The sequence below is a fragment of the Cupressus sempervirens genome, chromosome 4 (genome assembly GCF_028749045.1).
Source record: "Cupressus sempervirens isolate cs-2001-9-10 chromosome 4, ASM2874904v1, whole genome shotgun sequence".
Lineage (NCBI taxonomy): Eukaryota > Viridiplantae > Streptophyta > Pinopsida > Cupressales > Cupressaceae > Cupressus > Cupressus sempervirens.
The window spans coordinates 784,588,484-784,660,572 of record NC_143121.1 but is presented as its reverse complement, the minus strand read 5'-3'; the positions used below and the strand labels follow the sequence as shown (position 1 = coordinate 784,660,572).

Below are 72,089 nucleotides of genomic sequence, written 5' to 3'. Positions count from 1 at the left end.
AACCTTCTACAATATTCATAACTTTCTAGAATTCTACCCACACCTCGATAAATGGAATGACAACCATTTATTTTTTATTTTTTTCTATTATGCCACCTATGCACCTCGAAAATAAAAATTCTCTTTTCCTTTCTTTTCTCCTTTTTTCCCCTTTTTATTTTTATTTTTTATTTCTCCTCTAATTTTCGTCACTTTCTCTCTCCTCCACAATTTATTTTTTTTTTCAATAATTTTCCCATGCAAGATGCTCCTGCATCAGACTCCTCCAGTAGATGGAAAAGTGTGTCCCACACTTTGACACCAAAAATAAAGGTCTACCACCATCTTCATCTTCACCAAAGGTTTCCACCTCAACGGGGACAAGAAAACCACCATGCAAATCTTCCACATCTGCATTACTCTATCAAACACCAAAATCTCAACCATCCAATCAGTATGCTCACTCCCAGGAACAAACTGAACATAATGTTGCATTAGCAAACTCCCATTCACATCAACAACTAGTGTGTCCATACCAACAATAACAAACTCCACATCAGCAGCCACATGTAGATCTCCATCGATACATGTCAAACTAGCAATATCATTGCTCACAACAAGATGCTCCGCAATACATAACTCACCTCCAACAATCGGATCATTCACGACCGAGTGCTCCACAATATCCATGTTAGACTCAACCAACTGACCATGAAAACCAATCTCCATCCCAACATCAGCAAGGTTAGGAATATCTTCAGCAACAACCTCTATTTTCTCTACAGGTTCTGCATCAGGCTCCACAAATTGATCAGCAAAACCATCCTCTTCCACCTTGACCTTCTTAGCTTGATCAGCCAATCTAGCATCCAACTGCGAAATCATCTTAGAAAAATTCCTCTCCACTATATCATGGATTTTTGCAATCATCTTAGGGTCCAATCCTCTTGGAGCCATCTTCCAAGATCTTCATAAACCCTCTGCAAAAAATTCTTCCCACGCTCCTTGTGAAAACCCCGAATTGTTTGCAAGTCAGATCACAACCTACCACCTCGCACGAACAATCAGGAATCACATCACAAGTCTAGGACAACGGATCTACAATCCACCAGCTCTCCACAATCATGCCTCAACAAGTTCAGTCTTCCATATTCGCATCCATCAATCAATCTGCATGTCCTCCCAAGGTCCTAGTGCAAACTTCCTCAGTTTTGGCAATCTGTTTACACGCTCAGGAACTCCCACTCTAATAAACTTCACTCAACCAAGGTCCTAGTACAAACTGCCTCACACTTCGACGATCTGCTTGTACACTCAGGAACTCCTACTTTGATACCACTTGATGTAAATACACTCTGATACCACTTGATGAAGGTATGCTCTGATACCACTTGATGAAGGTACGCTTTGATACCACTGACGAAGGGCCACACCACCCTTACCAACTCACAACCAAGAATGCAACAATAAGGAAACAAAGAGATGACAAAATACTTCCCAAGCAATTTTATTATACTTGACAATCCAATAGAAATTACAATAACATTTCTACAAGATCTCTCAAGATCCAATCCAAACCCAAGCTAGTCCAGATCCACACTCTGGTAGAAACCTCCGAGATCTCAACTTATGCTCGCAAGCCACCAAGCAACCTCCTTGTTTCTAAACCACAATCACTAGCTCTTCTCCAACTTTATCCAAGATCCAAGTGTAAACTGCCTCACATTCGGCGCTCTGTCTACACACTCACAACTCCATCACAATCCTGCTATAAACTGCCTCACATTCGGTGCTCTATCCACAGACTCAGGAAAACTCACTCTTCACTTCCTCCTTCTCTTTCACACCTTGAAGCCTTCACACCTTCCAGATTTCACACCTTGAAGCTTTTTCCTTCCAAAGCTTTCACCTTTCCAAGCTTCACCTTCCACAGCTTCTACTTCCCAAGCTACTCCTTCTTGAGCTTCTACTCCTCGAGCTTGATTAGAAATGCTTATATGTCTTGCTTGAATAAGCACTTACCACCCCATGCATGACTTATCCACAACCTTCTAGAATTCCTCCACAACCTTCTACAACTTCCATAACCTTTTACAATATTCATAACTTTCTAGAATTCTACCCACCTCAATAAATGGAATGACAACCATTTATTTTTTACTTTTTTCTATTATGCCACCTATGCACCTCGAAAATAAAAATCCCCTTTTCCTTTCTTTTCTCCTTTTTTCCCCTTTTTATTTTTTTTATTATTTATCCTCTAATTTTCGTCACTTTCTCTCTCCTCCACAATTTTTTATTTTTTTTCAATAATTTTATCATGCAAGATGCTCCTGCATCAATCTCAAATCCAAGCCTGAATCTATTGAATCTGAAATTGGTAATGATGAATATTCAAAGCTGAAAATAGAGTACAAGATGTTGAAGCATGAATTGAAGATTATCAATCTAAAGTTGAGTTTGAAGAATGATCCAACAAAATTGAATTTGATTTGAAGACTAAAAATTTAGATCTTAGAGCTAATCTAGCAAAGAATACATATGAACTTGAAGCATTAAAAGCAAATCATGAAGAACTTCAAAAGTACAACACTATTGTGAAAGGTGAACTAACTCAAAGCAAGGTAAATCTTGAAAAGCTTTATTCTAGCAAAGAAAAGCTTGATGAACAAATATCAGTACAAAAACCTACCTATGATAAAATTGGTCTTGGTTACCTATTTAGCATGTCTGTTAAGAAACCTAAAAGTGGATCAAATCTAAAAGAAAAAAGATAAATATGATGATAAGATTGAATCCAGTCAATCCTCTAATAAATCTAAAGAAGTTGGACAAGACAAGGAAATTGAGAAATTGGATGAACCAAAGCAAGTTGAATCTCCTAAAGAAACCAGGTATGAATTTAGAGTTAAGTGGTTTTCATGTAATGAAATAGGTCATATGAAAAGAAATTGTACAAATAAGTTATCTAATCATGTTACAAATTTTTATTGTCATAATTGTCATGGTATTGGTCATAAAGCAATTGATTGTAAGAAACCTAAATATGATAATGATAAAAGGAATAGTAGAATGTTTGGAAATACTAACCCTACAGATAGAACAAGATCTAATGAGAGGACATCAAGAGAAAGAAGACCTTATGAAGAAAGAAAGCAGATCATGTGTTATAAGTGTAACAACTTTGGACACATAGTCCAGAGTTGTCAAGCACCTATTGATCAACAAAATCCTAGAAGCAGAACCCCAGCATGTCAGTTATACAACAACTTCGGACATATAGCAAAGTATTGTAGAATGGATAGAAGGAACAATGGAAGAAACATCGAAAATGATAGAATGAATCATGAAAGGAACTTCGAAAGTAACAAAGATAATGAAGATCAAAGAAATGTAGGTAGTGAACTTCGAGAAGAACTTGATGAGACATTTGTAAAGGGATTAACTATTGGATTCGAAGAAAAGTTAGATGATGCAAAGAAAGGAAGATTGAAGTTAGTAATCAAGTTTGATTCAACCAAGTTGAATTAAGCTTGTTCACAGCACCAGAATTTGAAACTTCATTTAGAGACTGAACTATGAGTGGCGAGTTTGGAAAAAGATGTATCTAGATGAGTTTAGACTATAGCTAAGTTCGCTTGCGATTTGGAGCTTATCAAAACAAGTTACGAAGGAAATAAGAGTTACTATTATAATAAAGAAAGTTTATTCTATGACAAAAGATGAAATCTATGTTTTCATAGAAAATTTCACGGAACGAAGTTTTGTGGAGCATTGTCATTATGAAAGGAAGCTATGGTTAACCTCAGGTAGCATTTGAAGATTGGATAAATGATTTTGAGTAGATATTTGATTTTGGAATAAAATTGACAGCGTTTTAATTTAGCAAAGTACTCAACTAATGCAAGTTCAAGTTGGATAAATAAACAGAGTACAAATGTAATTACTTCCACATTGCGATCATCTCAAAAGCTTAGAGCACTCATAAGAGATTTTGAGCAAAACCCTACTTTGGAGAAGGTATTTTATCGTTTTTCGTGCAAAATTTCTTCGATAAATTTCTATTTGGTGAAATCATGGATATGATAGTAATTCAAAATGTTGAGAATGTTGAGAGACTCAAATTGAAGGTTGTCCCTGTGAAACTCTTAGAAGGAAACCTTAATTCGGCTCTATCAATAACTCTGAACAACATAGTTTACTTGGAAGACATAGGAAGTTACTTGTCTAACAAGTTTAAAATTGTTGGAGGTGAATTTATGAACAAGGATATGAAAATTATTTTCAACCATGATATGACTGTGAAGCCCAGATTTGAACATGTAAAAGATTTAGACCTAGTCAGATATTACTTCTATGGTGAACTTGAGAACAAAGAATGGACTCAAGTTATATTAAGAAAAAATCATAATGGGAAGTTTTGGATGGGAGACAATGTAATTGACATCTCTGTCGACCTTATTCGTGAGGTTTCTAGTCTTAGCAAACATGGCATGCACCCATTGGTGAGAAATTAGTCAAGAAGAAGGTTAAACTCAATACTAAAGTAGTTTATAATGGCAAGGCAATGGCGATGAGCACCATTAAACAACATGATGTGACATTCTTGAGAAAAATCATTGAATATTCTATTTGTGCAAGTTCTAAGAATGATGAGTTGTTAGCAGGCTTTATCTATGCAGCCTACAAGATTTGTATTGAGAAAGAACAAGCAAATTTGAGTGAAATTTTGAGAGTATAACTCCTTGAGAATCTGGAGAAGATTAAGAGAACTAAGAATGGTGTATTTAGATTTCAGTCACTAATCAATCATATTTTCTTTCATTCACTTAAAAGATTTTCAATTCTATCAATTACAAAGATCATGAGTAGTGGAAGATGTACTATGGATAAGAGAAAACAGATGTATGCAGAAGGCATCCTACAAATAAAATCTTGGATAGTGGCAATTTGATTATGAGAAAATTCCAGAATGAGATGAAACAAAGATTCAGAATTGCACCCGCAATTGTTGATAGATTTAAGGATGACATATGCTTTATGGTAGATACAGACCTAACTTATGTTGAAGCAGTAAAACCAAGGGAAACATTTCTTAAATCTTTAGGTTATGAATTGAGTGATGATGTAGCTATTGGTTACATTGATCCATTGTGAAACTCCGAAAAGGACAAAGCCTCATACAAATTTGGAGCATATGAGATAACTCGGTCAACTTACCAAGCATCCTTAGAAAAAGCATCTCATAAGAAGGTTGAGACTATAATGAAGATAGTGTTGATTGAGGTCGATATGTCAGGAAGAGAATCATAGGCAGTCAGGCAAACAATCTCTGGACTGAAACAAATTGGTGAACAGAGTGTGATGTATGTGCCACCTCTATCAGTTGGTCAAGCATCTGGTGTATCCATTGCAACAATTCCTACAAAGTAAAGAATCCCATATGTTGTTGTATCAATCGAGCAACCTAGTGAACCCAAAAGGAAGCCTGAAAGGCTACTAGAAGCTAAGACTCACAAGTCAAAAAAAGTCAAGCAACGAGCTACTGGACCTGGGAAAAGGAAGAAAACATTGTTGACAATTCAAGATTTCAGTGTGGAACAAGAAGTCAAACATTTTGAAAAGATTATTGCTTCTAAACAGCCAGCAGGTAAAACAAGGCAACCCTAGAAACCAAAGATAGAAAAGATTAACACAGCTATTGTCAATGAAGGGAACTTTTTGCAAATAAATAAGTTTTATGGTTTATATAATGATATTGAGAAAGAGAAAATTGATATCTCTACTGTGAGATATATGATTCATAAAAATTTGAAATTTGAAGACATTAAAGGCATTGTGAATCAGAAAATCTATGATAGACTTATAACAAAGAAGGCACTAGTTCGTGAAGAAGACATGGAACTTCGGAAATCCATGATAAGAACTATGTGCAAAACTGATCATGAAGAAGAAATTAGGAAATTGATTAACAAACTAGCACACTACTTGCAAAATAAGATGAGGCCAATTCTGTTTATGGGAGGTGATAAGAATGTCATAAGAAATGAAATAGCTATAGCTATCAACAAAATGATGTTGGAGCTAAAGGCAACACCTACCACTATAGAGAAAACTTTGGAAGTGTCAATAAGCGGCGATACAATGCAAATTGATCAAACAAGTGTTACTATTAACATTGATGATGATCCTTTTGTAAGTTTTGATCAGCCTGAGTCCCATTCTGAAAACATTCAAGATCAATTAAAACTAATTGAAGAGGATAAAAGGCAGTTAGAAGAGGAAAAGAAAAATATTGAAGAAGCCAAGCTGAAATTGCTTGAGGAGAAGTGGAAAGAAGAAGAAAAGAGGAGAAGAGGAAAAAGAGAAGAAGCTAGAAGAAGAAAAGAAAGAAAAGGAAAGGAAGGAAAAAGAGGAGAAGGAAGAGGAAGAGAGAGAAAACAAGGAAGGAAGATGAAATTAAAGCATCTAGCTCATCCACTCCACTATCTCTTGCCAACCTTACAGGTAATGATGATGGTCAATCTGACTTGATCTGATCTTTGACAAAGTTAATTGAGAAGAACAGGAAAGTCAAGAGTCTACAAAGGACATTAATGGAGGCGACTGATAGATTACATAGCACTCTAACAGCCAAACATACAAAAGCAGACTCCGAACAAAGAGCCAAAGTAGTAGTAAAATCTTTTGATGATGAATTTACAGATTTGTTAAGTGTTGCAGAGTCTAAGGCTCAAATTTCTCATGATTGTAATCTTTTTAGCATTGTTCGTCAAAAAATAAAGAATGCTAGAGTCTTGATACTTGTATCAAGGAACTCTGAAGATGTCAACAAGTTGGCAAGGTACTGTACATCAAATGTACTTTATCTCACAAGTTGACTAAAGAGTTGGATAAGATTGAAGGGAAGCTAAGTGAGCTGGAAGCTCTGACAAGTCAGATACAGCAACCCTCTAGCAGAGTTGATTTTGAAGGACAAGTTGTCAGTGTTCACACTGACATCAGGAAACTACAACATGAAAAATAGCAAATTTTGAGAAGATTACCAAAATTCAGAGAATCTATAGCTCTAAAACTATAAGCCATTAAGAGAAAATTGGAGGAATGTGTCAAAACAAAGGACACTTATTCCAATTTCATTTATTCTAATGTTAATGCAATTGAGATTGCATCATATGCCTTATGTGCAATTCTCACTACTGCCAAAGCAACCAAGGACACATGGGGAAAAGGTATGGACGGTCTAAAGACAAATTTTGATGATTGTATGAAGATGATATCAGCTTGAGGCAACAAGACAGAATTTTTTTGACAGAAATTTTGACAATTTTTAACAGTTAGACAGAACTTTTTGACGATTTTTGGACATTTCGGCCTTTGTCATTAATGTCAAAGGGAGAGAAGTTGTATTTAAAAAATTATAAGTTATGTATTTTGTAGTCATGTCAAAAGGCGAAGCATTTGTAATAAATGAAGATGGAGCATTTGTAATAGATGGTAAGTGTAGTAAGTTTTGGTAATGTTTTCCCTACTTTGTTGCCATCAATGCCAAAGGGGGAGATTGTTGACAATTGGCTATATGTAGATATGTAAATGTTGTCATTAATGGCAACACATGATGTACATGCTTGTAGAAAACTTCGGAAATAAAGATACTTAGCTTTTTGGTACTCAGAAAATTTTCTAAGTATGAAAATGGTTTACAGCAATGTATTGTTGTGTATGCAACTTGTTGTGTAATGTCCCTAGTTCCTCTAATTTGGAAATAGGGACATTATCCTAGAAATCTGTATAGTATTGATTTTTTTCGAGATTTCTATATGTTTTCTTATCATATTTTCCATTATATTTTCTGATGCCCTTTCCATTTAAATTTGTTCTCCATTATATACTCATCCATTTTGACCTCCAAAAGACATGACCAATCAGAACAATTATTGATATTAGTTTAATAATTGTTTAGCTTATAATTAAATTTATGATTTAGATTATATTTATAATTATTAATATTTATAATCATATTTTTCCTTTGATTAATAAGGTTTGTTTAACATTATCTTATATCACCCTTTTAATTATATTTTATTATAATCATCTTTATTATGATATTCCTTTTTTATATTATTATAATATTATCATAATATATTTAATAATATTATTATAATACTATAATAATATTATAATATTATTATAATACTATAATAATATTATAATATTATTATTATGTTTTCTTTGTTAATTATTCCTTCTTGGCTACTATCATTATAATATTATTAACATAATTATTATTATATTATATTTTCTTTTAAAATTTATTATTCCTTTAACTCGTTATATTATTGAATTTTATTAGAAAAATAGGGGACATGATAGTCCGCCCTTCCCAAAATTGCTTGTCCTCAAGCAATTCAATATTCTCTACTTGGGATTTGATCTATGCATCCTGAAACAGTAATTTCACTTTGATTAGAATGATAATATTACCAACAACTTATTAGAATAAATTTATAACTATAGACATGTCAAAGCTAAAAAAAATTGAATACTAAATTAAAATACTCGAAACAATTCAATGACACTTATCTGGATGTGTTGCAACATATTTGTACTCCTGATTGTATATTAACTTGATCCATGATGAGTGCTAATAATTCTTAGGAGAGCCTTTATCTTGTCCTAAGCCCTTGTGGATATTCCTTTAGAATTATCCCTCTTTATAATCCTTAGGAGAGACTTTATCTCGTCCTAAGTCCTTATGGATATCCCTTTAGGAGTATCCATCTCTATTTAATCCTTAGGAGAGACTTTATCTCATCCTAGGGCCTCTATAATATTGTAGTGGGGTGCCTTAGCAGTTCTCCCATAATCATAGTGTAGTAGGGTGCCTTGCTAGCAACTCTCCCTTCACTATCACCATGATAGGGTGCCCTCAGTGATTCTCCCTCAACTATTCCTGCAATAGGGTGCTCTAGCAGTTCTCCCTTAATTACAGAGCAATAGGATGTCCTGACCACAGTTCTCCCTTCACTATTACCATGATAGGGTGCCCTCAGCGATTCTCCCTCAACTAATTCTACAATAGGGTGCTCTAGCAGTTCTCCCTTAATTACAAAGCAATAAGGTATCCTTACTGCAGTTCTCCCTCCATATTGCTGCAATAGGGTGCCCTAGTTATTCTCCCTAATTGCCCTCTTAGGAAGGTGCTAACAATAGGGTGTCATGAGTAGTTCTCCCTTAATTGCCACTCTTTCCTTTTAGTTTCTCTCTAAAGAAACCTACCAAAGAATTTAGTCATATTTTATTCTAAGTTTCTCTCTAAAGAAATTGAACATTCAAAAATTGTCATAATATCGGGTACCTCAGTTTAATTTGTCCAAGTTGGTTAGCACGTTAAGTGTCTCTACAATATACTTGTCTTCCTAGGCTTGCATGATGTCTATTGCTTACCTTGACATTGCTTCTCTATTTGAATACTGGTCTTGCTGATTACATGATCTGAACACTCATTTAAATATATCTCATTGATTGCTGCTTGCTTCTAATATATTCTTTCTGACTTGTCGCACATCTTATATTCTTTGACCATTTCATTTAGTCTACATAGCAATAGATAAGCCCTCCACAAGTATATTCATGTTTAACTCAAGTGATTGCAGGATTATTTGATCTCCTTTGATTCTTAGGATGCTTCGAAACTTCTCTCCCAACTCATCACTTACAATGATACCCATCCTCAAGTTATTGCAATGCTCTTTTACTAAATGATTTATGTTTCAGTTGACTTATATTTTACCTCGCAACATTGATGATGCAAGTATTAATGTTTTTTTAAAGTTCAGCAATGAGTAAAATATTTAGCCCTCCAACATTAACACTGCAATCATTATGAACATTCCTATTCACTGCCAATGGTTGAAGTCACAACAAATATCCACAAAAATAGTTGTGCATAGGCATGGATCATCATTATGCTATTTAAAGGGAAATCTAAACTGTGAATATATATAATGGCGACCTTGCATTCTCGTCAAATTCAAATAGTGAAGTGGGACTTTGTTAAAATCCCACACTTTCTTATACCAATGCGTAAACATATATACAACTATCATGGCCACAAACAAGATATAAGAATAAGCGCTTCAAACTTTGGATATTCCATCACAGCAGCCTCTAACATATCATTCACCTCCATATTATCTTCTTCCTTGATGTTATTCTCCATATTATATTCTTTCTCAAAGCCAATCTCCAAAGCAGGTTCATGTCTTGAGCATTCAAGTTCAATGGGTACTACTCCCCACAGCTTCTGAAGCACAGAAGATGATGATGACACCGCCTCTTCATACATACAACTCACCAAATAACGTTCAGATTGTTCGATTTCTTCCTAGAGTTCATTATCTCATGGTGAATTGGACTCACATAACTCCATGAAAGTCCTTATTTATGTCCAGATTTTCCTCACGTATGGGTTTAGTATATCGAGTGGAACGTTCCTTGGGGCGAATTCAAATTGGTAAATTCCTGAAGCATCTTCTAACTGCACTCTGTGGATTGACTAGTTGACTCCTCACCTCCCTTCGTTGCATTTCCTCATAGAATAATTTGTAGTGTGAATGATATCTTCCTCGACATTGACTTCTACCCACAAATCGTGCACCAAAGTATACTTCTCACAAGGCTCAACATTGATTAATTTTATGCTATGATATTTAGAATTTATACTAATATGCTTTCAAACTATCTAAATTCCTCTAATCAGAAGAATGCCCTTGTGTTGTTACTTCGTAAATCACCGTCAACCAAATTGTCTATATAATTTCCTAAAAGTTTGTCTCTGATAAAAGCTCTAGTATGAGAAAAAAAATTAATGCACAAATTTGATCTTTCAGAATGGAAGGATACATTGCTCTGATACCACTATAATGTCCCCAGTTCCTCTAATTTGGAAATAGGGACATTATCCTAGAAATCTGTATAGCATTTGATTATTTCTCAGGATTTCTAGATGTTTTCTTATCATATTTTCCATTATATTTTCTGATGCCCTTTCCATTTAAATTTGTTCTCCATTATATACTTGATGCAGGAGCATCTTGCATGGAAAAATTATTGGGGAAAAAAAAAAAATTGAAAAAAAAAATTTGAAAAAAATAAAATAAAATTTGGAGGAGAGAGAAAGTGACGAAAATTAGAGGAGAAATAATTAAAAATAGAAAATAGGAAAAAAGGGAAAAGAGAAATTTCTATTTTCGAGGTGCATGGGTGGCTTAAATAGGAAAATAGTTGTCATACCATTAATCGAGGTGTGTAGGTGGAAATTCTAGAAGGTTTTGGATAAATCATGTATTTAGTATTTGTTGGGTGCTTAGTTGTATTTGGGTGGGAATTTAATATTGATTTAAAGATAGTTGTATTTACCTTTTATCCCACATTGGTTGTGTTTGTAATGTCTTGGGGTAGAAGTGCCTATTTAAGCAAGGCTTATTATCATTTGTAATCAAGCTCAAGGAGTAGAAGCTTGAGAAGGAGAAGCTCGAGGAGTAGAAGCTTGAGAAGTAGAAGTTGTGGAAGGAGAAACTCAAGGAGAAGCTTGATATCATCTTGTGGGTGTTGTAAGGATCTTCAAGTATAATAAAATTTCTTGTGAAGCATTTTTGTCATCTCTATCTTCATATTGTTGCTTTCTTGATTGTGAGTAAGGGTGGTGTGGCCCTCTATCAATACTTGTCCATTTTAACCTCCAAAAGACATGACCAAACAATTATTAATATTAGTTTAATAATTGTTTAACTTATAATTAAATTTATGATTTAGATTATATTTATAATTATTAATATTTATAATCACATTTTGCCTTTGATTAATAAGGTTTGTTTAACATTATCTTATATCACCCTTTTAACTATATTTTATTATAATCATCTTTATTATGATATTCCTTTTTGATATTATCATAATATATTTAATAATATTATTATAATACTATAATAATATTATAATATTATTATTATGTTTTCTTTGTTAATTATTCCTTCTTGGCTACTATCATTATAATATTATTATCAACATAATTATTATAATATTATATTTTCTTTTAAAATTTATTATTCCTTTAACTCATTATATTATTGAATTTTATTAGAAAAATAGGGGACATGACATGTTGTTGATGTATTATTATGACTAGCAAGGTTACATGGAGGTAGAATGAAGTGAGTTGAACATGTGGTTAACATTGCTTGCAGGAATACTAACTCTGACAGTTGTTATTCAAGTTCTAGTGAATGCAATTATGTGTTTATCAGACAGGAACAAAGAACAGTATTTGAAGTATAACTTGTTTATATGATGTTATTTTTGTGAGAGAAAGGTTATATGGAAATAGTATACATATTGATGATGATGTGTATAACCTCGGAGATCAGTACAGACAATACAGAGAAGAGATGTTTACGATTTACCAGTATATCTATAAACAGAACAACGAAATAAAAGGCAAAGAAATTATTTTGCTTACAAAATAATTACTTGACCAATAAGGGACAACATCCTAGATGTTTACTCTAAGTTACGAAAGTTTATTTTGATCCTAACCGACCTAGTAGCGATTTGTGAAAAGGCATGGTATTTCTACAAAGACATCTTGCAAAGTTATTTGTAAGTGATGCATGAAAGTTATGAATGCAAAGTTTTGTATGATATGCAGAAGCGAGTTTTTGATAACCTGATTTTGCAATCCGTGACAGCATCTATACTTCTATATTTGAGGAACTTAAAGAATAAATTACTTGTTTGGGTGGTGAGCTCTTCTTGTATGCATTGTACCACAACTCCTAACAAGGTTGGAATCTCCTAACAAGGAGTCAAAGTCTCCTAACAGAGACTTATATGTACTAAATGAGTTTATAGACTCCTAACAGGGTTCATCCTCTAACAAGGAACATTTCTATTAGTACATCATCTTGCGGGTATCGTCCCCACCAAGGTTTTCCCTTGGCTAGGGTTTCCCTCGTTAACAAATATGAGTTCTCTTTGTGCATGGTTACTTTTATTGTTTGGCATTACTTGTTTACTTTCTTATGTATGGTTCAAAGTAATAAATAACATCCAGTTGGTAACAAAAATTTGTAGAATGGTGATTCACTCCCCCTCCCCCACCCCTCTCAGTATTCCCTATTTCTAACAATCTATTCATCAAAATATTGTTATATATTTACACTTTATGAAGGTAAGACAATCCCACCATTTACACTTTCAAAAAAAAAAGGAAATATTAGATTTGAACATAAACCTTTATATAAATCCAACAAACAAATGCAAACACAAATATAAATGCTTATTTTTTAATTCAAATGAATTGATGCAAATCAAAAACTCACACCATGAACCTTAGCTAGAATGAACCCTAGCCACAACAAAAAAAAAATGGATAAACTCTAAACAAACAAATATGCAGACTTAAATGCATATTTTTTGCAATTGAAATGAAATGATGGAAATTGAAAACACACAACATAGACCCTAGCTAAATGTGAGGCCTCACCTCAACCCTTCGTAGCCTTAGTTGTTACTCTATTATTTTGATACCCACGACTCGAGATGTCGAGACATTATCTAATGCTTAGAACATATTATATTATTTCATGCTGTGTGATGTTACTTTCAGATATTTGATGTTTTTCATTTAATGTTTTATGTATATATATGTTGATGAATTAAGAAAAAGGTAGGATTAACATTTTGTTTTAATATATTATATATGGTTAAGAATTAAATAGGATGAGAGGAACCCTGATTTCTGTTATAGATGGATGTTTTAATTTATGTGATTCTTGATACGTATATATACATATGTACATGTGTTTTTTGGGACTACTGATGTGTGTAATGAGTGTGCAGATATTTTAGCCGAGGAAACCGACAGAGGAACATAATTGATCCCTATGTGCTAATTTTGGAAACCTTGTTGTTCGTAATTCAAGTATTGTATTGTGAGATGTATGTATGTATTTTCCTGTGATCAGTGAATGTTAACGTTCGTAACTGTGTTCATTTAGTGTCGCTTGACACTTGTGAATTGTTTATGCTCTTCAGCGTGCTGATTAGGGTTAGCTATGTAACCTTTGGACTAAAGTCGGAGTAAGTTAGTGTATTTTTGCTAATTGGGTTCTTAATCGAGTTTAGTCACCCTTAATTCAGATTAGTGCTTAATCTGCATTGTTAGACTTGTTAGTTGGTCCTAATTATTTCTTAGCTTTTGTTTGGCTCTAAACCTATTCCTAAGGCTTTAAAACATGAACTTTTTATACCCAAGGGGTATGGGTATGGGTTAGGGGTCTTTTCCAACCCCTAAGCCCCTTTTATTGACTTTTGAGGCCACTCAAAAAAGTCTCTTTTTGCTTTTGCGCGAAAATTGACTATGGCTACCATGAGTTTCATTACCCCACCTCCACTTAGTGTTTAACCATAGTGTGGGTTGAGTTAGGAGTTTCTAGAATTGTAAGTGGGTGGAAAAAGTTATTGATCTTTTTGGTGGTTGAGTTTGAGGCTTATTTAGAGGCCCTTCTTAGTCTAGTAGAGGTTGTTACCCAATCTCTACATTTAGAGAAGAGTCTTGGAAGATTGGAGCAAGGAAGGGAAAAGCTCTACTCAAACTTGTTCATTTGCCATTACCTCTTTGTGAAGGTAGGAATTCTCATCTCCCTTGTTCAGATTTTCATGTTTGTTTCATGCTTATACTACCTTGTTGTTGTATGAATGTTTGTATGTTTGTGGGTATGTTGGGAGGCTTTGAAAACCATGTTATTTTGAATGATTTTCTTTCATGTTTATGTTTGAATTTTGAGATGTTCTTGCATGGGTGTTTTGGCATTACTCACCCTTGGAGAGGGCAGAAGTGGCCAATTTCGGGAAAGGGTATTTTAGTTGGACTCCAACAGTATAGAGTCTCTTCTCAGAACGAGAAGAGAGAGAGAGGGTAGGGTGTTATGGGCCCCTACCTGTCAGCACAAACCACGTATGAGTTTTGGCCTGTAAGAATGGAAGAATGGAAGTTCTTGATTTATAGCCCCGATTGAGCACCTGGTTTGGTGTTGTGTCTGACATCTCCTGTTGGAAAAATCCACCTTTCCCTAGTTTTGATTCATTGTGAATCCTATTGTGTAAACCATGGATGAATATGTATGTTTGATTGTCTCTTGGTTATGCTTGGTTGTCACCCGATCAGATTCTATTCCCTCCATGGTTCGTAGAAATGTGTTGCAGAATTTGATATGGAACCCTTGATGAGGGTCATGAAGGAAATTTAATTTAAGTGTTGTAATTTAGGATTGAAATCCTATGTAATATGTATCTCAAAACCTTGTTGTAATGGCAAAAACGCCGAATTTTCTTCCTAGTTCTTTTCCGGCTGAGCCTTTGAATCAGGTTTGCCAATAAAATTGGTATTTGAGTATAATTGGTTATCATGTGATTTAATCGTGATTTAAATTTAGATGGATGCACATCAAAAATAGGATGAAATTGATGATGTTCAATTTGGTAAAATTTCAAGTTTTCTTTTATGTTGAAAATGAAAATTATGATCATGGATGTAGATTTAGTTTGCATGATTATTTGAGTCAAACAATTCTTGCATTATTGATTTAAAATGGATAATTCAAGTTCTTGGTATTTTAAGTTGTAACAAGTCCTTATAGATTTGCTTTGAAAAGAAAAATTTAATTCCCCCTTGATTATTAATCAACTGAAAAACTTTATACTTAGAAAATTTAGACCAAAAAACATATATATATATATATATATATATATATATATATATATATATATATATATATATATATATATATATATATATATATATATATATATATATATATATATATATATATATATATATATGCATTGCCTTGTAATTCTTTACTTAGAAAATTTTCAAAAAAAAAAGTGTTTTAAGAGAGTAAAAACTCTCTGTCTTTTGTATGGGAGAAACAATTGTATGGTCTTGAACAACAGAGAATCTTTTAAAGATTCTTTTTATATTCTGTTTGAAAATATCAATATAATTTAATCAATTTATAAATACATGTAAAAATTTCAAAATAGACTTTAACATTTTAAAAATACCCTAAACTATCTATTTTGCTACCTATAAAACTTTATAAAATGAATGTTTGTGCAAATCAAACTGTCATCACATGTGATGACGTCACCCATGTCCCTTCCCCGTCTTCCTCCTATAATGGGTGCTCAACTTGGAGGGAAGGCATTAAAGTTTTGTGTTTAAAACAAAATTAGCAAGTAATTTAATCTTGCTTTTCTTCCACCTGCTATCCACATTGGACGCATGTATTGGGGAATGCATGGTAGAAAGTTTTGTTTTGTTGTTAGTGATTGCTGATGGGAGGGTGATGTCACCCGTACCCCCTATCCCATCACCCCATTTCCTTCATTCCTTTGACAGCGCTCACCTTTTTCCTTGTGGAGGGCTTTGAACCTTGGGCATGTCATGTCTCTTAATGAGACCTACGCTTCTTTCCTTGGGGAGTCAGTACTGACGCAACGTCAGTGGTATGAGATAACGTGCTGAGCGTTGGGAAACGCATGGGGTGTAGGGGGAAAGGGGTAGAGTTAGAGGTTAGTTGTAGGGTTAGTTTGTTGTTAGGTTAGTTATTTAATAAGTTTAGTTGTTTAGTATGTTAGTTAGTTTGTTGTTAATTTTAATTTGTGTTTTATTTAATGTTTAAAATAAGTTAGTGTTAGGTTTTAGATTAGTTAGAAATAGAGTTAGATAGGGTAGTTAGTATATGTTAAAATTAATTTATATTTATTTAGTTAGTAAGTAGTTAATTTATGATTTGTTTTAGATTTTCATTTGTTTTGTTTTGTTAGATAGTTTATATTAGTTAATGTTTTACGTAGTTAGATTTTTATTGAATTTAGTTATTAAGTTAGTTGTTATTTACGTTTGTTTAATTGTTGTTTGTTTTTAAGTTATTTGTTTTACATTTTTAATATATATTTAGTAGTAATTTTAGACATTTAAGGTTTTAGCAAACTTATTGTGAACTATTATCTTGTTTCATTACGTTAGTATATGTTAGACAAATAGAAAATGTTGAATTGTTTTTTCTTTATCATCTAGTCAAAATTTAAGTGTAATTTATATTTGTTAATATCTTTAGAAATGTTTAATTCTTAAATAAGCATTATGGATTTAAATAAAATTGAGATTTGAGTAAAGTTAATTTAAGTATATAAATATGAATGAGTAGATATGATATTTCTTGTAATTAGTTTTTGATTAGATTTTTCAATTAATTTTTACCCAAATTTATTTAAATCATTATCTAAATAACTCTAGTATGTTATTGTGAAGTTAAGGTAATAATGTAACTTATGATCGATATCAATCTAATAACGAAAGTCTCAAAATCTGAACGATGTATTCTTCCTCTAGAGTTTTAAACTTAAGTCGTAACGTAGAGAACCTATACTTAAACTGTGATCGCAAACTTATCAACTTGAGCATTTTAATTATATTTAAGAGGAAAAAAAAAAATTTTGTGTGTTTTTGCCCTCGTAGTTTGGGCATGACACTAAAGCCAAAAAAAAAAAAATGACAAACACTACAAAGGATTGTTGAAGCAAATTTAAGATAAAACCCACCACTAAATTGAAAACCAATAACACAAGCCTAGCCAAAGCAACAAATAGTTGGCGAGCACAATGAAGGGTTGCTCAAGTGAATTTAATCTATTTACCATAACATAGTAAGAAATTTACACTTAATGAAGACAGAACAATTCCAGCATTTACACTTTCAAAAACTAGGAAATATTACATTTTCAACCAAAACCCCTCTATATACAGTAAACAAACACAAAAACAGACTTAAATACATGTTTTTGTGATCTAAGTGAGCTGATGCAAAATTGAAAACCCTATCTAACATAAACCTTAGCCGGAACAAAAAAAAGGATAGGCTCAGTAAACATATACAAACACAAACTTTAATGCATGTTTCTAATTGAAATAAAGTGATACAAATTGGAAACACGTCACACAACATAAACCATAACCAAAGCAAAAATTAAAATTGGCAAGCAGCAGAATGGATATTTCAAGCAGATTTAAGAACAGAACCACCTTTTACACATTCAAAAAGCAGAAATTCTCACATTTGAACCAAAAGGATTTCTAAAGCAAATTTAAACAGTTGGGACTTACTTTGACCTGCAACTCCGCCAATAACCAAGAGCCAACACAAACCCAGCTTTCTGATTATTCCTTCCAAATACAAACAGAAGCCTATGGAGACAACAGAAACAACTCTTTGCAAATACCAAAAATGATTTTATCAAACTTCCTTATAAGTTGGTTTAACAAACATTCTGCTACCAACATATGCCTTGAGGTAAATAAGAACCAATCTAAAATCTGTGGAAATATACAACGAAAGAAATGCATTAAGCAACAAGTAAGCATTCAATTGGAATTCATTAAGATAAAGCATGATGAATAGATTTTGGTAGTGATTAAACCTCCATGCACTAAAGGTTTTAACTTGGATGATAAATAAATTAGAAAAAAACCACATTATTTTACTGAATTTACCTAGCACCAAATAGTTCACAAGAATCAAGTTACATTTGCAAAGGCAATGATTTAGATTAACGAGGCTCCATCACTTGAGCTAGTCATCATCAACTAGATTTGAGTTAAATAGATAATTTTCCGAATCTAAGTGCTCTTGATACAATGAAATACCATTCATAACTAATTTGTCTTCTTTTCTGTCATTACTGAAGTTAGGATTCCTTGATCCCTGCAAGAATTATTGGATCTTAAACAATATACTACTGAATAAGTTTTGTCCCTGCCATAATAGTTCAATGAATAAGGAAATCAAACCAAAAAGGGTAAAGAAAGATACCTTTTTCAAGGTATAGAAGAAGTAATGAAATCCATCACCAAAAGTACTCCATTGCATGGACCAGGTAAACTCAGATGTCTCAAAAAGAGGGCGCCTGAAATGAGGCTGTAAAGCATAGAAAGAAAAAATCAATGACTTTCAAGAGGTAAATGCATTCCTAGTGCATGTGTCCAATCACTGTAAAATTTACAGTACGAAAGCACACTTTATACCTGACCAAATGATATTGAAATAAAGATGCCCTCTGGTCTGAGAACCCTGTGAACACCTCTAAGCATTGCATTCACCTTGTTGACAGTCTCTGGCTTTGGATTCCATGGATCTCCACTATCTACAAGTAGCACATCCTAAAAATCAAGCAAGTTTTAATTAGCTGTCAATAAGAGGGCTTTGGACTCTAAAGACCTAATCATCTACCAAATAAGTCCTCCAAACATCTAAACAATATAAAACTGAATATCAAAGATGCCTTCCTCGTTCTATTCTATTGTTGAAAAAATATCCAATTCCTCTTTGAAATGCAATTTAATATATTAAGTCTTTTACACTAATACTCTGTTTCTTATGCATTTGAATAGCAGTAACAATGGCAGAGAAGCCTCCCTTAAAGAGTTAAGTGAAACAAACTAGAATAAGATAGCTTAGTATTGCAAAAGTGAAACCAAGTTGCATAAGGACAGGGACTTAGAATCATTATGTCACTGTTGAAATAACATTCTCCTGGAAATTTATTTATTTTTATATTATATCAAGTTTAAGCCAAGTTGAATGTTAGTATATTAATTAAAGAAACAGCTAAGATAGCATCAGAAAGCATAGACCAGTCATGTGTAGAAATGAGCCCAATAAATCAATTAGATTTAGTGAGTTTGTAGTAATTTAATAAAATGGAGAACATTTCTTCCACCTGAGAAAACATCCGCAGATTTTCATGTTATCCATCTGGTGTGGTGATTGGAGCGACTAGGGCACGGCAGCAAGGTTTATGATATTTTTTTGCAGAAATTCGAGATTGCTTTGATCCTGGTTCACAATTTGTTTGCAGGGCTCTTATGGCCACGAACGGGGTCTCCAAGAGTCTCATTCTTGCTGAAGCTTCCACTTGTGATGGATCTTCTCCCGGGGTGAGTTCACAGGAGAAAGAACCATTTTATGTTAGCGAGCACTCGAAGTTAAATAAAGTTAATGGCTGCCTTCCACGTAGTCAGGATTGGCCAGTGCTGGTTATCCCTCCAAAAGCAGTAATGGAAGATGTGGACTATTTGGCCACACATGCATTGATATGCAAGTTTCTTGGTATCCGGATTTTCCTGTCAGCTCTGGAAGCCTGGATTCGCTGTTCATGGCAGGTAGAAGGTGATATGGTTATTATGTTGGCTGCTAATAGCTACTTTTTGGTGGTTTTCTCTTGCATGTCAGATCGGAACCAGGTCTTTAAGGGAGGCCCATATTTTTATGACTGTGTAGGTCTTTTTGTCAAACCCTGGCATACGGGGTTCAATTATGCTGAGGATCTTCCTTCGAGGGTTCCTGTTTGGGTCTACCTGCCGCGGCTTCCTTTGGAATTCTGGCGCGAGGATATCTTGCAACAGATTGTTGTTGTGCTTGGAAAGCCAACTGCTCTAGCACATCAATCACTGGACAAAAAGGTTATTTCTTATGTCTGTATTTGTGTTGAAATTGATTTAAATAATCCATTGCCAAATTCTTTGGAAATTTGCCTAGGCTCTTCTTCTTGGATCCAACAGCTAGACTATGAATCTATTCCCTTCCGTTGCCGCATTTGTCATGTGTATGGTCATTTACAGCGCCAATGCCCTCAAGCCTCCAAAGGCAATGGTACCCCTGGCGGGTTCTTTGGCCCAAGGATGGCCATCCCCCTTCCAAGACTTCTTTTCTTCAAGTTGCTTGGACTATTGGCCCTTCCCTTATTTTATGGCATGTTTGGCTTGAGAGGAATAGGAGGATCTCATGATGTGCAGTTTGAGATCAAGCACCTGTGGGGGAAAATTGTTAATTCTCTTCATGAAACACTCCTAGCTAAATGTGACACTGGTGGAGGTTTAGATCCTAGAGATGCTAGTATTTACTCATGCCTTTCATTTCCTCTTCAGGGCAGCACTCCCTCGGTCCCCCATAGCCGCTCTAGGAATAGAGCTAGGCAGCACTCTCAGTGTGTTAATCGTGAAGGGCATTGGACTCCTCCTAAGGCTAGAGTTCTTAAAATCAACACCAATGGTTCTTCTCGGGGAAATCCTAGTCCAATTGGTATTGAGGGAGTTGGGCGTGACAGTTCTAGTGATATTCAATTTCTGTTTTCTATATACAAGGGTTACCATACTAATAACCTCATGGAAGCCCTGGCTATCTTGGTTGCAGTGGAACAATGCTATCAACGTGGCTGGAGAAGAATTATCTATGAGACTAACTCGCAGGTAGTTGTGAATTTATTGAATAGAAGGAACCTTGTGCATGTGGATTGGTATTTGGCTTTGGTTATTCAGCAGATCACTCAATTATGCAATTCTCTGGATTCTGTGTCTTTTATGCATATCCCTCGTGAGTGGAATGGTGTGGCTGATTATTTGGCTAAATAGGCCTCTGAGCATGGGCTAGCTTGGAACATTATTGATCATAGGATGCTTCCCCTTGATTTAGCTCAGATGCTAGTTCAACTTGTGGACTAGGATAAAGCTCTATAGTTCTCTTTGTTTCTTGTGTTGTTCTACTCTCTTTGGTATTCAATACAAATTTTACCCCTTTAGTTAAAAGTAATTTAATAAAATGGAAGTGTGGAATAAAAAAGGCCAAAAATGAGGTGCAATTAAAGTAAAAATTAATAAAGCTAGAAGATCAAGTTTTTTAATTTTGATAATTGGTAACATTCCTCAAAGAAATAAATGCAGCATTGCAAGAAAGTAAAACTTCAATAGTGAAACATGGGGAGGTGGCAGAAGTTGAAATAGGCATCAACTTTTGCATCCTCACCTAGCATCATTGTTGAAAGCATTAATGGTTCCATGCGGAAGGTAGAAGTCGTATTCACAACAAATGGAACATGCTATATAAGAAATGGTTCTAGACTACTAGTTACACGGCATTTGTCTCTTCAATTTGTCAACTTGTAGGGTTCTTTTTTACTTGATACTTATCGATTGCAACTGGACGTAAAAATCCTATTAACCTACTTTGGTCACTCTCCAATATTTAACTCTGAGTACCTTCTTTCCTCTAGCATCAACAAATTTGATATGTATTCAACTTAATACTGAATCATGATTTCATCTACAGTCCAAATCTTGTGAGTCGATAATTGAATAACAAATCCAAAACTTGACACATACAAAGAATGCAATCATTGTATGCACATATGGTACTCTGCATATACAATTATAATCATAGTTCCAAGGCTCAGACTCAGTGCAGATTCGGCAAGACTGACTCAACTTAGGACTTGGAATTCGGGTCTTGGAACTCAGCAAAAAATCTGCAGGACTCAGCAAAAACTTGGTTTCTGGGGAGTTTTGCCTAAGCCAAGTTTCTGGAGTCACGAGCCACTGGGACTCAGCCAAGATTACTCAACTTGGAACTTGCCAGGGCACAGAGAGTCTTGAAGAGCCTGGGAACTATTATTATAATAAATCCAGTATAACTAAAAATTTTGTATCTTTTTGCTGCACCCATAAAGCATGTGTAATATAATCTTAGATGAAAAGCGAGCTGCTTGGGTTTGTTACGATTCACAGTAATTGAATGTATATAGCAGTGTTCCCGAGGACCATGTCACTGGAGCCTGTTGTCACAAAAGTTTGCACCCACGTCCAAAGTTTTTACCTAAGGACAACCTTGTGAAACATGGAAACAACCTCCAAGCTGTGGGACTTGAACTGTGAGGTTGAGTCTCCGAAGAAGGCTAGCTTCCTTTACTATCAGGGTGCACCTAACTACTCTTGGAGAGGAAACGGGAGAAGGAATGCATGAAAAGAAAATCTACCTATTCTAATCTAAGGGGGTGATGCACCAAAATAGTGTTCAAACCAATCTCTGCCCATACATGCACTATTGAACCATCATGACACCAAAAGATATACACATTCAGACTTGCTTTAATCTAGCAATCACATGCAGATCAGAAAACCCAAATGAATGACACAAGGAAAGAGAGGATTCACTTATATACCATTCATTGGCCAAAAGAGATACAGTCATGCAAAATTGCAGATCTTTACAATACACCAATGAGAGGCAAATAGTTCTTGCACTTTACATCAATGGTTGAAGGAGATAAGGAAGAATGCCATATAGTTCAAAGGCAAAGGGAATTTACACATTAAATTGCAGAGCAATATCAGAGAAATCAGAGAAGGGTCGACCTTTGCCAAATCTACAAAAATTGCCTTTATAGCTCAAGCATAACAGGGATATTTTCTCACTGAAGTTACTCTACAACCATTGCCATTAAGTCCTACAGAGAATAATCATGGAGATCCGAAGAAGATCTGATCTGAGCATAGATCCAGATGCAATGATATCTGATCTGTGTTGAAACGGGGCCTTGAGAAGACTGAAATGGCGCCATTAAATAGTTCTGACCAGGTAGATGGATCGGATCAAAGATGGTGGAGTGTTTCCCGCGTTCACTGAGTTTAGCATTTATCCAAGAGCGGTTGGCATTGATCACAAGGATCAGATCACGCAACAAAACTTGAATTCCCATGTTTCTAGCTCGTGAATCAGTAAGATCAACAGGTCAACAGAACACTACAACCAGAATGAGCCACGTGGGCCAATAACTTCATTTTATTTTGCCACTCTGCAAGTCTCCACGCGGTTGACCAACACCTTCTTTACTAATTGCGCCACCTCCTCAAAACCCTGACCGCGATGTTACATGACCGCCAGCCCAAATGTTAATACTAACTGTTAATACCTTGGCCGGGCCCGCTGGGACACGTGTTGCTTAGGCGCTTCCCCGCAATGTTTAACTTCCTCGCATCTTCATATTGCGAGAAAGCCCTGATCATTGATCTTTGATCGTGAAAGATCCCCATATTACTACGCTTGCTCTTCAAAATTCTGGGCCCACGAAACACTTCGACATCTGACCTAGTCTGACTCGACATTACCTTGGCATACAACTAGCGCCACTTGGAATGAAACCAACCCCACAAGGACACGCGGTAGCAAGGCGCATGCCCGCATTCCTTAATATCCCTACATCTTTATATTGCGGGCATGCGCCAGCCACTAATTTCATTTGAATCTACGGCGATCAAAACTCTATAGAATTGCGTACCTGGTCAACTAGATGGGCCAATGAAATGCCATCATTGTACTCTGACTCATCTGACAACTGCCACGGAAGACGAGCTATCATTGCCCCCTTGAGAAGGGTGGACCCATGATGTCACACCATGCCACGTGTCGCAAGGGCACAGACCCGCATTGTTTAATTTCCTCACAACTCCTTATTGCGGGCATGCACCAGCCATCGATCTTTGAAGATCTGACGGTGCTCATAACACGTGCCTTCTAAACCTCTGCGAATATCCACTATGACATCATCCGGACACACATCACTAGGGCGCTTGCCCGCATTGTCAGAAAGTCTGACAAAGCTCAGAATGCGGGAAAGCGAGTGCCAATAGAATCGCCAACTGGACTAACCCTCTTCCCTTCTGTGGCCCACACAAAACGAAAGGACCTACCAATCCACGTGTCGCTAAGGGGCTTCCCCGCATTGCGTAAAGATCGTGCATTTCCAAAATGAGGGAAAGCGCCCACCGTAGATCTGTGCGAGATCTAACGGCGCAAAAAGTTGCAGGCCGACGGAAACAACTTAGGGAATATAGGAAATACTATAAGGTTTTATCGTTTTATTTTTTTGATATTTCCAGGCCATTTAAAATATTAAAAATTGGGGAGTGACCGTTGGGTGGGCCTGCATTTGAATTCAATTTTTGGCTGGGGGGGCAAAAATAAGCAACAGAGCCCAAACACCCATTGTGGACATCCAAGATGTTCTGAAGATGTTAAATCTGGGATGTCCCCTTATTGTTGCTGAAATTGGGATTTGCTTGGCATGCTAAAAAACGAGTGTGGAAAGGTTCTCTTGAGCTTAGGGAGACAGATCAAGTTTTCTAAGGCAGCAAAGAAAGGAGAATGAGAAATGCAGGTAGTGTTCTAGATTTAGTGATGGTAGACTGATACCACTCACCTACTGAATTTTGGCAATGTAATCCTAGTCCATTTGCACACAAATTGGGAAAACTCTTTCCTCAGAAAACTGCTGTTCGGGGAAATGCATTCACAAAGAAAGGGATAAACATCAAATGACTTGACATATGTTTTGTTATAAAAAAAACGATATTGTAAATACGAGGTCATTGCTTGTTAGAAGCAAGGAATAAGATACAACAACAATGAAAGTTTGGTACCCATTAAAAGGACAACAAAATCGAGGATCCCATCTTATTTGTGACGATCAAAGGTTTATTCAAATGTCAGCTAAGAAATCCTTACGCTATGTTGTCCAGAGCTAATACACTGAACTGTTCTAACATTATTGTTTGATCAAAATATGTCAACAATGTGTCTGAGACTAGAAAACTTACGCCAAGCAAGTTACACTCATCAATACCATAATTGCATCTGTTTGTCAGCCATTAACCCAGACAGAAACATGTTGCTCTCTTCAAATGTAGTGAAGTTTCAATAGATATACTTTGTAGAGGCTCGTGTTTATATTGTTACTAGATATATTTAGAAGTTCATGGTTTCTAAATTTCAGGTTCTTTTAGTTTGCTTATGTTAGTGTTAGCTACTTTTGATTTATTTGTAATTGAGAAACTCAAGTATCAATTTTGATTTGTAATTTTAATAAAATCGCACCACAAACTCCCACAAACCAATTCCTCTATTCTAAAACTCCTTGAAAAACTGGTAAACATGCTCGTGATGTTTCAAGCGAAATAAAAATATTACATGGCTTATTATTTTGTCCAACAGAAACAAAAAATATAAATCCCAGTTAGCTTATTATGCTGCCCCATTTGGCAGCTGCATGTAATCCAGAAAAAATGCAAGCTTGATGAAGTTATCAACATATGATTTTCTACAGCTGCTTATTAGCCTCTACATAATAATACCAAGAATTAAATTTCTTGGTAGCCTTACCATAGTCCCTTTCTCAATGACAACATCAAAACTTTCACTTTCGAAGGGAAGGCTTAACATGTCTGTTACTAGGACTTGTACACCTGTAAAAGAAAATATATGTTAGATTTAATTGAAGTATGACAATCTCTAAAAACTTGAGGAACAATGATACACAATACTAATGAGATTGTTTTCATATAGAAAGCTCCAAAAAAGTACCAATCCTTATTTGAGACTTAAGTACGAATAATCAACAGAAGATAGAACATACAAAAGAGCTCCTCAATCACAAACCATGAAGGCCCTTGGCTATCAGACGCTTCTGCATCTTTTCCACTGCAACTGACGAAATATCTATACAAGTAATTTGTGTAACACCATCCAGGTATAATCCTTCACACATTTGAGAACTACCACAGCCAAGCTCCAAAACCTATTTCATTTGCAGAATACCCCAATTTTAAAATAAGCCACTATAATCTGACAGGAACACGGTAATAATGCTTCATAATAACTTCCATATTTCAGGCAAAACAGATTACAAAGTTGTCAAGTATTGGAGTCCATATATTTTTTATCCTATTTTCAAGCACTATGTGCATTATCGCTTGAGAAAACTTGTGTCATTATTGCTTGAGAAAACTTGTGTGTTCATCTCTTTAAGTTCAAATTATCTAAATAAACAATTATATCACAAGAACATCCCAATTTTATAATTTGGCGTAAACAAATTTGACAGAAAATCACAGTCATACTTCAAAATAACCACCATATATGTCGGGCACACTATGTAACTGTAAGTTCTCAAGCTGTGTAGGCCAGATATATCCTATTTTCAAAACCCAGGTCTGTTAGCATTAGAACAATTGTCAGTGCATCTCTGCATCTTTAAAAGATCCAAATAAACAATTAACAATTATTATGCATGATTAGCAAAAGATGGGCAATGGCATTGCAGTGTACAGGAGATGAGGACAGCTAGCGATATTGGTACACCATTTTCAAAAAGGTCAAAACAAATAGTTGGAGACAGAAAATGAATATCAGACAGATAATATCTTCTAAAAACGTTAAACACCTGAAACATTATTTATTAAACTAACATTTTAAATATTGAGATAGAATTATAATATTGATGTTTGATAACCAGCATCATGACAGGAAAAAATATTTTAAACCATAATCACCTGGAGATGACAAAAGTAACTAGGAGAGGAATCCACATTTTTTTTTTTGAAGTACGGGTAAGCTTGGAGAGGACTATATTTTCAAAAAATAGATAAAACTCCAAGCATGTCCACATCTTAAACCTTATTATTGTTTCACTTCATATTCTTACCTCTTTCAGAATTAATAAGAAAATCTTCTACCACCAAAAACTTGGGAAGTTTTAGGAATAGAAAAATTTTACATGTCTATTAGTGTATTTGTTTAGTTCCTTTAGCTTTTTTCAAACCACATATTAGCACTCTTAAAAATACAATGATATCATGTAGCTAAGAAAGCTTTATTAGAAGTTTCCTTATTTTCATGGGATGCTTATAAGAGACATATAGGAGACACAGAAACTTGTTTTGAAATCTCCTAATGTCTGGAGACATCTTCAAAAAGGTCTTTGAGATAAATGTTTCCAGTCCAGGAGACAAGTACCAAGGACTAGGGTACATGTCTTTTATGACTGTAATTATACAATTGTTCAAAAAAGTCAATGTGAATGAACAAACTTTTTAAAATGCTAGAGCTTGTAAAGAAATTACGTTTAAATTATATAGCCTTGTGGGAATAATTGTATAAGCATCCCACAACAACTCAAGGAACCAACATCACCTGCAAAACCAAGAACCTTCCACAAGAGAGTAGAAAAAAATGAATGCTCAATTATATAGTGCAATAAGATACAAATGGAAAGAATTTTATCCATAGCGATATATGATGTACAAAATAAACCCCGCTTATATAGGAAAACGCAAAGGTGAATGATAGAATAACAGAACATTGTGACATTTGTCAAAATCATATAACATGAAAAATGAAAAGTGAATGACCTTTAAGTGCTTTATGTATATGTAATTAAATGTAAATAAGAATTAGATGGGAACTATTTAGGTAGTATACCCTGCTCAACCTATTGTCATCCTCCCCTTAAATGCAACTTAGTAAGAAAAACAAACAAATGCAAGAAGATAATGATGGGTCCTAGCTAAAAGGCCATGTTAGGTATCCATGTGTAAAAAATCTTTCAAAAGTAAAATGAAGGACAAATACGTCTAGGAATATACATGTTGTGAGGTTTTCACACCATCACTCCATTGCAAATGGGGACCCTCTCTTTTTGCTTTGGCAATAGGTTAATGGTCTTAGGTGCTCTTGGTAGCAGCTTTCAAGTCTCTAAGTCCAAGAGATGAGTTTGGGCAACTTTTGCCTGCTCAATAGTCAAACCTATCAAGGATATGCACGAAAGCTAAGCTAAGAAAGTCAAGGAGGTGAGGTTGAAATCAAGAGATTTGTGATGAAATGAGTTAGAAACATTTGAAAATTCTTGTTCCAATTTCAACTTGATCTTAGAAAGTCAGAAAAGGTTGTCGGAGGTAACACTTTTGAAAGCATGTTGAAGCTTGAAATTTGGCTAAGTCCATAATTTTTTTGAAACTCCCAAAACCTAAAAGAAAGCTATCTCAAACATTCTGACTGTATTTAAATAAAATATAACTTTAAGTATAAGAAAGGAATATTATTATACTTAATATATTTTATATAGATCACTTCAGTCTCTAAGTTAAAAAATTGACTAAGTCGGAATTTAGAAAGCAAGAGGTGGCAGACTTCTTGTGAGCCCAGGAATTCTGCCTAAAATCAGTCCTCTAGATCCAAAATTTCCACCATATATTCAATTATGGATATGAGGTGCAAAAACAATTTGCGACACCATCATGGATACAAAAGGAAAAATTGGCTAAGTTACATGAGGAGAGTCAAGGGTGGTGGAATTCCTCTCATCCAAGGAATTTTGCCCAAGGTCAATTTCTATATTCCTAAAACTTCCGCCCAAGACAAGACACTAAACTTTGATGAGGTCAAAATGCCCAAGTACTGAAAATTAAGAAATTTGATAATCAAGGCAATTGAAATGATGAAATTGTCGAGGTAGAAGAAGAGTTTTGAAATATAACAAAGCACATGAAGAGTGGCGGAAATTCTCCAAGCCCATAAATTACACCTATAATTATTCCTCACATCCCAAAATCTCACCATAGGCTAAGAATGAAGGACAATGGACTAAACTTGTGCAATTGAGGAGATAACAAGTTGATTTCTCTCTTTTGTCCTTTCATTGATCAAATTCAAATGCAATTAAGGGTAAAATGAAGCCAATTTAGGAGATGGCAGGATTCCTTTCATCCAAGGAATTCCACCCAAGATTTGTCCTCTAGAGCTAAAATCTCCGCCATAGAGAAATTCAACTCAACATGGCCAAAATTTTAGATTTTGATCTCAATCACTCAAAGACGGAAAAAAAATGATTTCAACCAAGGAGAAATCAATCAAAACAAGGAGAAAGCCAATCGATCTAAACTGACAAAGAGTTGGAGTAAAATAAGTGATTTATATGCGTAAAAGAACAAAATTTAATTTAATTACCTAAATTGCAATAATATCCTAAAGCATATTAAGTTGTACGAGGGCAAGAACAGTAAGATCTTAAAGGACAACAATGACTAGATTAATTCCTCTCTACAGAAGATCATGGACTTTACCGGTCAGATTGATTTGAATGGCATTGAACTCGATGCGGATCTAGACAGAAGGAGTTGACTATCAAGGATGGCCCCAGTAAAAGAACAAGGGCGAGTCTAAATAGGAAAGCAGCTACCTCCTCCAAAGCTATGAAGCAGCTGAAAAACACTATGGAGGAGGTGAATGCGATGGGGATTCAAGTTGCCAAAGCTCTTAAGGAGCTTGCTTAGGTTTTGGTGGGTCCTCTTTTAGGGTTTGTCTATTCTGTGTTTTATGTTTTGGTGTCTTTTGGATTGTCTGTTGGTTGCTAGTTTTGTCTATGAACTAGCGATGTTTCAAAACTTTGGCGTTATTTTGAATATCCTTATGTAATATTTTGTTCAGGGTTTTGGGTCCCCTTCTAAAATCTATTTCTACCTTAATCTAAAAATAGTGTCTCCCTGTCTTAGAACCCTAGATATGTCAAAATAAACTTGCACATATTCCATTAAAGACGGAATAGATTTTGGTGGCAGATATGAAGTTAATGTTAGTGTAAATAATTATTATTTACACTTTACTTAAGTTTACTTAGGATAAATGCATTATTTTATTATTTCATAGGTTAGACACCTAGGAGTTTGTGTACTCATATGAGTTGTCATGTTGACAACACAGGAGTAAGCAACTCCAATTTAGCATATGGTGTCCACCACTAGAGTTTGCATAATCAACTGAGTTGTCATATAGACAACACAGTTGTTTGCACTCTCAATTTAGCACATGGTGTCTACAACATAATTGTACGTGACACACCTTTGTAGGCTTATCCTCTCATCATCGCACTAACTCTTGTGCTTAATGGAGGATAACCCATTCCTGGTGGACATGTGTTTAGTTGTGGAGCTTATCATATTGCTAACTCCTAGACATTCTAGATGCATCATAGAGGCATTTAGATACAGGCACCTCTAGTGTACTATACAATGAATTGAATATCATATTGTTATTTTGATCATACTCTGTTGGTCTATTTGTGCTAGTTATTGTGCTTCTTGGTCTTGGGTGAATTTTGCCCTAAGGCAAATTCTTACATGGTATCAAAACCATAGAGGCGTCATTTCATAGCCATTGCAAACCGATCTTGCTTCACATCTCTGAGGACACCTCGACTCAAATCCGGAGTATCCGCAGATATTGGGAGCGTCTAGAGCCAAAGCGGACCTCACCATTGTGTCTAGAGCGTCGATTTGGTGAAAGTTGATTATAAATTCACCTATATTGGGCAATAGTCGAATTTGAGGCAAAAAAAATTTTGCAAACCGGCACCCGAAGGCCTGATTTGCATATACGGTATGATCTATTAGATCTGCAATTTCATTTGTTTCAGATCTGCATTTATTTCTCTGTATTTTTCGAAATATTTTCGGAAAAATTTTCAGCCATTACGCCTATAGAGAAAATCTTTTTGCAGGAACTGGGTGGTCAAATCTCAGCTCCCACAGGTGGAATATTCTCAGGTATCAGCATATTCCTTTCATTTTCGACGGGCATATCACACACATTCCGGCACCAAATCCAGCGTCTTTACAAATCACAGTGACTGCCTTAAATCTTCCAGTAGTCCCATTATCAAACAGGTGCAATGTGGCTTTCAAGCCATTTTAAACCCTTGTGGGCTTGGCCTTTTATACAACTCGGAGTGCCATTCCACCCTGATGGAACCCAGAAATTCGTTATTCTATTCATATGAACAAATGTTCTGGAGAGGTTTCTTTCTTATATTTTGATGAGGCAATGATGTGTAGAAGAAGCAAGCTATGATATTTGGTTAGCCACTTAAATGGGCATTACTTAATACAGTTTGCAGCAGGGGCACCTATGCTATTAATCTGAGAAGTTTTAAGTATATTGTTCATATATTTTTCTGCAAAGGAAATATTCAGTATCTTTAATTAGTACCAGACATCGAAGGGGTAGATATAAGGTAAAGAAGAAGGGCACTGCAATCTTGGATGATGCACTTTTACCAGTTGACAAAGAAAGAACACTCACAGATTGTGCGATCAGCCACACCAGGATTCGACAGAGCTCCTCCTTGCAGCATGTTGAATATGGTGAACTTCTTGACACTTTGAGGCTAATGTCACACTGAGGTTCAATTTCCTTGAAGTATTTGTAGAAAGAATAATCATGAAAAAGCTTCCTCTCAGCTTTCAAATCTGTTGTTGCAAAAGCTGGGGTCAAATTTGGATCACCTTGTAAGAATGTAAAGACACTCTAACATGAAATAAATCACATACCAGAACCTGCAGGAATCAGGAATCATCAGTCAATTAATACACTGGATTATTCATTATTAAGTTAACATGTTGATGTTGGGATTTACTAGATTTCGATTGGTCAAAGGAATAGTCTGGCAGGGCCTCGTATTGTTGATAAAGTTCATCTTAGAAGGTAATATAGCACATACAGAATTATCTATGGTCTGTGAGAGCACTTTGTAAATGCAGTTCAGCACAAGATGGCACTAAGGAGTTAATGAAAACAGAGAAAATGTATGCAGAATCCCAGTTTCTTATCTCAAGTTTCAGTTAGGAAATAGATCTACTTTCCCACTTTGGTGGTTTTATGCGCAAGCAGCAGTGAAAGAGGTATTCATCTTTCCTGAAGATCAAAGGACCATGTGTAACATTGCTAACAGGAATCGGGAAAAGATGATTACCGTGTTGATAGAAAGCCTGGAACTACTGCCCAGAAAATAGTTTTATACAGTGCCGTTAAAGGTTGATATTAACAATATTTAAGGAGCTCTCGCGGAGAGGGGTGCCAATATGTGTTTTCAGAATTGCGCAGTGATAATAAATGGTGAATGACTGCAAAAGTCACAAAATTAAGCATTGACAGCATCAGATATACCTGCGATAGAAAGACACCCGAGTCCGAAAACATATGGTTGAGGGGAGATCTTCATCAAAGATTAAGGAATTTTGATTAATATTTTGCATGCTTATTGATGTATTGTTTGATTGCAGGTTTGTGCGATGCGTATTAAGGGCAGCAGCAGGTTTTCATGGAAGCGTCTCCACCATTCATCCTTTTCCTGCGATGAGATCATTATTTTTCGAATGAAGATTTGCGAGTATTTTCAGGTTTGAAGATTTCGATTGGAACAAATTGCCGGCAGCTTCAGTTTGATCGCAATCGTTTAAAACGGGATGATCAATTCTGTGCGAGCATCAAAGAAATCCGAGCACGCATCATAAATCAATAATTTAATATTCAAATGGTGAACGCAAAGGATGCGAGTATGTGCGGGTGAAGATACATGAAGTAACCCGGTAGTATTTGTTTTATTTAAAATTACATTAAAAACATTAAACATTGGTTAGTTATTTTCTTAAGAGGTGCGATGGTTGAGGACACAGCTCTCCATTATCTATAAATATAAGAGTTTGAAAACTGATGGGGAGAGTTTTTTTTGAAGACAATAACACATTATTTAGATTTCCTTTCATACTCCGAGCACATATTTTTTAATCTCTTCAACAAGAGGAAAGTGTTGAAATATTGAACAAAGCAGCTAAAGCTTGAGAATTATTGAACGCAATCTTTAGAATTGCCTGTGGATTGACTCTTATTGGATAGAGCTCCTGAAAGTTTTTTGAGAGTCTCCAGTACGAACTATTCCAGCAATAATATCAGTAAGAAATTTGTTTGTTTTTGGGAGTTTAAAGGTGTATATCTTGTCCTTTATGATTTTGATGATTGCGTGTTTATAATTTAATATTTCGATTAGTGCATTGGATTGTTCATTGCTATCCAGATCTGATCAATACGAATATTGCAAGATATATAATCTCTCTTCAATTTGTATCTGTTTTATCCAAACAAAGGTTAAATTATTACAGACTGATCTGAATGTGCAAAAGTGAATTAATTCGTGGCATCGTAATAATTAAATAATTAACATACATGATATCATTAATATCAATAAGTTGTACATCAGAAATATACGTTTGACTCTATCACCCAATTAGATTCAGCACTGATCATTAATCCATTCATAAATCCTTAGACTTATATGCTGGCAATCTTTTAATTCTTTTCTTATGAAGAAAATTTGATTCATATTCATAACAGTAATTTGTTTTAAATCTTTTTCTTTTCAGCAACATATAACATCTTAAATAAAATAATTGAAGTTTGAAGATAAGTAATTCAGAACATTTCCTTGATGCTTGCTAATTGAGGGATTTTTTTGATTGCTATAATCCGCTATAAATCGTCTTGGAATTGAGTTTTGCCATCCAGGATTTAGGTAAACAGGCCTTGGTCTAGTGGAACCAAAAGCGCAGAGGATTGGAGTCAATCCTGTTAAGTTGGCCAAAATCAGTTAGATACCCAGCATCGAGCAGGCAAGGCTCGTAGGTTTGTAACTTGTGATTTTGATAACCAACACACCCCACATGTGGGATCATTCCCCCATTGGAAATTGAAACCCCCAACCGCTGGCATCTTCCTATCTCCGGCAACTCGCTTACACCGGCGGCCAAAGCCTTTCTTGTCACCGGCACATTAAACTCTGACTGGTGATAGTCTTCTCCGACCGCCGGAACTCACTCCAGCCCTCGCTACATTCAATTTTCCGGTGGCGTAAACCCTCTCCGACGACACCAACTCATTGCTGGCACTCAAACCTTAGTGCCACGTATGCAGACAATGTAGAGTACAATGCCATATCGGATAGTCCAATCAGTGGGCCAGACCCGCCACATGGCCACATCAACGAATGCCACTTCAACTCTTGTGTCATGACACGTCAGCCTTTGACATTCGTAGGGCCACGTCAGCAAGGACAAGTCACCTGTCGAGTCAGCACTCCGTACATGCCACGCAGGAGTTTGTACACTGCTACGTGGTCCTATCCACACAATTGCTGACGTCATCTGCCACGTCATCCAAGGAGGCCAATTTTTTGCTGGCATCAGCAGAACCCGTCATTAAATTTGATGGTCATCCGAAGGCAAATTGAACTGCTGCGACGATCGTTTGGACGTCAAATTTAACCTTGCAATTTGCTGCCCAAACCCCTCTCCAGATTCAGTTTTGATTTGACAGTCCGACTTTGGGAGGCCATAACTCAGTCATCCGAACTCCAAATTAGGTGCAATATTTTTTTATATATTTGAGTAGAATTTCTTGAACTTTTTAGTAGTGCAGTTATTTTCTAGTTTTGGTGCACGGATTTGTCAGAAATTGCAGTTTTTGGTGATTGTACCTATCCAATCCTGCATTTTGCAACTTCAAACGCTCCGTACGGGCTCATCTGGACTCCAAAAGAAGTTCTTTTTTTTTTAAAGTGTGTAATTTTTCGTCTACTTTCCAGATCTGCAATCAGATTATAGGCTTGTGCGGACAGAATTATCACTTTCAGAAATAGGTCCTTTCTTTGCATTGTATTGCTTCAAAATTATTGTAATTTTGAGCTACATTGTAAAAGTTCTAGATTTGAACTATAAAAGGAGGTTGTAAACTGAAAATCAGAAGTCCACTAAGGTCAAAATTGAAAAAGTGGCCTATTGTAAACACACTAACTATAAAGTGCCAAATCATACATTAGGGGGGGTTGATTGCTTATTTTTGCATTTTGGGGGGTTCATTGATTGATCTCATGGAGTCTTGTCACATATGTCAATCTGGTTTAAGACCGAAGTTGATAACGAGGAACTATCACAAATGGAGTGCTTTGATGCTTAATCATCTAAGAGAACATCAGGAAGAGTTTCCTTGTCTCTCCTCAAAGATATTGCCACCTAATCCTACTTGGAGACATCTTTCTACACTTATTCTCTTTCTGTATGAGTATGAGTGAGAAAAATTTTGCTCCTCTTAGAATGGCAAGTTTTCCTCATGACGTTTGAATGGCTCTTTGGGAAGCATATCGAGTCCCTCCATTTCTAGAAGACATTCTATCTTCAGTCACTCCAGTTATAGTACCTCCAACTCTAGATGAGATCCCACCTCCTGATGCTACCGTTGCTTCCAACCACAGATGCTCCAAATTCAGTGCAGTATGATTTACCATGTCTTCCTACTTCAACTTCATGGGATGACTTCCTTCCAAACATTGCAAGGTTGTTCGTGGAGTCTCACATTGAAGATGTGGGAGACATCATCGATGACATCAATCTTCTCTTTGTTGAGGAAACTTTTTCACTCATTGTGAGGGCACACTCTGACCCTCAATCACTTGATTGTTCTGACATGATTGTGGATTCTTTACAGCAGATGGAGAAGAACTCTTTCACTTATGAGGAGTCATATAAGTCTTTGGAGATTGTCTTTCAGTTTCCTCAGACATCATATTTTCTGAGGATTCTTCCTATCAGTTGGGGAGCGTTCTCTATCACACCTATGGCACCATTTCTTCCCACACGGAGGGTAATCATTCAGCTTTCATGGTGCAGCTTCTGCAGTCATCAAGGAGCTTCTTTCACAGGTGTGCCTATGTCATTGAAGAGAGACGACATTGCTTCTCTTCCTACATTTTCCTATTCGGATGCTTCATCGTCTTTGGAGTTTGATTCAGCCTCATGCATGGACATGTTACTTTGCTTGCCACCGTCTTTTGGGCATCCATCAGAATGGTTTGTGGCATCTTCATTCATCAAGGACTTGTCAACATTTGAGCAGACTTCAAAGGCAGCATCCACTGCATACTACATTTGGATCCCTCTTCCATTTTCCTATCCACAGTGGGAAGCATATTTGCACCTATACTTGGTGTATCTTCTTCCTCAAGGGAAGAACGTTGTTTGTCGGCATTGGATTTTCTTCTGTCTTCAGACACTTATCATTCGGAGATCCTTCACTAAGGGGGGGATTTCATTGAGGGATTCTCTATTGTATATGCATGATGTATGTCATAATGGGGGGGTCCTGATTACTCCATCCATTCATGCATCTTTCTTTCTTGTACTTTTCTCTCTTTTTGGAGGAGGGTTTTTCCCATGAGGTTTTCCTTCTTTTTCCATTTGCAAAGAGATTTCATTGCATTTCAGCATTGCATTTGCACTTGGGTACCTAACATGGCCTAGTAGTTGGGACCCATTATGCATTTCATCATAGCTTTTGTGAGCTTAAGTGTATTCCCCTAAGTTGCACTTAAGGTGGGGTGTTAGTGTAAATAATTATTATTTACACTTTACTTAAGTTTACTTAGGATAAATGCATTATTTTATTATTTCTTAGGTTAGACACTTAAGAGTTTGTGTACTCATATGAGTTGTCTTGTTGACAACACAATAGTAAGCAACTCCAATTTAGCACATGGTGTCTACATCATTGGTGTCTGCATAATCAATTGAGTTGTCATGTAGACAACACAGTTGTTCGCACTCTCAATTTAGCACATGGTGTTGACAACATAATTGTATGTGACACACCTTTGTAGGCTTATCATCTCATCATTGCACTAACTCCTATGCTTAATGGAGGATAACCCGTTCCTGGTGGACATGTGCTTAGTTGTGGAGCTTATCATATTGCTAACTCCTAGACATTCTAGATGCATCATAGAGGCCTTTATATACAAGCACCTCTAGTGTATTATACAATGAATTGAATATCATATTGTTATTCTAATCATACTCTGTTGGTCTATTTGTGCTAGTTATTGTGCTTCTTGGTCTTGGGTGAATTTTTCCCTAAGGCAAATTCTTACAGCTAAATATTAGATTGAACCATTGCTGAGTAAATCCAAATTTTTCCAAATGTTTGCATAAGAACCTCTATTCTACTTTGTCATATGCTTTTTGAATATTTATTTTAATTAGCACACTAGGTTTATTTTTTAGCATAATGTAACAATTCTTGAATTATTATAATATTGTCAACGATAGATCTACCAAGGACAAACCTTATTTATTCTTCTGCTATTATTCATGGTAGAAGTTTCTTTAATTTGTTTGCTAAGGCTTTAGATAAGATTTTGTAAATGGTTTTAGATAAAGAAAGGGGTCTAAAATCACCCATTTCTTGTATTTTTTCTTTTCATGAGTAAATGTAATAAAGGTTTTATCTATTTTTGTCAATGAAATACTTTCTTTACTCATATTTTCAATAGCTACCCATAGGTCAGGCAAGAGCCTACAACACAATGGTAAATTGCAAGCCTCTTATCCGAGAGGTCTTGTGTTCAACTCTACATAAGCTTTATAAATAATAATTATTAATCAAATCACATAATAATAATGAATTTTGGCTTTGGCCTCTTACTAATTAAAAAAAATACCCATAGATCATTCCAATAATGCCACAATTTTGGATTAAAAAAATTAGTGAATCCATCCTGTCTTGGAGCTTTGTCAAGATGTAATTGAAATAGAGCTAATTTAATTTCTTCTAGAGTGAATTCTTTGACTAAACTCTTGTTATCTTCATCTATTATCATTTTTGGGATATTGTTCAACAGTAGTAGTTGGTTTTTAAGGTTTGAGGTCTCCCAATTATTTAAAGTGTGTTTATAGAATTCAAAAGATTATTTAGCTAATTACGTAGGTTCCTCTATGATTTTACCATTCTCATTTTTAATTTTAAGGATTCTATTTATATTTCTTCTCTACTTGGTACTATTATTATTTTTTTGTGTATTTTTATCCCCTTCCAAAAACTAAGTTTCCCTAGATTTTTGTTTCCAAAAAATTCTTCTTTGGTTGATATTTCTTCCTCTTTCTGAAGTTCTTTTCTTTTAAGAAATTTTCGTTATCCACCCCTTCCAGGATTACTTTTTCATTTATAGTTTCTATTTCTAACTCAATTTCCAATTTTTGAGTGAAGATATTTTTAAGTGGTCTTTATTCCATTTCAGAAACTTATTTTTAAATTATTTTATTTTTGATACGAAACATAACATCTTGGATCTTTTAGGATTTTTCTCTTTTAATCATTGTTCAAAGAGTTTAAAGAAGTTATCATCTTGGTACCACATATTTTCAAATATGACGGGAATTCTAAATGGTTTAGCTTCTTCCATGATTTCTAATTTAACGAAGAAATGATTTGAACCTAAAGCCATTATAATAGAGGCAATAAAGGTCAAATTGAATGTTCTTATAATCTTCTCAAATGTGAATCTATCCTACTTTTCAATAATGTCACTAAAGAGTTTTCTTCTATTGGTCCATGTGAAGGTACCATTATTTGTTTTGATATCCATGATCACGCCATTCTTAACTATCCATACTCTAAAATCTATAAATTATTGTGGTTCCCGTAATATTCATCCACTGTTCTCACTAATATTTGTAATTGCATTGAAGTCACCTCCAATGATAAAATTACAAGTCTTATTGTTATTGAAAAATGATTCTATCTCTTTCTGAAGTTCCTTTTTTCCCAATGTGCTCTTTGGGTCATATACATTAACTAAATAAAACTGTTGGTATTTTTAACCCAACAAACCATACAAATTGGTCTTCTTAGAGCTATACTTACCTCTATTTTCCTTTGATCCTATATAACAACTAAATCCCCCAAAGATCCAAATACTTGACCCTTCTATTTTCCAATTTCCTATCTTCTTTTGAAAATTGTTCATAAAACAACAGTACAATAGAAAGACGAGAAAGGCAACAAAAATAAAGAATTCAAAGGCTACAAGAAGGGGAGCTATTACACTCGTGATTGGTTGGTAATGAGGGGGGCACCTAAACCCTTACCAAACAAACAAAGAGAGGAGCACCTGCATTCCCAACCAATTAGCAAACATGGGGTGCCTCCATATTTGATTAACAAACATAGGGATTACATGTAAACCCAAAGATGAAAGTTGAAGCAAGACATTGCCAATTGTGGATTAACTCAAACATTGAATCAAATTAGGTAAGGAAATTGTTGAACATATATAATAACTGGTTGGGGGGGTGAATCAGTTATTCCAAAAAACTTTCTAAAACTTTTACTTTGTCGGTAAACTCATAAATGATATCAATACCAACTTTTTATCTATTGATAAACATTTAAAGAAGATCCTTCAGTGAGCACACCTATTGATACGGCAAGGCTATCAATACACATCAACTCATACAAAAAAATAACCACATCGTGAATGAATCTCTATGCATCAGATATGTTGACATCAATGACAACTATTAATAGTAACAACATGAATAGCGATAACCTCACATTCTAACAATTCCCCCCTTTGCCACTGATGACAACATTAACAAAGCACACAAGCAAAGATATCAACATCAAAGCTCATCACTATCATTGATTCTTCTTCCCCTTTGACAACAGTGACAAAAGGACCAACGGCTCCCTCGTACAAACTTACTCTGCTCCCTTTGAGAAGAAGACGCCAAGTATTGATCTAGTAAAGGATAAGCATGCAATTCATTGAATCAATGCACACACCAATGCATTTAATGAATGCTAGGAAGGGGCAAAATCCCTAGCTTCCCCCTAAAATACTCAAAGCTTTGACAACAATGACAAAAGGACCAACGACTCCCTCGTACAAACTTACTCTACTTCCTTTGAGAGGAAGAGGCCAAGCATTGATCTAGTAAAGGATAAGCATGCAATTCATTGGATCAATGCACACACCGATGCATTTAATGAATGCTAGGAAGGGGCAAAATCCCTAGCTTCCCCCTAAGATACGCAAAAGCATCCTTGCACAAAGGTTTTATGAATAAATATGCAATTTGCTCCATTGTAGGTACATACTCAAGCTTAACTTCACCTTTCAATACCTTCTCTCTTATGAAGTGATATCTGATAGATTGCTTTTTTTGGAATACTATATTGAATTCTTTGAAATATTTATAACAGTGATATTATCATACATAATCGAATTGGTCCTATATCCTTCAAAGTTTGTTTCATCCATAATACTACAGTACAACATGAGGCAACTATAATGTGTTCCGATTCAGTAGTTGATAAAGTTACAAAATCTTGCTTCTTGCTTGACCAAGCAACTAATCGGGAGCCAAAAAGTAAGCTCCACCTCTAGTACTTCTTCGTTTATCCAAGCAACCTGCCCAATCTGCATTTGTTTAAGTTCTTAGCATGAAATCTTATCCTTTTGGATACCATGATCCAAGTTCTTCTATTCCTTTCAGATATTCAAAAATCCTCTTCACCGCCATAACATGTGATTCTTTCCATTCTTGCTAGAATATGGCTACTAAACATATTGCATACATGACATCTGGTCTAGTAGCAATCAGATACAATAATCCTCCAATCATTGATCTAGACTTGCTTGCATCAACATTTAGTGATTCATCATCCCCTTGCATCAACATTCAGTGATTTATCATCCTTAGTCCATTGCATCTAGTAACAATAGTGTTAATATTAAGGTCCAAGATTACAAGGGGGGTGAATCAAAAATCTCTCATATTCAAAATCTTTAACCACTTATCAAATTAAGATCAAACAAAATGGACCTTAAACCTTCAACCATTCACCAGATGCATGCAACGTACACTTGTGAAACTATAAATAAGACAGCTAATAGAACATCTACACAAGTAACACAAAGAAACCAATATTTTTCACATGGAAACCCTTGAAAAACCACGGTGGGAATTAGTACCCACAAATATTTGCACTCTTTTGAAATGTGTCAGGTTAAAGGCTTAGCCCTATTAGGAGCTTAAAATAATGCCTTGATAGGAGCAAACCCTACTAGGAGTCACCAAGTTAAGGGATTTGCCTTTAGCCCTATTAGGAGTAACCTTGTTGGAGGATTTCTAACTCAAGCTAATGAGCCACCCAATTAATGGGATTAATCTCCAGACCTGTCTGGATCCTGCTCACTGTGTTAAGAGTGATATGGTTAAGGGATTTAGACTTGAGAGCCTGTTAGTATTCAACGGGGAATGTGATCTAGGTATAGCACTTCTTGATTGCTTGTACAGATCCAATTCAGCTCAGCATTTGCTTCTGATTGCAGGAACTCAACTACTGGCTTGATCCCACATACCATTCATGACCAACACACTTACAACTACAATACTATCTCATATAAATCACTTTACAAACTCTAAGGCGGCCACCGCCTTAACCAAAACGTTCTACAATTGAATTTCACCTTAGGCACCGCAAAACATATTACCAAATCCTAATCCATCCTTTACCAAATCCACAAAATCACTAATTTAAATCGCACATTGATTCAACAAAGGGCATTTGGCCTTATGCACTTTTTCCAATGAACATACATGATATCAAAAAATTCAATCACAAGGACCAATGTATGACCAATTCCTACTAACCCATTTATGCCACATCATCTATTAACTTTACATCGCGAAAGATTTGTTGGAATCAGCCCACATAGTACAGGTTAAAGATCAAACATAACCTTTTCTAAGTATTCTTGCATTTTCTCCGAAAAGTACTTTAACCGATCCACAACATGTCTTCCTATAAACCAAATCATGTGCAACTGTAACACTCATCACATAACTGAGTATAAATCACAAATCCAGAATTACAACATGGACCACCTTAGATTTGATAGACCAATCAAATCATTCACTGTCAATCACTAACGGTTCAACCTAGTTATATTGTCACACTTCAATCTATCATAACTTTCTCCATACTTGTGTGCAGTACATGAAATCATACATACATCTAGAGACATCTCTAAGGTTCCGATACCAACCACGCACTCTAATTCAACACATAGATCTTCAACACAATTTGCATCAGTTATGCCAACAAATAGGTGCACATAACAGTTTTGAGTTCTCTAAACCAAAATTTATTCAACAATTCTTTCACATACTTGGACTAAGACATGAAAATGTCTTTACTATTCTAATTAACTTGCAATAAAAGAAAGAAACTCAGATCAACAATTATTGACATCTCAAATTTCTTCTGTGAATCTCCTACATAAATCATCTTTTCCTCCAAAAATTATGTCATCAACAAACCACAGCAATCCGGATCTGATCTAAATATATCTTGTACTACTAATTGTTGTTTGTCAATCCTTCCTTGAAATTTAATGCAACGATGTACTTATCCAATTTGACATACTACGCCCTGAGCGTCTACTTGAATCCATACAATCCCTTCTTCAATCTGCACACAACATCTGAATCATTTTCTAATCTGAAACCTTCCTGTTGTTCAATGTAAACTTTCTCCTTCAACTCTCCATTCATTATTGCTGACTTGACATCCATCCAATAGACCTTGAAATCATTAAATGTTGCATATGCCAAAAATATCCTAATTGCTTTCATCCGGGAAACAGGGCCATAAGTCTCATAAAAAACAATTCATTCAATCTGAGTCTAAGTTGCTGGTACAGGTACGGATACGTGGGTACGGTACATGGGTACACCAATTTATTGGGAGGGGGCTTTGGGTACGTCTAGGTACATCCATACAAAAAAACATATGTAATTCAATAATATATATGTATGCATGTATATAGCCTGAAAAATAGAAAGAGAAATTAAATTTAGGATAAAGATAACAATATATTAAACAAAAATTAGAATTACCATAAATATATTAAAAAACTTACAAGTTAGACTTTAAATGTTTAAGAAACTTTAAGAACTTATAACATTGTATACACTACTATTATAAATATATCTATTATTTTTGAATTTAATACTATTATCACTCTAATAAAAAATTATTATTTTAAAACTCAATGCTATAATTATTATAATTTTAAAGTTCAATAATACTATTCTATATATTTTTTAAAGTTTAACTATTATCCTAAATTTTAATCATGTTTTTACTATTCAAAGTTTAATATTATTTTAAAGTTTAAGTATCATCCTAAATATTATTCCGGTAACATCTATTTACTAATTACATTTTAGTTTAATACTTATTAAATTTTTTAAAATGTAAACCATACGAAATATCCTCGTAACATTAGCATTTTAAAACTTTAATAAAAAATTCAATCATAGCCGATGGCCGCAGGTTCCTCCATCAACGCAACTGGGTCTCACAGGTTGCTGCTTTAGGCACAGGTTTATCTGAAGACGAATGTCTGCACTTGCAGTGGATTTGAAACTGTGGTCTGCAGGCATTTCTGTTTCCGATTGGGAGGGTTTGTGTTTGTGGTGGAAAGAAATGAGAGCCTTGAGAGATTCCGCCACGTCAACATTCAAATTCGAAATAAAATCGCTAAGTCAGCATAAAATCATTTGGATACCTATTGCAAAAATCACATACATTTCCAGGTTTGAAAAATCGAACCCTATCCGATTCCACAGTGATTTTCAACGTATCCGATTTTGATATGTACCATATCAGCATTTGAAAAAAAATTCAGAAGTACCAGTAACTTAGATCTGAGCGTAACCTTTGCAAACCAATCTTGCCGTATTCCTTATCACCTTTCCATTCTCATCTAGTTTGTTTCAGTAAACCCATTTCGTACTAATCACATTCTTGTCTGACAATCTGGATACAAGCTCCCAAGTCTAATTATTTTCAATCTGATCTAATTCTTCCTTTATTTCTCTAACCCAGTTTTGATCATTACATGCTGCTTGGTAGTTTAGGCTCTATTTCAAGAAGTAAACACAACAAAACTTATTCTTGTGTTGCTCTACTTCTAGTAACAACTCCTCTATTTTTGTCTCCAATAATCTGATTCTCAAAATGATTTCTCTAAACATTCCTTGGCATCTTAGTTGTAGATGTTGAAGTCTGCCTTGTTTCTTCTTCTGTCTTGTCCTCCTTTTCTTTCTCCTTCGTATCAGATTCACACTCAAAAGTGTTTCTCAAGTGTCGTCTGAAAATTTTCATCAACCCTCACATTAGCACTTTCACCTATCTTGTTCAGCCTCTTGTTGTAACACCAGTACACTTTGCTCTTGGCGAAATATCACAAAAATATTCTTTCATCATCTTTGTTGTCAAACTTGCCTAGATTGTCTTCATCTCTCTGAATGTGACATCTGCTTCAAAAATATCAATATCAACTTTTGATCTCTTGCTAAACATAGCAACCATTCACAGCAGATGTAAACATTAAAGCACAGAAACACGGACACAAAGACCACCAGAATTTACATGGAAACCTAAACTAGGGGAAACCACGCAGACACTAATTCTCATGAAAAGATCACTAGCTAAGGTGACTTTTGTAAATAGCTCACTTTTGATTTTGCTCATTGTTGTTTGGCTCACTACCAGTTGGTCATTGTCGATTGAGTTAACTACCCAGCGAAACAAATATGGCTTAGTGCTAATATGGATAGGCTCACTGTCGATTGAGCTAACTAGCCAAAGATACAAATATGGCTCAATGCCAATATGGATAGACCCACAGCCAAAACAATCAGATTTACATCCAAAATATAAGAAATGAGAATTAAATCCACCACTACACTCACTGTCACCAACACTCTATTATATAGAAAAGATATTACAATCTGCTATCGATTGCATCAACTTTAATACACAGATTCTGCCTTGACAGATTCACACTCACTGTGCATATTACTCGCATACAAGCATAATGCATCTCCTTGCAAACAATTGAAATCATCGCTCTTCTTATACTGCTTGATGCCCACGACCATGTCGCCCTTAATTGATTTGAAATAGGTCGCATTGCAACACTGCCTCGGTGGTAAAGGAATGGAATGTGGACCACCTTGCTCCATACAACATGCCTCGTGCATTGCAACACACAACACCATCTCTGAGACTTTCAATTCCAACAGATATGAACAATGTATTACGCAGTAATTGTTGGGATCAAATCATAAATGAACACGCTCCAAGTAGGATCAAACCGAAATAATCGATCCACCATATGTTGCACACTAAATAGCTCCAACACCAAAACAGATAAGGATAAATATTTAAAACACATCCTTTGGTGAGAACACTTACTGATACACCAAGGCTATCAGTACACATTAACTGATACAGTAAAATAATCATAAATGAATCTCCTCTATGTATTGATAATGTTGACATCAATGACAACCATTAATGACAATAGCAAATATATCATCAACCTCACATTCTAACAAAACCATAGGATGAGTTGTATGAAAGAGGTCGCTATTCAATTATAGCAAACCATAAAGCTTAGCATCCCTATTCCACAAGGATAAATCCCCTATCCTCAATTCCCTAGAGAATTCATCCACATCAAGATGAGGATAGGGTGACAGTGTAGAGGATATCGATCCCAATACCCACATTTTGCATTTCCTATTGCCCTCAGTGCGAACTTTCATTAGAAAAAGAATCATGTGGTGCTGGTTTTCTTGCATTTCCATTTGAAAACATGAAATTCATTCGAGTACACTGCTCCATTGGGAGCAAGGCAGCAAATAAGGAGCTTACAATGTTTTGCAAAGTCTTTGGAGTTTATGGTACTAAATTTGTCAGCAGTAAAGCCAAAATGTCAAAGGGATTTTCGCATTAATTTCTCTTCTGCATTCAGTATTACAGGTTTTCCGTGAAGAAGAGTCCAAAGAGGAACTGAAAATGTTGGGGCTAATAACAATAAAAAATTATCCAGAAGGAAAACTATCACAAACATGCACACTATGAGAGCTTCAAGAGTTAAATAATTTAATAAACTATTTTTGTATAGAACCTACTATAACTTCCTTTCCAATCTTTATTCAGATAGTGACATTACTACCATATTAAAAAATGTGACACCCTTTGTGCTGTATAGTCAAAATGTGGAGTAATCAGAAAATTACTTAACTACAAATGGACCAAACAACACCATTGAGATATAAAGGGCAAAGGTTTATTACAGAATTCATTCTTTCAGCAATAACTAATAGAAAAAATGTACTTAATATTATTACCATTAGATGCTTGTTATGATCTTAGTTACCGATGTGTTCAGGAATTCCTTGGATGCTGGTGCGGATGCTTAAGGATGCGCGGATGTGTTTCAGTGCTGCACAGATGCGCACAGGAAGCTCTTCCAGCGCCTATGGATGCACATAGGATGCGTCCAAGAGCAGCGCATCAGGAGAGCATCTGTATAAAAATATCTATAATGTTTCTTTCGATCGACGGAAGGTTATTCATAACAAAATAGCTATGTATAAGAATTCTGAAGCAACCTCCATCTATTTAATAGATGATGGCAGTACTGATTCGCAGGGCTAAACATAGAGATAAATCTGTAATTAATTGTCTGACCTTAACGAGCAGCAAACTGTCAATTCTAAATATATATAATATATATATATGGACGCACCCAAACGCATCCAAAATCCCAAAAAAAAAAAATCACGCATCAGCACCCCGCATCCACATCAGCATCAGAACCAGCATCGGTAACTTAGGTTATGATAACTATATACCAGATTTTTACTCAGAAGAATTATTAGCACCTTAGTTCAGGAAATAGCAATTATGTATGCTATGATGTCTTAGACATTTTGTAGAGAAAATAGCAACTGTCATTCATAATTACAAGCTAAATATGTCTCTTTAGAGAAATTTGAGATTTATTGGCCTACGAACAAACAAAGGCATTGACCTATAAAGTACGGAATGGTATTACAAGATTCATTCACCATTAAATGCTTGAAATTATAACCTTTGCAAAGCAATTGATAAATACATGCTCAAAATGTCTCTTTAGACTAGAGTGATTTGAAATTCCAAATAAGTTTACACTTATGAAGTCAAATGTAGGAAATAAATAAATGTGTGTGAGAGAGGAGTGAGATATATAAACAAAATAGACTTAAATACTGATGGCAACAGCTCATCACACTACTCTTGACAACATTAGGGTTTATCGAATCTTAGGACACACCACCCAAAAATCTGTGATGGACTAATGTTTGAGGTTGAAGGAGATAATTAATAATTACAGAGGCATATCCTAACTTCACACATAACCTGAAAGAGGATCTTTGACAGACTTTAATAACTACTAACTCAAACTATATGATTATCAGAAAATAAGATTTTCAGAAGAGCCTCCCAAGAGTCCCACTGTGATCTCTACAAAAGACCAACAGATACCAACATTAAATATCAAAAGCTGCAACAGTTCTAATGTAGCTCTTCAAGTAAAGCAATGAGTTAAAGTTGGCAATCAAAGAGAATTCATTACAGAAAATTAAATTTAATTCCCAAGTATCCTCAAACAGGAAAATTTGGTTTATACAAACCACAGTTATAGAACAATGCCCGATGCAGTAAGTCTCACTAGTGAGAAAGAAATGAAAAATATATCCAAAAAGAATTGTAGTTAACTTTATATATGAGACGTGGCCAGGTGAAGTCCTGGACTGATAGGGATGGGAGGACAGAGAACTTTAGGCACTCAATTATCTAATCCATGGAGTCAGATCTTATTCAACTAATAGAGAGAAGAGGAAAACAACCTTTAGGGACCTGATAGCCTAATTATTGTTAATGTGAAGGCCAACAGTCACAATTGGTTTCCCTCCAATTGTGTGACTCTTCATTTTCGAAGACTCTTCAATATGGTTATGTAATTGATATCTATAAATATGTTGCTTCTCCATCATTGTAATCAACCTTTTTTAATCAATACGATACTTTGCTCAGTGTGTACGTAGCCACAATTTGTGGTGAACCACAATAAATTTTGTGTTGTGTTTATTTGTGGTTTCTCTTGTCTATTCGTTTACATCTGCTGTTTTCTTTTCACTTTCAAATCCTTTCAATTGGTGTCAGAGCACAGGCTGTGCTAAATTGGAAATCGGTGTTGAATTTCCGGAAAGATGTGTAAATGTATTCGGATCTCTGATAGAGGTATACAAATGTTCAGATATAATCTGATTGAAGACTATATTCTCTGAATAATTATGATATATATAAATCAGAATTTATACTGCTGATGTTAGCAGCAGATGTTCCTTATTGTCAAGTATGGCAGGTATATAACTGCCGTAGATGATACTATGCACATTATTGTTTTTGGTGCCTTTTCTCACCTCAGCAATTCTTGACTTATATCTTGGGTAGGGTCATGTCCCTACGTGGACACAACCCGTGCCACACTTAAGAGTTAATGCCGACGATGCCCAGAATAATATGAATGGTGCACAATAACTTCAGATTAGTCAAGGTGCCCTAATATGAATGGTGCACAATAACTTCAGATTAGTCAAGGTGCCCGATAATGATAATTTCAGATCCTCATTTAATATCAGTGATTATAATTGCATGTTATATATATATATATATATATATATATATATATATATATAGACACACACACACACATGTTTATACATCAGAGATATAATCTGAAGATTAAATATATGTATGAACATGTGTGTGTGTGTGTCTATATATATATATATATATATATATATATATATATATATATATATATATATATATATATATATATATATACATCAGAGATATAATCTGAAGATTAAATATATGTATGAACATGTGTGTGTGTGTGTCTATATATATATATATATATATATATATATATATATGAGAGTTTTTCCAATACATATATTTAATGTAATATGAACTTCACTTCTACTGAAGCTACTTTCAACACTCCCTCTTAGCAAGGGAGAAGCGAGACGTCAAAGTTTCTCATACTAGTATCAACTTCATTGATACCTATCAAGTGAGTAAGTTATCTGATTTCCCGCACTCCACGACAGCAAATTAAAATAGTCTATCAGATAACAAAAATCACAATGTCATCAACTCTATCATGACAAGTATTATGATCTCCGGCACTCCAGGACAACAACTTAATGAAGTCTGATCATAATACGTTCATTATCATGACTTCCGGCAGTCTGGAACAACACTTTAAATCTGTCGTGATAACAGGTCTACCATTTATAAGATCATCACCTTATAATGGTTACCTTTTGTTTACATATCTCAATGAAAGATCACCGCCTTTCATGACATACCACATGCAACTATAAGATAGTAACATTTTCATCAATAATTAATATGAATATACATATATATTAGAAGAACTGAAATTTGATTTCAGTAGTTATTATAGTTGAACCATCCCAAGTTTACCTCTGAAATACTTTAATTTAAGTTTCAAAAGAGGTTTAGAGAGCATATCAGTTGTTTGTTCATTTGTGCTTACGTATTCTAGCTTGAGTACATCTCGATCTACCATATCTCTGACATAATGATAAGGGATTTCATTATGATTTGATTGATTGTGGAAAACTGGATTCACAGACAACTTGATACAGCTTTGATTGTAGCAATGCATAACCATTGGTTTCAAGGGTTTCCCGAACAATCCAACTAGCAATTTTCTTAACCACGCTGTATCTCTAGCTCCCATGGAAGAGGCTATGTATTCTACCTCAGTGAAACTTAAGGCGACTAATGATTGTTTTCTGCTAAACCAAGAGATCATTGCTGAACCAAGACTGAAACAACATCCTGTAGTACTTTTACAATTAGTAGAGTTGTTGGCCCAATCAGAATCAGAATATCCATGAAGATTAATCTCAACTTGATCATACTTGAGACCTAGTTCAATAGTACCATGTAAGAATTGTAAGATGTGTTTGGCTGCCATGAGATGGATCTTCTTTGGCTCACACATGATTTGACTTAAGGCATTAGTTGTGTAACAAATATCAGGACGGGTGTTCACCAAGTACATCAGTGATCCAATAATTTGCTGATAGTAAGTAGGATTAGTGGGTTCTGATTCGAATCCATCATTCTTCAGTTTGTGTAGATTTGTTTCCATAGGAATACCTAAGGGTTTGCAGTCCATCATCCCAAACTTTCTCAAAATGTCAACTGTGTATTTTCCTTGATTTAGAAAGATGTAGTTCTTCTTTTGCCATACTTCTAGGCCTAGGAAGTAGTGAAGAAGTCCTAGATCTTTCATGTCGAATTCAGCTACCAAATCTTATTTGCATTTTGCAATAAGATGTTATTCGCTTATTATTAGTAAGTCATCAACATATAATACAAGGATAATCATATCACCATTAACTATTTTGAAATACATAGTACAGAAGATTCCCTCTTAATCCCAACTGAGATGTAGAACTTTTTAAAGTTTTCCAAAATATATTCACCTCCATTGTTGGATCTTAAAATTTTGATTTTCTTTCCAAATTGATTTTCAACTAGGGCTTTAAACTCTTTGAATTTGGATAGCACTTCATTTGATTCCTTAAGTTTAAGGAAGTAAATCCATGTTTTCCTAGAGAAGTCATCTATAAAAATTAAATGGTACAAACATCCGTTTAGAGAAGGTACTGACATTGGACCACACAGGTCAATGTGAATAAGTTCAAGTACAACTTTGGATTTATGTTCACTTTTGGGAAAGGACCCTTTTGTATTTTTACCTAATGCACATCCTTTGCAAGTTCCGGAATGATCAGGTTTTAAACTAGGTAACTCGATTACTATTTTTCCTATGAATGGTAAGGCACGGAAAATGATTTAGAGCTAGATTTTGAAAGTTACAAAGTTTGTACAGGCTTCCTTCTTTGAAGCCAATGGTTATTGCAGTCTTAATGTTGGAGTTCTTGGGCCAGAATAGTACTTTATCCTCTTGAAATGTGATTCGATACCCTTAATCTACGAGGCCAGAGATTGAGACCAAGTTTCTTTTTATGCCAAGTACAAACAATACATTCTTTAGTTGAAGAGTGATTCATGATTTTAGTTGTATTGAACATGATCCAATCCCTTTTACCAGATATGTAGAATTATCCCCAATATTTACTTCTTCAGAGGAGTATTCTTTAAAGATTTCGAATTTGTTTTTAAAACCTGTTATATGACGAGATGCTCCACTGTTTATAATCCATGTAGTTTTGTTGGAGTTCAGTTCACTTGAGAGGGCTAAAAAGAACGCTAAATTTTCATCTTTTTCATCCTTAACTTTTGCTAGGGCTGCTTGAATTTTCTTCCGTTCCGAACAGACTTTATGAGTCTGACCACATTTGTCACATTTGAAGCATTGTACTTTAGACCAATCTCTTTTCTTGTATGTTTTGTTAAATTCATTGTTGTTTTGCTAAATTCCTTTCTTTTTCATTTGAATTTACCTTTCTTTCCTTTATTGTTTGCATTAGTTTGAAGTGCTAGAATTTCCCCCTCTTGATGTGGGCTGATTCCTCTTGAGATTAGTCTCGACTCCTTTTGACTGCATTCATTTTTGAGTTGCTCAAAATTTGGTAGTTCAGGTCGAGCACTTAATCCACGAATAAAGGTTTCCCAAGATAAAGGTAAACCTTTTAGAGCAACTCTTTATTGTCTACTCGAATTCCAATGATAGCAAGTTGATCTTTCAATTCTGTAATTCTTAAAAAATATGACATAATAGACTCTCCATTATTCATTTTGATGTATAGTAGTTGTTGCTTCAAGATTAGCAGTATGCTGCTGTTATTAATTTCAAATGTATTCTTAATAGTGGTGAACATCTCATGTGCTATTTTTAGGCTTGATATTGATGGCAGTATATGATCTTTGACGGAATCTATAATGATCTTCATAGCTTTATTATTATGTCTTTTACAGGATGTTTTGTCCGGATCATTCTCAGGCATAGACTTATCTTCCTCTGTGTATCCTTCTAATTCCATTTCTCAAAGAATGATTATTACTTGTATTTTCCATGATGCAAAGTTGGAGGCCCCTTCAAGTCTGTCTTCTAATCTTACATGATTCACCATAGTTTCAGATTGAAAATGATTTACTAGATATAAATCTGAATGTGACTGACTGTGATACTCTATCAGTTAGGCTTTAATACCATGTAAATGTATTTGGATCTCTGATAGAGGTATACAAATGTTCAGATATAATCTGATAGAAAACTATATTCTCTGAATAATTATGAAATATATAAATCAGACTTTATACTGCTGATGTTAGCAGCAGATGTTCCATATTACTGTTAAGTATGGCAGGTATATAACTGCTGTAGATGATACTATGCACGTTATTGCATTTGGTGCCTTTTCTCACCTCAGCAATTCTTGACTTATATCTTGGGTAGGGTCATGTCTACGTAGAGACATGACTCTACGTGGCTTGTAGCCACGTAGGGTCATGTCCCTACGTGGACACAACCCATGCCACACTTAAGAGTTAATGCCGACGATGCCCAGAATGATATGAATGGTGCATGATAACTTCAGATTAGTCAACGTGCCCGATAATGATAATCTCAGATCCTCATTTAATATTGGTGATTAAAATTGCATGTTATATCATAAGTATGTGTGTGTCTGTGTCTCTGTGTGTGTGTATCTATATATATCAGAAATTATATATATATATATATATATATATATATATATATATATATATGACAGTTTTTCCGATACATATATTTAATATAATATGAACTGCACTTCTAATGAAGCTACTTTCAACAAGATGGAGGATGCGAAAGTAGAGAAAATTGCAGGGCAAAATTGCAGTCTTTGGAAGGTGCAGATGGAGTCGTTGTTAATTAAACAAGATCTTTCTCTCAGGCTGGAACGAAAGGCAAAGAAACCAGCGTCTATGACAGATGAAAATTGGGAGATTTTAGACAAGAAAGCAAAAGCATCAATTTTTCTTGATGCTTGCAAATAACGTTCTCTTTAATGTCATACATGAGAATACCACCAAAGATGTACAGGATAAGCTTGCAGGCATGAATGCAAAGGCATCGGCTGCAAACAAAGTCTTCATCATGAAGAAGTTGTATAAACTCAAGATGAAGGAAGGTGGAATTATTCCCAATCACCTCAACGAGTTCAACACTCTTATCAGCCAAGCGAATTTGGTGGGTATGACACAAGACGATGAGAACAAAGTTGTTCTCTTATTATGTTTGCTTCCTAGCAGCTGGGATGGAATTGTTACAGCCATTAGCAATTCAGTTTCAGCCAAAGGCAAACTTGTTTATGATGATATAGCGTCCACTCTTTTGAGTAAAGATATGAGAAGAAGAAATCAAGAGACTTCTTCCAATGGCGCTCTTACCATGGCCAACACTGAGACAAGGGGAAGAACTCATCATAGAGGAAACAATTACAATCGGAGGAAATCTAAATCACCCAATAGATCAAGGTCAAGGGGCAGAAATGGAGAGCGTTGGTTTTGTGGTAAGCCTGGCCACTCAAAGCGAAATTGTCGAGCTTACGAGAAGGCACAAGATAAGGTGTGCAATATTGAAGCAAATAAAGCCTATGAAAAGGATGAAAGTATTCTAATTCATTCAACAAGTGACACAAAATCAGATTCTTGGGTGATAGATTCCGAAGCCTCCTTTCATGCCACTTCTTGGACAGATTGTTTTACAAACTATCATGAAGGACAATTTGGAGAAGTATTTCTAGGAGACAATAAGTTTTGTGAGATAGTTGGTAAAGGTGATATTATGTTGCCACTAGAAGGAGGAGGCCAATGGGTGCTAAAGGATGTTCCCCATGTTCCCAAATTAAGGCGAAATCTTATTTCTGTTAGTCATCTTTTTGCACAAGGATATCAACCATTTTTTCATTTGGATTCTTGGAAAGTAACTAAAGGTTTCATGATCATTGCCAAGGACAATAAAGTTGGTAGTTTATATCTCTTTGAAAGACCTACTGAAGTAGGCGCTGCTATGAAAGTTGTGGGTAATGATGCGGCACTTTGACACCAAAGGCTAGGCCACATGAGTAAGAAAGGACTTGAAGTAATGCTTAAAAGGGATCAACTACCAGGTCTCCAATCAGAAAATTTGGAGTTTTGTGAACATTGTATCTATGGCAAGCAAAAGTGGGTCAGCTTCTTGAAAGATGGACATGACCTGAAGACTAGACCATTGGAACTTGTGCACTCGGATGTCTTTGGTTCTACCGAGGTAAGTTCATCAGGAGGTGCAAAACATTTGTTACTTTCTTGATCATTGTACTAGGATAGTTTGTATATATATGATGACTAGCAAATATGAAGTGTTTTCTAAATTCACAGTTTTCAAAGCACTTGTTGAAAACCAATGTGGTCACAAAATTAAATGTCTGAAAACGGATAATGGAGGTGAATTTTGTTTGCTGGAGTTTGATAACTATTGTGCAGATAATGGTACTTGAAGGGTGAAAGTTGTTCCCTACACCCCTCAAGAAAATGGGGCAGTTAGAACTATACTTGAGAAAGCTCGGTGTAAGCTTTCAAATGCAAGTTTGGGCTGAAGCATGTAATACAGCGGTATATTTAATCAATCGAAGTCCTTCATCAAGGTTGAACTTTGGAATTCTGGAAGAGGAATGGCAAGGAAGAAGAGTTCTTACTCACATCTTCAGGTCTTTGGTTGTTAGGCATTTGTACATGTTCCTAAGGAGAAGAGAAGCAAGCTAAATCCAAAATCTCAGCCTTGCATATTTCTTGGTTATGGAGAAGAACAGTTTGGCTTCAGATTGTGGAATTTAACTGATAAGAAAATTATTCGCAACAAAGATGTAGTCTTTAATGAGAAAACATTTCCACATTTACAAGAAGAGACTACTGTCAGAGAATATGTCCCTCTGCTAGACATTGTCAACAATGGCAATAAAATTTTCCCCATCTCATCACAAGGCAATCCCACACCAAATTTCCATGTCTATTCTATCTCCTACGCCCCTGCTGTCACAAAATTCAACATCAAGAACCTTGGCCAATGATTGCCATAACGAGAAGCCCTCCAAATAATGATCCGCTTCTCCAAACACAAGATAGCGATAACTCAAATGAATGGAATTCATGCCAAATGGGTCCTCTGTTACCCACAAGAAAGTACAGTCCAAAAAATATCGACAGAGACCCCCTTTTCCATGTTGATCGATCAACCACCAATCAACAATTACAAATATAAGTGAGGCAGATTCTAGGAAAGTCACTCCAATTATAGGCAATATAAGATCAGTTGGCTCTAGGTTCGACATTCATAGAGAAATAGAACATGTTTAGTGTCAAGGTGATTGCATAGGAACAAGGCACAATGGATCGCATAGACAATAGTGAACTCAATAGCGGATGCCATGAGTATGACATTGGCAAACTTGATGACTTTGACCAAGCTGCCTATGGAATCTATAATCACATCACCCAGTGTGATGGTGCTTGCATGATACATTCAGCTAAAACTCTAACCAAAAAGGAACATGGTGACATCAGAGATTGCTTGGTATTGCAAGAATAGGGGAGGCTCTTCACATGCCACTAGCAGCCACGATGAGCAGCTCACACATGTGGACCCTCATTTGACCAACGGGGAAGGAATTCTCATCCAATGATTTCTTCTTCTCTTCCAATACCGCACAATCCTTTGGTTTGTGATAACAAGAACGAAGGCAATTGTCTCATAATAGATTCACACAATAACAGAGCTGGCACACATACCCATGAGCAAGAAATGCTCCCCCTGCAATGGAATTGCCTCACGAATTCCCGAATTTGAACTATGTAAGGAGCTGCGGTGAGGCTCAAGAAGCCAGTGATATTGGTCTGCATTCCAAGTCAAATTTTACAAATGGTAATGTCTGTAACAAGGCTTCAACATGGAAAGGAAGCTCCCATGTGCAGTTTATTAAGAATACACTCATGGAGAACATTGCACAAATTTTCACAAAGGACTACATAGACAGAACAATGATCTTGCTAAGAATGTAGAGCCTTAATTTAGAAGATCTACTAGGGAAAGATGGATGCCAGCTAAATATTCAGATTATGAGCTTCTCTTTGTTGAAGAAGCAGAACCATCAATATTAGTTTACAAATTCTCAAAACCAACAACTTATAAAGCTACACTCAAAGATGCAAAAAGTTGCAATGCACGAAGAAATGGATTCTTTAATCAAGAACCAAACTTGGGATTTGGTTACTCTTCCACCAAATTGAAGACCACTCAAGAACAAGTGGGTATACCGGTTGAAAGAAGAAGAGGAAGGCAGAAAACACTTCAAGGCCAGGTTAGTGGTAAAGGGATTTGATTAAGAAAAGGGGATATACGTCAATGAAACCTTCTCACCGGTTGTCAAGATGACAACTATCCAAACAGTTTTGAGATTAGCAGTTGTATGGGATCTTGAGTTGGAGCAGCTTGATGTCAAGACCGCATTCCTACACGGTGATGTAGAAGAGGAGTTCTATATGGAGTAGCCTCAAGGGTTCATCAAGAATGGATAAGAGCATCTTGATTGCAAACTAAATCGGAGCTTATATGGGCTCAAGCAAGCCCCAAGACAATGGTATATAAAATTTGATCGCTTCATGGCTGAACAAAAATTCACAAGGTGTGAATCGGATCCGTGGTCTACTTCAAGAAACTTCCTAATGGTGAGTTTGTCATTCTTCTCCTTTATGTTGATGACACGTTGGTAGCTAGTACAAGTAAAAGAATAGTTCGTGAATTATAGGAGAAATTGGCAAGAAAGTTTGCAATGAAAGACTTAGGAGCAGCTAAGAAGATTATTGGCATAACAATCACAAGAGATAGAAAAAGGAGGGAAATCACATAGTCTCAAAAGCAATATATTGATGAAGTTGTCGAAAGGTTTGGCATGGCTGATGCAAAAGTTGCTCCTATTCCACTTGCTGGTCATTTTCGTTTAAGTTCTTAATTGTGCCCAAAAACACAAGAAGAAAAGGAAATCATGGATAAAATTTCTTATAAATCTGCAGTTGGTAGCATTATGTATGCCATAGTTTCTACTCACCCTAACATTTCTCATGTGGTGGAGTTGTGAGCAGATTCATGAGCAATCCCAGAAAGGCTCATTGGGAAGCAGTTAAATGGATACTAAGATATCTAAAAGGCACTTCAGATTATGTGTTATGTTTTGGAGGTAATAAAGTTCAGCTGCAAGGCTTCACTAATTCAGATCTTGTTGGAGATTTAGATAAACGAAGGTCTACCACTGGTTATACCTTCATGCTTGCTGGACTAAACGAAGGTCTACCACTGGTTATACCTTCATGTTTGTTGGACTGCTATTAGTTGGGCTTCAAGGTTGCAACAATGAATGAATGAATGAAAGATTTTTAATGACTTCCACGAGGCCATAAGCCTAAGGGACACACATAAAACTATTGCTCTGCTCTTTCTTTAGCTGAGGCTAAATATTTAGCTCTTTCCTGAAGGTGCAAGGGAAATGATTTGGCTTCAGCGATTGCTTGGTGATTTGAAGTTTCGGCAAAGCAACTATACCTTATTTTGTGATAATCACAGCGCCCTCTTTATGGCTCATAATTATTCATCACAACATCGCTCTAAGCACGTTGGCGTGCATGCTCACTTTGTCTGTCATGTAGTTGAAGAAGGCAAGTTGGAAGCTGTAAAGATTGACACAAAGATCAATCCGACAGATATCTTCACAAATGTTGTAGCCAAAGAGAAGTTTGAATGTACTAGGACTTCTCTTGGACTTGTGAAGAAAAGGTAAAGCAGCTATTAAGCAAGATATTGGATGATCAATTCAGCAATGGTTGACCTTCAAGTGGGCGATTGTTAATGTGAAGGCCAACAGTCACAATTGATTTCCCTCCAATTGTGTGACTCTTCATTTTCGAAGACTCTTAAATATGAATATGTAATTGATATCTATTGTTATTGCACACAGGATCTCTGATAGAAATACTGGTAAAGATAATAACAGTCTTACCTTTCTTAATGCTGATGTATAAATCTTCAAATTCAATTTTCAATGGCCAATGCTGAGAATGTGTACTTTGAAACTACAGGTTAAAGAACGATCTTGGGACTACAAATATGTTAGTACTTGATATTGCATTGTCTCCAAGTTCGGTGAGCATATATATCATATAGAAGAGACATGCCCCATAGGGGCATGACTCTACATGGCCAACGTCATGACCCTACGTGGTCATGATTCATATCATAAGCTTTGATTAGTTACGGATAACATGCTCGATACTTATCGTGTGTTATACATAGCAATACAACAAGCCCAATACTTATCGGGTGTTTGCATGAAGTTAAGACATAGCAAGAACAGTGATAAGAATCCAATCCTTGATTGGTGTAATAGCAAGTGTCATCAGCCAACCCGATATGAATCGGAGGCAATCATAAAACTCAGATACTTATATATATCTATGTATATTTTATCCGATAGAAGCTATAAAACATTAACACTCCCTCTTAGCTAGGGAGGATAAACATATGATCATATATCACTTCAATATAAGAATATCGTTGATTAGAAGATATTCAACATTTTGATATCACAAGTATTGGCCTCCCAAAATATCGACATCCGATATTCACCAAGTAATCAATTAAAGTGTGATATCACATTTGACATCACGAGTAATGGTCTCCCAGAATACCATATGATATTCACCATTTACTCATAAATAAGGTTTGATATCACATATGATATCAAGAGTATTGGCCTCCCAGAATATCAAAGATATTCACCAAATACTCTGAGTAGTGGTCTTCCAGAATGTTGAGATGCAAGACATTCACCATTTACTCAATTTGTTTGATCTCATAATACAAGTTATTGTAAGATCGTCACCTTACAATAACTTCTCCAAATACAAGTGACATCGTTTGGAAGTCGTCACTTCCTCATGATGTACACAGGGGTAGGCCCATCATTTTTATATATAAGGATGTTTTCAACTCCCTCTGAATATCAATCATCAGAGCTGCTTATAAACTCCCTCTTCCTATAATAACATTCTCAAAACAAAAAGGTTGTGGCACATAGCAATAATGATTAAAAGTAAATACACATAAATAGCATAGTACAATAACTTGATATTCTAAGACTCCATCTTAGAAAGTTTAACAAGCTTATTTTACACTTCAATGAATATATAAAGAGAACTCCCTCTTAATCCATTACTTCATACATGTTAAGGATATTTGAAGTTTCTTTAGAATGGGCGTTTCTTTGGATGTGTATCAAAATCACTGACTTTGGCAAAAGCTGCTTGATGTTTCAATCTATCAGGGCATTTGAATGCTAAGTGACCATAGTTGTCGCATCTAAAGCATTCCATTTTCGAGTAATGAACATGTCTTCTTTTCCTTTTGAATTTAGGTTTCTTGTTTTTTATCAACTTGGGCTGTGAGAGCCTAAATATCACCTCCAATAGGAATATCACCTTGAGATATTAACATGCCCTCCTCTTGTGTGCAATCATCCTTTAGTCGACCAAGTTTAGGAAGATTTGATCGAGCACATGCCCCTTGTCTGAAATATTTCCATGATGATAGCAGACCATTGCGAGCTATCATTGTTAATTCTTTTTCATCATAAATCTGGCCAATTTTGGAGAGTTGGTTTCTTACTTCTATTATCCTCATGAAATATGAGGCAACAGATTCTCCTGTTTTCATTTTAATGTTGGAGAGATTGTCTTTCAAGGTTATAATTCTCGTTGTATTGTTTATCTCAAACATTTCTTCAAGAGTTTTAAGCATTTCGTGTGCTATGTCTAATTCGGAGATAGTAGGAGTAGATGATCCCTAACACCATCCACAATTAATTTCATGGCTTTAGTCTTATCTTTTTCCCATTTAATTAATTCGTCATTCCCTTTTGGTTGGTCAAATTTTTCAATGAATTGCTTTAGGTCATTATCTTTTAAGGTTAACTTCATTCGTAATTTCCATGCTGCATAATTTGAATCACCATCAAGTCTATCCTCCACTTTTATAAAACTCACCATTTTGAGGGAAACAAAACTTTGAATATTTGAGGGCACTTGAGTAAAATAAATCTAATCGGAATCATCTCTTAAATCTACTCTGATACCAGTTATTGCATACAGGATCTTTGATAGAAATACTAGTAAAGATAATAACAATCTTACCTTTCTTAATGCTGATGTATTAATCTTCAGATTCAATCTTCAATGGCCAATGCTGACAATGTGTACTTTGAAACTGCAGGTTAAAGAACGATCTTGGGACTGCAAATATGTTAGTACTTGATATTGCATTGTCTCCAAGTTCGGTGAGCATATACATCATATAGAAGAGACATGCCTCTGTAGGGGCATGACTCTACGTGGCCACGTAGAGTCATGACCCTATGTGGTCATGATTCATATCGTAAGCTTTGATTAGTTAAGGATAACAAGCCCGATACTTATCGGGTGTTATAAACAGAAATACAACAAGCTTGATACTTATCGAGTGTTTGCATGAAGTTAAGACATAGCAAGATCAGTGATAAGAATCCGATCCCTAATCGGTGTAACAACAAGTGTCATCAGCCATAAAACTCAGATACATATACACAACATACATGTGTGTGGGTGTATTTTATCCAACAAAAGCTATAAAACATTAACATTTATAAATATGTTACTGCTGCATCATTGTAATCAACCTTTCTTAATCAATACAATACTCTGCTCAGTGTGGACATAGCCACAGTTTGTGGTGAACCACAATAAATTTTACGTTGTGTTTATTTGTGTTTTCTCTTGCCTATTCATTTACATCTGCTGTTTTCTTTTCACTTTCAAATCTTTTCAATTATGTAATCATGTCTGTGCATGCTTGTTCACTTAGCAACTAGTTCAGTCAGTGATGATTGGACAAAGGTATGATGCATTCAACAAGAATCTCTTGTGATTGTGCAGGTGCATTACTTAACGATTTTCTTTGAATTTTTTTGAGAGTTCTAACATTAACAGCTCCAACCTTAACATCCAATTGGGTAAGGCAGCCCCCAGTACAGCGAAGATATAGGGGTCATGTTGCATGCATAGGTGAGGTTACTACTGGACTATAAGATTTGATATTTTTACAGTCACAGATAACAACATCTATCTGGATATCATAGTGTAGAGGTTTTAATTCAGATGTTTCAAGTCTCCTTTGAGACTCCTCTCTTCAAGGAAAGAAGAAGATGAATAAGGTCAGGTAATGGATTATACTTCCTTTTTTTCTATGTGACTTGTAGTTCAATGTACAGCCTGTCTTACAAGAAGAGCTATAATGCATTGATCCCTTAGCCCCACAGCTCAAAAACAAACAAATGTCTAGAATTGAAGACATCATTCGTTCTTTTTAGTGAGCATATCCTCCATACATTCTAACTATGAAAACAACGGCCCGCGTAGTGGTAGAATGGCCAAGCAAAGAGCATCGCCTAACTAAAAAGTACGAGACAAACTCAAACACGTTATAGTTTACACAGGGACTAATTTATATGATGAATGACATCTAGTAATGAAAACCAAGAGAAAAAAAGATGAGGGCTTACCCTATCAGTCGATTTTACATGCAAGTTAACAAGATGACGAAAATGGGAATAATCTTTGAACCATTCGTAATGATCCTCCTCTACAAAACGTTCGTCCCTGAGTTGGATGCCCAAAATGTAATATCAATAAATGAATAATAATTCGCATGGACTGAAAGATTATAAAAGTGGAAGCAACAGAGCATTACCAGTATTGAGGATTTAAATAAACTAGAACACTGGATGGGATATTTCCAGTAGACTTGATTTCCTCGTCTTCTTTTCTATCCTGCTCTCTCAAGGGTGTATTTGGCGTTGATGCCATCTTCCTAAGTTCTATGTGAAACTGGTCTCATTGAAGATCGGCTAAGCCCATGACAACCATGACAACTTTCAATCTTGTTATCAAATATCTATGCAGTTGACCTCCTTGTATCCACTGGTATTCCGTTTGAAACTCTGCCTCGGCAATAATACAACTGCAACCTGTGAGACGGACTTCGCGTCCAGGGCGTTAAACGGTATATTCACTTCGATATCGCTCCGTTTAAATGTGCTCTCCGCTGTTAAATATGATATGATATGATAGATTTTAATGATGTCCACGAGGCTAAAGTAGTGTATGGGACCTACACGATCACCCCCACAAGACAGGGGCGGAACTAATCTAGCTGCAGAGTTTTGGTTAACTTGTCCCTCCTTTTCTGAAGTTTGATAATTAGAACCACTGTTCTTTTCACTTGATCTTCCTCGAATAAGTAGTTGAAGTCCTTGTTCTGCAATATCTCTATATAACAAGATCTGATGTCACTATATGTCAAGCAATCCTTGACAAAGTGTTGTTCTGTCTCTACTACTCCCATATTACACAATAAACATGTTTTGTCTGCCCACTCTTCCTTTGGAACTTGTCATCTACCAGTTTCACATCGCAATCAGTGTGAACTAGTTCTGAGTTGTGCCATCGGCATTTTTGTTTTCCAATTAATGGGTGCTCTTATATAGGCCCTTTCATCATCACTAGAAGTGGGGTTAAATTCTTTAATGTAATAAGATTTTTTCCGCCTTATGTGCCTTGTCCAAAAAATATTTCGAATTTTTTTCATGAGAAACTTCTTTATTTCTTTAATGTTATCTGAGCAAGTATGGATGTTGATGTCCCATTTTCGCATCCATTTGTCATTTTGCTTCATCCATGAGCTTTTCCACCTGACAAGTTTTTCCTCTACGACTAGCTTGGACCAACAATGTGTTTCTAGTCCTTGGGTTTTCTTTAAATAGCTTAGCATCCGAACCAATGCGACGGCTTCTAATGGAAAGAAACCCACCTCCGCCAATAAGATCTCATACGACACTGTGGTCTTGACTTTAAGATTGTATGTGATGAAGTGCTTTTAAATTCTTTCTACCTATCACCATTTCTATTCGGACATACTACCGCCCCACACTTCACATCAGTATAGAATAACTAGAGTGACCAGCAAACCAAAAAGAGTTTTCATGGTCATCTTCTTTATTTCCTTAGAATAAGGGAACTGGGGTTTTCTTTATTTCTTTAGAATGAGGGTAGAAATAGCACTTGCACTTTCAAGATAGGAGATTTTAGGTAAATTGAATTTTAAATATGAATCTCAAGGCCATGGCTTATATTAATGTTTTTGGTAGGGTCAAGGAATTTAAATTAGGGCGGATTGTCATATTTTAAGATTACGACATTAATAATTATAATTATAAAAATCTATATTTTTCATCTAAATTCAAAAGTTCTATTAGTCAAATAGAATTATGGTAAGGGTTGTTTGTTTTTTTAATTGGAAAAAATGGGAAAGAAAAAAATGAATGATCGTAATTATGGTAATTATTATTGTCAGAAGTCATGATAGTGTTTACTGGGCGTCATTTATTATTGTGCATTGGCTTGGATTTTTCTTATGGTTATTAAAGGGATTTGGAATCATTTTCGGAGGGAGTGGGAGAATTTACAAGCAGGGGTCTTTGAATGTAAGTTACAAATTTATTTATTTTTTAAAGGGGTTTTCTATAATTTTCAAGGGCTTTTGTTTGTGCTTGTGAAATAGATGTTTCAAGTTTTTAGTTGGTTTATGTATTGTAGGCATCATTTGTTCTGGTTGGGATACATTGTTAGCATATTTGTGGAAGACAATAAGTAGGATTTGTGTCAAAGGTTTCTTCTGAAGGTTAAAGTGTTCAAACATTTAGGCTTTTGTTCCTTAAGAATTGTATCTTTTTCATGTTCAAATATGCACCAAGGCAATTCATACTGCTTCACAATTGTTTGATTTTTGTAACTTTTAGTGACATTTGAATAAATAAATAAATCATTTAGCTCTCTTTATGGGTTTGTTTCTTTGTTTCCACAAGCGTAATATTTGTATTGGTTTTCTGTTAAAAATACTTTAGGTGCATGCAATTAGCTTGTGTAAAGTCATTCTAGCAAGACACCTCACAAAAATATGGTGCTATGCATTTACTCCTCTTAACTATGCCCATTTTTGTTTCCTCTTCAGAAATAGTCATAAGTTTTTTTGGGCACTTTAAGTATCTTTATTTTGTACTCATGCATTTCCCTCTTGTTGTTTTCGAGGGGACATACAAAAACCTAGGGAGTTATTTATGTTTACTTAATAAGTAGATTGGGCATTGACATAGTCTTTTCAGTGTCAAGTAGTTGTTTATTTTGATTAAGTAAAAATAGGTTTTAAAGGACCCGAAACCTTTAACAAAGTATCAAGAAAATATAACAATAGAACATGAAAAGTCTAAGACGAAACACAGAAAGTCTAACAACATAGTACACGAACTAAAGGTCTCATAGAGATCAAATACAAACAAAAATCAGGAGGCCAACCATAAACAAAGCTGAAAAAATAGCAAAAACAGCTACATAGTCAGCAGCAGGTCAGCAGCTTGATCCACCAGAATGTGCATGTTCTCCGCAATAGCCTTCATTTCCCCCATCATGTTCGCATCACCAACCTTCTTGAAATGAGCCCTTGCACGCTTACTTGGTCCCTAGTTCTCAGTTACAATAGGTGAATCATGCCCTTTATCTTGCTCAACCTTTTTCATAAGACTACTAACATTATCCGCTATTGTCTTTAACATGTTACTGTTCTGATCAGTCATCTTCTTAATCATTTTTTCAATATTACCCATTCTGGCCTTTAAACTCTCCAATCTCTTTTGAAAATCAGTATTAGCCTTCTCCAAGACCCTATTTTTATCTTCAAACATTGGGACCTTTTTCATTAATTTTTTCACCTCTTCAATATTACCAATTACTTCTGAAAGCTGGTCAATATGTTGACCCAATGTGCGTTCCCCTCTGGCTATCTTACTAATCTGCTCAAAATCCTTAGAAATAATCTGCATTTGTTGTTTTAGGTTTACAATTTCCTTCAGAATGGTCCCAAGATTACCAATAAGCCCTTTTGTAACACCCATCTCCCCCTCATTCGTGTTATTATCAGGGGATTGATCCTTCTCACCATAATTCACTTAGTAGTTGTTTGTTAAGTGATGTTGTAAGGAAGAGTTTTCGAGCACGGTATGCTCATGCTTATGTTGTATCTTCTTATATGTTCATATTTGTTCATTTATCTCTTTGTTTATTAATTTATTCATTTTTTATGTTGGTTATTTGTGCTTAACTCGTCTTTTAGATTATTGACAGCTTTAACATGAGCTCATATTGTGTTGTACTAATTGGTGAACCAATACAACATAAATGACTCTAGTCTATGGCAAATAACTAACGCAAAGAAATAAAGATAAGATAGATACACCACTAGGGAAGTTCTTCTTTGATCTTTCTATATCATTGTGAAAGTTCTTGGCTAAAGTAGGATTATTTATAAGTAGGATGAAGTAGAAATGAATATAGTTTTGGATTATAGTAAAAACATGTTTTGAGGGGACCTGAAACTCCATACAACAACAAAAAGCTAGATAAACAAGTTAAAAGTCCCACTAGGTTTCACAAAGACTTGGAATCTACAAAAACGATAACAAGCAAAAAAAATAGGTTTTACAAGGACCTGGAACCTAAATATAGTCAAACATACAATATAAAAGATGGAAAAGAAAAATTGCAAAAGGAGGAGGAAAATAAATGGTGGGTTCTTAATCCATTTTCTTAGTTTATCTATCTCTTATTGTACCATGGCGTTATGAGACATGATAATCTATAAATCATTACATAGAGTAGATAAGTGGTATTTGTGATTCATATATTGAATGACACATATTATTCAATGCATTAGGGTTAATTTGACTAGGTGAATTGTGTATTTTCTTTCTTTTGATATTATAGAATCAATTTTAGAGATTTAGTTATTGAGACAATTTAATATTTTTTCATTTATATAATAGGATCTTCATGATAAGTTTTACCTACTCACTATTTTTAAGATACATATAAACATGTAGAAGAACATTTTCATGTGTACAACAAGATAAATTCAACATTAGGCAAAGTCATATAACTTAGATTAAATTTTAAAGATATGCATTCAAAATGAGTAGATATGTACATTTAAAAAAAAAAAGTTTTTTGAGATATAATTAACAAGAAAAGACACTTAAATCTACAATGATATATTTATATCACATTTTTAAAAAATTCCTAATTTGTTATTATAAAATAATATTATTTATTTTATTAAAAATATTATTTATATGATTTTTTAAATACATATTTAAAAATTAAAATAATTTTAATTTCTTCTAAAAATTTAATTTCAAAATTTAGAAGTTTTGAAGTATTTAAACTTTGAAGTCATTATAGACTTTAAAGGTAATGTGGTTGCAGCAAAATCATTTCCTCTCTCTCCATGTACTAATAACAAAGTTGAGGCCTTGGCCTTGCTTTTTGGTTTGGAACTTGCAAAATCACTATTTATATCCATGTTACATGTTGAAGGGGATTCAACCATTATTATTAATGTGTGTATTAAATGTCAGGTATATAATTGGTTCATACAATATATATTGCATCAAGTATGCTCTCTTCTTGATTCAATCTTTGAATGCTACATCATGCATACTTATACAGAAGGCAATCTTTTAGTTGATTGTCTGGCTAATTTGGGTATTGATGGGCTTTATATTAACTCTTTACTTTTCCCACTTAACCTCCTTGATTTCCCTAACTTGGTTAATATTATGACAAAATAATATGTTTAGAATAATGTTGAGCCCTTCTCATATATTATTTGATAGTAAATCATGGCTTCTCAGTGATTTTACATGCTTTTACTTTTATGGATCTCACTTGTTATTTTGAGATATTGTATGCAGTTCAGGGTCTTGGATCACACTTGCATCAAATGACTTTCTAATATCACAATCTCAATTGTAGTTTCGGATGAAGATCAATGATGGAAACTTTTATGATAGTTTTTGGCTTGGCTCTTGGTTATGTCTCTGACACCAAACAATGAATTGTATTCATATAAGTTTTGGCCTCTTTGTAATGACAATATTCTCGATTTTGGAATCACAAGGACAAGATTCATTAGTGTTGATAGATATTTTCTCTTAATGCAATATTTCTTCTTCTGCATCCTTTTTGTATCAGGCAATGACTAGAGTTTTTCTTTTCTAGTGCTTTTTCGGGAGCTATTTTGAACCAATTATTATTATATAAATATAATGTTCGCCAAAACAAAAGCAAAAACAAAAAAACAAAAAAAAAAACTTTTATTTGTTTATCTAATCAACAAAATTTCACATGTCCATTATATCTTACATATGCTTAATTTTTAATATATAGTGATTAAATTTTATTTCAAAATATATCAAGTAGAATTATAAATTTTTAATAAAATATTATTATTACATTGGACAAAGTTCTTGCTAAAAAATTGTAATAAATATTCAAGTTTGACTTACTTTTTATGAAAATGTTAACTTTGTTTCATTTCAAACAAGGATAAGGCGTTGACAACACTATAGACACTAAACAGTCTAAATTGTCAATAATAAAAATATTTGAAAATTGGTGGGTAACTTACTTCATTACCTTCCTCAAGCTAAGTGTATATGCTTATACCTAAGGATACACTCAACCAAAGAACCCAAGGAATACAAGTTAAACAATCTACAAAAAACTAGCACTTGATGGTTTGATAATGCACCCTTGTTAAAATAGACAAGTGAAACTATATCGATCTATAAAGATTAATGAATGATATAAAGAAACAAGTGCCACATAGTGGCGTGTAATTGTCATAATAGTTTAGAAATTATTTATAATATAATTTTCTCTTTTTAATTCAATATTAGAAATAATTAGAATATTCTTGAAGAAATTTTAATTTTAGTGCTAAATTAATTAAGATTAAAAATATTTAACATTAATAATACTATACAATAGTTACCAAATATGTACATTAAATATAAACCATAATATATTTAATTATATAGTTTGAAAATTCAACACTATTTACTTCTCTATTCTTATAATTGGTATCTTCAACCAATTAAAAAAGAAAATAAAAGCTTATATATAATATAATTTTCTATTCTTTTTTATACAATTTTTTTTCATAATTAGTATTTTTGTATAATGATATTAAAAAAATTGAATACCCTAAATTTTAATTAAAAATTAATATTAAAACTACAAAACTAAAATAGTAATAAAGGATATGTAAGAAGAGTGAGTATTACTAAATGAAATTTCAAAACTAAATCCACAAAATCCAAAAATAATAATTTAGTATTAAATTAAGTTTTAAAATGAAATGATTAGAACTAAGATAAAATATCTTTTAAAAATTAATAATCATCTTAATTCATTACATTTAGGTTTTATTATAATGTGCGTCTAAAAATCGTGGCTAAAAAAATGTGGTATGGAAATAGCTTCTGCAAAAAGGGGGTCCTATAAGACCCAACCAATTAAACCAATCATATTTTAGATAAATATTTTTTATAATATACAAATTGCATCAATAAATATTAAAACTTTAGAAATATGTCAATTATAGAAAAATAATAATCTATCATTGGTGGAAACTAATTCAATTTTAGGAGGAAGTGAATGTAATAGTATATTGCTTATGACAATTACAATAAGCAATACATCTCTACATTAATAATTTAATAGAAAAGAAATAAATGTTCTCTGAAATCTATGTTGCGATAAACATAATGCCCACCCGTAATTTTCTTTTCTGCTCTATCTGTCAAACTCTTTTAGGCCTATTCCATACATGTGTTAGGTTCAGGAATATTTGATTTACAATTATATGACATTATTTCATGACTCGGATTACATATATATCAGTAAAGAATCACTTAGTTGATTATATTTCACATGTTGATTAATAACTATGATTACTAGTGCATTAATGATATTTTTAGTAACATGGTTTCTCTCATGGTAATATCAAAAAATGATTATTTTATATTCATAGTGATGCATTGTTATATCTAAGAATTTGACGATTTGACTTGTGATTTACTATTATAACACTTACCCATACTCGCATGTGTATGGTGTGTGTGTTTGTTTTACTTTTATGTCTAACATATCTGATGTGGTTAAGGGAGGGAGTGGTAGTCACCTACTACTCGAGATCTATATGATGTACCACTCACCACCATTATTTGTTTAACTTAGATATATATGTGCATGTACATGCTCATATTTTATATAGATTTGCAGGTATCAGGCATCGACTTCCTTGAATTGTCAAGATGAGTGTGCCCTATCACAATAACTCAATGGTCAGAATGGGGAGATAATGTTTAGGTCCAATCCCAACCATAGCTTAATTACTTGTTCTAATAAGGAGGACATGTATCTGACTTTTCACCTTTTTTAAACCCATGAGTTAACTTTCTTTCTGTTCTTTACTTTTGAGTTTTGGTCAGTTTTGGTCAGTTTTGGTCAATTTTGGTATTGTTTCTTTTATGTGGATTTGAGTATGTGATTTATTTGGTAAATAATTTAATTATAATGTTTGGATTAATTATATAATTTTGAGAATTAATAAATATTATTTTATTATCAAGAAAATATTAAAATATGAGAATATTTAATTAATCAAAAACTAATTAAATAGATATACTTGAATTTAAAAGACTTAATTTGGAAGTCTATTTTTTTGGAAAAAGAGAGGTAAAAAATTACTAAAACAGAAATGATTACAACAAGGAGAGCTCAACAAGGAGCTCTATCCTAAGCAACAAGATCATCAAATTCTTGTAACAACTCAAGGGGAAGTTGCCCCCTATCCATAATATTCTAGCCTGGAGCATGACTAGAAGCCCATTTGGCCAAACAATCAGCAACTCTATTCTATTTACGAGGAATGTAAGTAAACCTAATGAACTCAAGAGAGGTACAAAAGAGAAGAGTCTAATTAACAACAGTGGCTAGCTACCAACTCACATCCTCAAGCTCTTGCGAGGAAAGCAAGTTCACCACCACTTAGGAGTAAGACTCATAGATGATCTTGCACCATCCCCACAAACAACATTGTTCTACGACATATAAAATGGCCTGAGCCTCCATGAGATTGTTAGTATGGTCACCCTTATGCACTAAGAAAAAGAATTTAACTTAAACAAAACTACAATGAGCCACTCCCCCAATACTAGTAGGCCCTGGATTCCCTCGAGAAGATTTGGAAGTCTAATTTGGAAATTTGGTTAAAGAGAAATTAGAATACGATGATATTTAATTAATTAGAAATTAATTAAAGTTGTACTTCAGTTTAAAAGATTTATTTTAAAAGCCTAATTTAAGAAGTTGGATAAAAATATATTAAAATTTTAATATTTTAATATTACTTTATTATAGTTATTTAATTAATAATAATTAAATTAGAGTTGCATTTAAATAACGCAAATTTAATCATTATTATTAATTTAAATAATAATTTACGCTTTAAATAGTGCTTATACTAATTAATAAAGAGGAGGAAAAGAATATTTTAATTTAAAAGTTCTTTAAGTGTGCATGAAAGGGTTAAATAATAAAAGTTTATTTTAAGGAGAGGCCTTTGCATGCTCAAAAATTGGAAACCCTAGGTAGAGTTAAACTCTTTATTAAGAGATTCGAGATCATTTCTACACACAAGTTTTGGTGAGCAAAATTTAGGATTAGAGAAAAAGAATTGTTGAAAGTTTTGGAGGGTTTGGATTTGCATGCATTCACAAATTGTCTCATATTTTAGCTGTGGTTTGAAAACTCATTGTAGAATTTTATTGAAATATTTGTCTACTTCGTATCTTTGTGGGTGCTTACATAATGTTTATTAATTTACTAAATTGAATTTTGGATAAATAATTATGTTGTAGATTTTGAAAAAGGAACTTATTAATCAAGAAAACTTGACTATGGAAAATCCGTAGAAAATTATTATGAATGTATTCTTTCAGAACCCTTTCTAATATAGGAAAAATTTCATTACAGAAAATTGGAAGAAAATAACAAATTGAACAACAAGGTTTCAACTTTAAATTTGTCATTAGAACCATGTGATTATTATGAATCTTCTAAATAAAGATGAATATTCTTCTTACATCTGAAATAATTTAATTGCAATATTTATTGGGAAAGCAAAAGATTAATTGGAAGGAAAGCGTGTTGTAACTAAACATATATATGCATGTGAAAATAAATATGCTAAAAATAGGAAACTAATTATAGTATGGTTGCATGATTTGAGAGATCAAAGACATGCGAAAATACTAATTGAATGTTTATTTTAATTTTATAAAAATATAATATAATTTTTGAATTTATTATTTTCAAAAAAGAAAAAATAATTTTTTAATGATTAATTATTAATTTCAAAAATGAATTAATACTACTCATTTCACTATTAAGTGGATGTTGGTATTAAAGAATCTTTAAGTTTAGTTAAACTAACATTGCATATAAATGATTTTATATTTATTAATGCAAGTGGAAAATTAATAAATATATAATTATAATATAGTTATATTTTTACGAAAAATTATAGTGGAGTTCACTATATAATCTTTTAGTTATAAATATTTAATATTATGAGAGAAATTGTAAATAACTTAATTATAATTATAATTTCAAATTTGAG

The 72,089-nt window shown here is 34.6% G+C and overlaps 1 protein-coding gene across 1 annotated transcript; it reads right to left on the bottom strand.

The window, feature by feature from the left end:
- Positions 1-18,529: 18,529 nt before the first annotated feature.
- Positions 18,530-62,582, bottom strand: LOC149563751 (S-adenosyl-L-methionine-dependent methyltransferases superfamily protein). The gene is made up of 7 exons (XM_089826880.1): positions 62,205-62,582; positions 62,017-62,113; positions 26,369-26,507; positions 26,093-26,175; positions 19,129-19,263; positions 18,917-19,021; positions 18,530-18,808 (listed from the first exon to the last, which is right to left on the bottom strand). Exons 1-7 carry the CDS (start codon positions 62,318-62,320, stop codon positions 18,677-18,679), a joined length of 807 nt encoding a protein of 268 aa, XP_089683006.1. The 5' UTR covers positions 62,321-62,582; the 3' UTR covers positions 18,530-18,676.
- Positions 62,583-72,089: the final 9,507 nt, after the last annotated feature.

What these genes read in the sequence shown, in the direction of transcription:
- LOC149563751 (XM_089826880.1), bottom strand. Translation starts at nt 62,320, where the DNA reads ATGGCATCAACGCCAAATACACCCTTGAGAGAGCAGGATAGAAAAGAA. An exon ending in TATTTAAATCCTCAATACTG is followed by an intron (nt 62,114 to 62,204) that starts GTAATGCTCTGT and finishes CATCCAACTCAG; the next exon opens with GGACGAACGTTTTGTAGAGG. An exon ending in TCATTGAGAAAGGGACTATG is followed by an intron (nt 19,264 to 26,092) that starts GTAAGGCTACCA and finishes CTTGATTTTTAG; the next exon opens with GATGTGCTACTTGTAGATAG.